The following is a 72,089-nucleotide window of genomic DNA, read 5'->3' as shown; positions in this document are numbered from 1 at the left end:
TTAATTGTTAAAGTTCATGTTTTAATTGTGTTACTAGTATCACTAGCTTCGTTTTGATGCGTAGGTTGATTAAGGAAACTTCAAAAACATGAATATTGATTTTTGCGGATTTTGGTTAGGGTTTGATAGACTTAAAACGAGCTTTTGATGTTTCGAATGCCATGGAATGTTAATTGTTAGTGTTTAGTTGTAATGTATGTTTCATTACCTTCAAAACGGCATATCGTATGTGTAAATTGGATTCCCGGATCATAAAATACGTTTTACGAACTTGAAACTTTGAAAATAAACCTTTCTTGATCAATTGACGAGTTTTCGGTTATTGTAATTGATGTTTTTGCTTGTGAAAGGTAGTTAATTGTATTCCTTGTCAAAAGAGCTTTCCAATGATATAAGATGCGTATTCTAAATGTTTTCGGTTCATAAAATATGTTAATTTGAGTTTTGGTTCGTGACTTGGACCATTTTTCTGCAAACTGCATGTTTCCCAGGTATTGCGCGCCGCGCATATACCCGCGCGCCGCGCAAAACAGAAATCCCAGATGTTTGCCCCCTTTAGTCAAGTTCTGACCTGGTTTTACACTTGGGTGCGCGCCGCGCAACCCATTGCGCGCCGCGCAAAACCCCCAGGCCAGGCTCTTGTGTTTTTAAATGATCTCAAAATGTTTCTCGCTTAACCGTAACCCCGATTAACATGAAAATCGGCTATTGTGTTCATATATGATTTCTCATCAGGGGAAAATTGTCGGATACCCGACCCGACCCCGTTGACTTTGACTTTGACCAAGTTTGACTTTTAGTCAAACTTAACCAAACTTTTATGCAAATGTTCTAACATGCTTTTATACGTGATTCTTGCATGAAACTTGACAACATGATTCACATGCTATACTAATCGAGTCGTAACGAGCCATAGGACTAATTGAACACATTTCACCCGACCTTGTGTCGTAACCGGTTAATTGATACAACTTACTTGTTTAGGTCAAGGCTAAGCAACTTTCATGCATACGTTACTTTGTGAAGTACTTTTATACTCGTGCACTCGAGGTGAGATCATAGTCCCATCTTTCAACAACTTTTATACTTTTAAATTATGGGATGAGAAACATATACAGTTTTATACTACATACTTTATTACTTTGAACACAAGTGCAAGGAAACAAACATTCCACAGCGAGTTAGAACAAAAATCCTCAATTCGATTATCATTAGTTACACTTGCAGGGTGTAAGCGAGAACTTATATTGTGTGGCCATACGGGTTTGACAAACCCTCATTTTGGACGGTTCGCTACCGTCTACGGATGAAATATATTTTCGAGAAACAGTGTATGTTCTAACACTATTGTGATGGGGTTCTATGGAAGGAAACGTTAAGTCTTGATAATTGGGTGCTCGCGAACAATACTTTTGGAATGCAAACGATTTTGATAATCAACTATGGGAATACTAAATCTTGTGGTTCAAAAACAACGTTTACAAACACCTATGATTTCACCAACGTTTTTCGTTGACAGTTTTCTATATGTTTCTCAGGTTCATACTTGGCTATTTGATATATGCTTCCGCGTTCACTTATACTTGCTTGGGGTCAAGCATACATGCATACACTCTGATTTCTTGCTTGGAGTCAAGCATACATACATGCATACGCTAGTGATAGCATCTTTGGATTCAAACATATTGTTTACATACTTACGCTATTTATAGCAACTGTGATTTTAAACTAATTATGTCGCAAGATATTTCATTTGTACTTTACTACTTTTGTAAACTTAAACTTGTTGTCGATCCGTTTGGTGAACTAAACTTTGCAAGTCATGCACGTTTCAAATGAATGCGACATAATTTTGGTCAAACGCGTCTCATATAGAGACTATGACCACGCAACGGGACCTAAGTAGCGGCGCCGTCAATGACGATTTGGTCGGGTCGCTACATGTGAAATCCATCAATGAGTTTATGTTTAGAATGATCTACCGCAACTAACTGCAAATTTTGATGAGTTTTGGTCAAGTTTTGAGGTGCTTTCGATTTGCACCACCACGAGCCGCCATGGATGATGACCGGATTTTTCTGTAGAAAATTAAGATGACCGTGTTGCAGGTTACCTTTTGTATACATCGATACACTTTTTGAAAGTATGTGATATATAGTGGTAATTTTTGAGTATATAACATACATTGAAAAAAATATGACTATTGAGTAACTTAAACTTTTTTTTATAAAGAGCTGATACAAAGTTATTGATATAAGGTAAGCACAAATAATATTTTACTATATAGTACTACTTCTTTAAAGTTTAAGTGAAGTGATTAGCGCCTCTTCGTATCAAGGTGAACCGTTTATTGATATAATAACAACAACAACAACAAAACCCAATACCACGTAAGTGGTATATGGGGGAGGTGGGATGTAGACAATCCATCACATATCCGAGAATAAACACACGTCATTTCTCTACTCAGAGTGAAACAATCTCAAAAGTAGAGAAAGTCTCTATCTCTCTATTCGACGGATAAAGAGATGCTTCCGAATGGACCTCCGGCCAATAAGTATGAATTTTTTTTTAAAAAAAATAGTAAAATAAAATTGAGACTCCATGAAAATGGTAGAATCAAATTTTAATGGGTTTTAAATCCCGCCGAAAATTCAATTTAGGCTCTAAACGATAGTCGAGACGTCAATAAATCGACGCTTGTTGTTGACTCAAAAATAGAGCTGTAAGTTTAAGTGAAGTAATTAACGTCTCTTCGTATCAAGGTGAACCGTTTGATCGAGAGCTATTTTTTTAGTCTCATTCCAAATAAAAGAAGTGAATCAAGTATATTATGTAGGTTGTTGTGTTAGTTTGTTGTTGTTGGCATAAAGCCATAAAGGTAACATGTATGATGTATAGTATTGCCCATTGAATCTTTTTATTTTATTATATATATATTGTTATAATTCAGTAGGCTTATAACTACCTTTAGTGGTTATAAGAACAAAGAGAGAGAAAAAAGAGAAGAAAGAGAGAAGAAATGTTGATATTGATATTTCAAGAGAAATGGTGCACCTTAAATGGCTACCATACATGTCTATTTATAGCATAAAATATTACTATGCAAGAAATATAATAATAATAAAATTAACATCCAATCTAGATATTTTATAACACTCCCCCTTGGATGACAATTTTATTAGAGAATAACTAGTACTGCCTCATTAAAAACCTTGCTAAAGAAAACCCATTGGGATAAAACTTTAGCTAAGGGAAAAAGAGTGCAGCATAGAGTTGACTCCCCCTCAAGTAGGCAACGTCTGAGTTGTTACATCTTCTGAACATGCCTCATGTCAATATTATGAACGTGTGTTCTGAAAATAGCAGTTGGCAGTGCTTTGGTATAAAGATCAGCAGAGTTGTTGATTGAACGTATCTCATTTTAATCTGGTTGTCTTTTACGAGATCTTGAGTATATGAGAAGAATCTGAGGTTTTCATCTGAAACTGTATCATCTAAATCTTTTATGTACAAGTTTAGCCCCTGTGATTTGTCTACAGTCTCCTTCATGGTTTGCTCAAATCCTTGTTTCAATTCCTATTCCCTTGTAGTTTTTTTCTGAGCCTTACCAACATACCATTCTTTTCCATCAAACTTATGACCGTTAAGACCGTCTATGGCTTTGGCGCCTCGTCAGTATTTATATTTTGTTCAGTCACTTTTGATACTCTTCTTTCATTTGTATTATGCAAGCTGCATTATCTTCATATATAGTTGTTGGTGAAGATAGTTGTTAGTCTTTTATAGCGTTCTAGTCCACAAGAATCAATAATGATTTGTGTCATTGATCTCAACCAAACACATTTTCGAGTAGTTTCATATAATGCAATCACTTCGTCATGATTTGATGATGTTGCAACAAGTGTTTGTTTTAAGAACACCATGATTTTGTGGTACCTCCATTTAGGAATACATATCGAGTTTGAGATTTATCTTTATGAGGATTTGATGAATGACCTGCATATACATAATCAACCAAATCTTGTTTTGAAACGTTAGAATACAATAATTTTAAATCAGCAGTTTCTCAAGGGTATCAAAATATGTGTTTGTCCCATTCCAATGTCTTTTTGTAAGGGCTGAGTTGAACCTTGTCAACAAAATAACTGCAAAAGAAATGTCAGGTCTTGTATAATTTGTAAGATACATAACAGTCCCAATTGTACTAATATATGGAACTTCTGATCCATTAATATCTTCATGATCTTCACGGGGATGAAATGGATCAGTGTCAATATTGAGTGATCTAACAACCAATTGGTTTTATCTTTAAAAAAAATGTTTTAAAATCTTTTCAGTATAAGTTGTTTGATGTACAAGTAGACCATTAGGCATATGCTCAATTTTCAATCCAAGGTAATACTTGGTTTTTTCAAGATTTTTTATTTCAAAATAATTTTTTAGAAGTTGAATGATTTCATAGATTTCTTTATTTGTTCATATGATGTTAAGAACATTGACATAAACAACTACGATCACATATCCGAACATTGTTTTTATAAAACATACGTGCAAAATAAGTTTATATGTATACCCTTTTTTTTTATCAAGTAGTCATTTAATCGGTAATACCACATACGTCCCATTTGTATAAACCCATTTAGAAATCTTTGTGATTTAATGGAATATATTCCCTTGGGTTTTACATTAGATGCTTATGATACCTTAACCCTTTAGGTATATTCATATATATCACTATTAAGTGATCCATACAGATAAGTAGTAACAACATTCATGAGATGCATTTAAATAACTACCAGGTTGATTAAGTGTCTAATAAGTAATTGTATCCATTACAGGAGGATAAGTTTTCCTCCTAATTCATTTCTGGTCTTTGTGGAAAATATTGAGTTACAAGTCTAGTTTTGCCTTGTAACTTCATTTGCACATTTCTTTTCGGATAAAAATTCATTTGTATCCCATACGTTTCACATCTTTAAAAGTGATAACGATTGATCCGAAAACTTTTCTTTTATCGAGCGATTCTAATTCAGCTCGTATTGCTCCTTTCCATTGAGCTCAATCATGTCCATTTTGTATATTCAATGACAGATTTTAGTTCCAGATCATCATCTTTATTCATGATGTCATTGTAACATTATATGAAAATATCTCATAGAGATTTTAATTTCATTTCGGTTCCATAATATTGCATAGTTTATCGCAATTTTAGTATTTACATTTATCAATATCCTCTGCAGAAGGAATATTGATTTGTGGTTCTTCTTGAACACTTTCTTTTACCTCATTATCAGCTGATTTTCTTTTTCGAGGATTTTTATCTTCGGAACCAATTGATCTTCCACGTTTGATGCGTGGCAAAGACTCAACAGTGACATTATTGCCAGCTTTTGAAATTTCAGTTCGAGCTGGAGCATTTATCGCTGGTATATATGATTTAGTCACTTTTTTTATATCTGTAAATGCATAAAGTAATTAATTTGCAAGTTCTTGCATATGCATTATTTTTGAACTTTCGTTTCACATTCTTTTGTGCGAGTTCAATATACCTTAATTGATGTTCACATCATGAAGCATCATTTTATTTTTTATTTTTTTCTCTCCCCCTAATCTAGGGAACAATGTTTTATTAAAATGACAATCAGCAAAACGTGCTGTAAAAACATCACCCATCATGGGTTCAATATATCTTATGATTGAAGATGTTTTATATCCAAAATATATTACCATCTTTCTTTGAAGAACCATTTTATTGTGTTGTGGTGATACAATTGGAACATACACTGCACAACCAATGTTATAAGGTGGAAAATATTTGGCTCTTGGCCAAAATCAAGTAGTAAGTGAAAATATTTATGACTTCCACATGGTATAATGCGAATTAATGTCGCAGCATGTAAATTTACATGTCCACATATAAATATTGAGAGTTTTGTACTCATTATCAATTGTCTATTTATTAGCTGCAAGCGTTTATCTATTGATTCAGCTAAACCAATTTTGTGTATGCATATGAGCAACTGGATGTTCAACAACAATCCCTGTAGATATATAATGATCATTAAATGCTTGAGATGTTAACTCACCAGCATTATCAAGTCTCATCCTTTTAATGGTGTAATCAGAATAATGTGTTCTCAATTTAATAATTTGTGCAAGAAACTTTGCAAATGCCATATTACGGCTTGATAACATATAAATATGAGACCATCCGCTAGATGCGTCTATTAGAACCATGAAATATCAAAATGGTTCACATGATGGATGAATTGGTTCATATATCTTACCTTGAATTCTTTCAAGAATCATTTGTGATTCTTTTTCACAATATACTTTTCATTAATCACCATATGTGCTTTCCATTAATCACCATATGTGTTTTTTTTTTTTTTTTCTTCATAAATCACCATATGTGTTTTTTCATCATATATTCTTTTCACCATATACGCTTTTAATTATATGCGCTGTGTTTTTCACCATATGCGCTTTTCATCATATGCGCTGCGCTTTTCATCATATTCGTTTTTTATCATATGCGCTTATTATATGCGCTACGCTTTTCATCATATGCGCTTTTCAGCATATGCGCTTTTATAATATGCGCTTTTTATCATATGCGTTTTTATAATATGCGCTTTTTATGTGAATAGTAAATTAATTAATTTCGTTTTACTATTCATATGAATTAATTTAGATTTACTATTTTGTTAATTGAGTAATATATATATACATCATATACTTGTGACTCCGAAGGCTCAAATGAATTTGACCATATAGTTATACGTTGTACCTTGCACATTAATTTTCAGTAGAAGCTTTAGATGCATATTATTTTCAGTAGAAGCTTTAGATGCACTTTTTTTTAATCACCAAATACCACAAACACTTTGTTTGCGTTTTTTCATAGTCATCAATGAAAACCATTTTCTTTAATTTTATTTTATACAATAAAATTAACGCATCATTATTCTTTTCAAAAACAATAATCTATTGTTATTGTTCACTTGTGCCATGTTTAACAACAAAAGTCAACAACCTCTGTCTTGTTTGTTGTGGCAACCAAAAACAACCTTTGCTTTTGTTACCGAGAATCCAAGACCAAAAAACAATTAATTTTTAATTAATCTTTTATCAAAACCATAAATGATTTTATTGATCTACGTTGATATGGCCATAAAGAATTGACGGCTGACCTACTTTTGTAAGTGTATTTCGGCTATCATCCCGAAAACGCACAACGACCTTTTTTTTTTTTTTATGAACTATTTGTTTCATATCTAGCTTAGGCAATTATTGTGAACATTTGGTCCCTATAAGAGCATTTATTTTTTAGACTTTTAGTTGATTTGTACTTGTCACAATTAGGGATAGCACCCGCGGGTCGTGGATGCGGATCCATTGGATCCATCACCCGTACCCGCGGATTTTTTTTAAGAGACATCCAATTGAACCCTTGTTCGTTGAAACAATTTGACTATATTTTTATTCCCCATTATTAAACGGGCCATTTTGATGCACACTCTTAAAAAAAATAATTTGTTTTTTAAGTTTTATTATTCAACCTCCTTTTTTCAACGGTCACGTTTTTAACAAAACATTTGACAAGTTTGGAAAAAAGTTTTTTATTGATTATCATCAAAAGTTTTCTATTGTCACTCTACTGGATGGAATTATGGCATACAATCAAAATTGCAACCCAACACTACATAAGAACAAAAAGGTTGTTTTTAATTAACATATGTATATGTGTTAAACTCGGAATAATAATAACTTATTTTAGAAAATTAACATAAGACATGTTGAAACATTTTTGTCACATTTAGCTCATCAAGTCTAATACTTATCATTGATAGATTTTATCACGTCTAGGAGATGTTTACTTTTTTCTTGTATTAAGTCCTACTTTCATTTACCTTTGTTTGGAAAAAAGTTTTTTTTTTTTTACTTTGCTTTCCCCCTTTCTGTAAAACTCATTTAAACACTTTCTTTGTTTTTTTTTTAAAAAAAAAAAACTTCATTTTTTTTACGTTACCCGTAAATTATAAATATATAAAAAAAAAACTTTTTGTTTAAATTTTTTTTCTAGTTTTTAAAAGGCCACTTGACCAATTTTTTAATTCTTTCACAACACCTGATATCGTGATCGTGACCTTTCACCAAAGCAAGAGATATTCTTGATAAACTAAACACAGACTCGTGTTTGAAATTGTCGGCCACAAAAAAAATTCATTTGATAAAAGTATATATATATTTTTTTAGTTATAGAAGGAGACCACTTCCTTTTCAATACTTCATTTTTGACAAAAAACTATTCCATTTTACCATCCCCTTTTTTTTCTTACTTTAACTTTTAAGATATACTTTTAATAAAAATACAAACTACTTTTTCTTATTTTAACTTTTAAGATTTACTTTTAATAAAAATACAAACTACTTTTTGTATTTTAACTTTTAAGATTTACTTTTAATAAAAGTACAAACTACTTTTTCTTATTTTAACTTTTAAGATTTACTTTTAATAAAAATACAAACTATTTTTTTATTTTAACTTTTAAAATTATAAATTTAAGAATAAACATTAGTATGCATGAAATAAATAATGATTAATTGCATAAGTAATCATAAATGTTAGATAACATATAAAGACCCCGTCGTATTCGTATTGATCGGAATTAATCTCGACCCATGGTACCGTGTTGTCAAATGACGTGTTGCGTACATAAAGTACCGTGTTGTCAAATGACGTGTTGCGTACAATCATGAGGTCTTATTAACATAAATATAAATGTTAGTGAAGTTAATAAGAGTTAGATTACAGAAAATATAATTCAGGTGGTATAACCGACCATATATAACTTAAATAACATAAATATAAATGTTAGTGAAGTTAGTAAAAGTTAGATTACAGAAAATATAATTCAGGTGGTATAACCGACCATATATAACTTAAATAACATAAATATAAATGTTAGTGAAGTTAGTAAAAGTTAGATTACAGAAATATAATTCAGGTGGTATAACCGACCATATATAACTTAAATAACATAAATATAAATGTTAGTGAAGTTAGTAAAAGTTAGATTACAGAAAATATAATTCAGGTGGTATAACCGACCATATATAACTTAAATAACATAAATATAAATGTTAGTAGTCCAAAATTTGATATATTCGAGTCTGAAAATTATTAATAATTTCATACCTTGATTAGTGATTCGTGATCGTTTGAGATATCTTTTAATTACACTAAGCTTTTCGTGCTGATAACGTGTTATAATTCAGTAGGCTTATAACTACCTTTAGTGGTTATAAGAACAAAGAGAGAAAAAAAGAGAAGAAAGAGAGAAGAAATGTTGATATTGATATTTCAAGAGAAATGGTGCACCTTAAATGGCTACCATACATGTCTATTTATAGCATAAAATATTACTATGCAAGAAATATAATAATAATAAAATTAACATCCAATCTAGATATTTTATAACATATATATATATATATATATATATATATATATATATATATATATATATATATATATATATATATATATATATATATATATATATATATATATATATATATATTTAAGAGAAAGATATTTAAAGATTTGGGGATTGGGCTGAACGTTTAATGGGAAAAATAAAATATAAGTGGGCTGTTTGTGTTTGGGCCGAGGCCATACGAGGCGTATTAAAAAGATCAGAGAAATATGATTATTTTACTTTAAATTTATGAGTTTTTCTAATGTTAGCCCTTAGGAATATCCTTAAAAATTTATGAGTTTTTCTAATGTTAGCCCTTAGGGATATCCTTAAGGGTAACTTCCAACTAACACTAATTAAATAAAAAATATGTTAAAGATCCCACGTTCATTTAACCCTGTTTAATAAGTCGATATAAATAATTTTAAATCTCCTCTCTCTTTTTTCTTTTCAATAAAAAACTACAAACTCAATATCTTTTTCTACTTTTCCGGCCATTGATAAAAATCATAAATCCACATTACTTTAAAATTTCAAGTTTATTTAAGAAAATTTAAAATTATGGCAAGTTTGGTTGATTCTCCACAGGTAATATATAAATCACGATTCGATTTAATTATCTTTCTTTATATTGATATGGATGAATGGATATAGATTCCTGAACGTGGGTTTGAACTTTGTAGGGAATTAATTATTTTTATATTAAATAAATAATAAACCGTATATATAATGAGTATATGACGGTTATGCAAAAGAGAAAAAAGAGGGGTCAACTCGGTATATACAAGAAACCGCCACAATTAGTTGATTTTAGTTGGAAGTTATCATCCTAAGTATAGCCCTAAGGGCTAATATTAGAAAAACTCTAAATTTGTTATAATTCAGTAGGCTTATAACTACCTTTAGTGGTTTGATTCTTGATGTTATAATTCAGTAGGCTTATAACTACCTTTAGTGGTTTGATTCTTGATGTTATAATTCAGTAGGCTTATAACTACCTTTAGTGATTTGATTCTTGATTTAGAATACTAATAATGAAGTGTAAGAACAAAGATGATAATGGAGAGAAAGAAAGAAACACTTTGTAAGTGTGAGAAATGGTGCAAGTTTAATGCTTGCATTCATGAGTATTTATAGCCTAAAATCTCAATATAAAAATACATACTTTGTGTACCAAAATTGACTATATGTATACACCAAAATTGACTATCCATATCTATATTATTATTATTATTATTATAACACTCCCCCTTGGATAGCAATTTTATTTTGTTGAAGATCAACTATAAATTACTGCCTCGTTAAAAACCTTGCTAAAGAAAACCCAGTGGGAAAAAACTTTAGCTAAGGGAAAAAGAGTGCAGCATGGAGTTGACTCCCCCTCAAGTAGACATCGCTTCAGCTGTTACATCTTTTGAACATGTCTCATGCCAATGTTATGAACGTGTGTTCTGAAAATAGCAGTTGGAAGTGCTTTCGTGAAAAGATCAGCAGAGTTTTTGCTAGATTGCACATATCTCATTTCAATCTGGTTGTCCTTAATGAGATTTTGAGTGTATGAGAAGAATCTAGGTGGTATGTGTTTTGTTCGGTCACTTTTGATATACCCTTCTTTCATCTGTGCTATGCAAGCTGCATTATCTTCATAGATAGTTGTTGGACTTTTATCGCGTTCTAGTCCACAAGAATCAGTAATGAGTTGTGTCATTGATCTCAACCAAAAACATTCTCGAGTAGCTTCATGTAATGCAATCACTTCGGCATGATTTGACGATGTAGCAACAAGTGTTTGTTTTTGAGAACGCCATGATATTGCAGTACCTCCATTTAGGAATACATATCCAGTTTGAGATTTAGCTTTATGTGGATCAGATAAATAACCTGCATCTGCATAACCAACCAAATCTTGTTTTGATTCGTTAGAATAAAATAATCCTAAATCAGTAGTTCCTCGAAGGTATCGAAATATGTGTTTGATCCCATTCCAGTGTCTTTTGGTAGGAGCAGAGCTGAACCTTGCCAACAAATTAACTGCAAAAGAAATGTCAGGTCTTGTACAATTTGTAAGATACATAAGAGCTCCAATTGCACTAAGATAAGGTACTTCTGGTCCAAGAATGTCTTCTTGATCTTCACATGGACGAAATGGATCAGCTTCAACATTGAGTGATCTAACAACCATAGGAGTACTTAATGGTTTTGCCTTGTCCATATTGAAACGTTTCAAAATCTTTTCAGTATATGTTGTTTGATGTACAAGTAAACCATTAGGCATATGCTCAATTTGTAAACCAAGGCAATACTTGGTTTTTCCGAGATCTTTCATTTCAAATTCTTTCTTTAGAAGTTGAATGGCTTCATGGATCTCTTTATTTGTACCTATGATGTTAAGATCATCAACATAAACAGCTATGATCACATATCCGGATGTTGTTTTCTTAATGAAAACACAAGGGCAAGTAAGATTATTTGTATACCCTTTGCTTATCAAGTAATCACTTAATCGGTTATACCACATACGTCCCGATTGTTTTAACCCATATAAAGATCTTTGTAATTTAATCGAATACATTTCTTTGGGTTTTGCATTTGATGCTTCTGGTACCTTAAATCCTTCAGGTATCTTCATATATATATCACTATCAAGTGATCCATATAGATAAGCAGTCACAACATCCATGAGATGCATTTCTAAATTTTTAGAAACTGCCAGACTGATTAAGTACCTAAAAGTAATTGCATCCATAACAGGAGAATAAGTTTCTTCATAATCAATTCCCGGTCTTTGAGAAAAACCTTGAGCTACAAGTCTAGCTTTATACCTTGTAACTTCATTTTTCTCATTTCTTTTTCGGACAAAAATCCATCTGTATCCTACAGGTTTCACATCTTTAGGAGTGAGAATGATGGATCCGAAAACTTTTCTTTTATTGAGTGATTCTAATTCAGCTCGTATTGCTTCTTTCCATTGAGCCCAATCATGTCTATTTTGACATTCAACCATAGATGTTGGTTCTGGATCATCATCATTATTCATGATGTCATATGCAACATTAAATGAAAATTTCTCATCAAGATTTTTCATTTCATTTCGGTTCCATAATATTTTTGAATATGCATAATTGATTGCAATTTCTGTATTGACATCATCAATCTCCTCTGCAGTAGGAGTACTGATTTGTGGTTCTTCTTGAACACTTTCTTTTACTTCATTATCAGCTGATTTTCTTTTTCGAGGATTTTTATCCTTTGAACCGATTGGTCTTCCACGTTTCTGACGTGGCAAAGATTCATGAGTGACGTTATTGCCAGCTTTTGGAATTTCAATTCGAGCTGGAGTATTTACTGCTGGTATATATGATTTTGTCACCGTTTTTGTATCTGTAAATGCATCAGGCAATTGATTTGCAAGTTCTTGTATATGCATTATCTTTTGAACTTCTGTCTCGCATTCTTTTGTGCGAGGATCAAGATACTTTAATTGAGGTTCACACCATGAAACATCATTTTCTTTATTTTTCATTTCTCCCCCTAATCTAGGGAACAATGTTTCATTAAAATGACAATCAGCAAAACGTGCTGTAAAAACGTCACCTGTCATAGGTTCAATATACCTTAATATTGAAGATGTTTCATATCCAACATATATTCCCAACCTCCTTTGAGGACCCATTTTTGTACGTTGTGGTGTCGCAATTGGAACATACACTGCACAACCAAATGTTCTAAGATGGGAAATATTTGGCTCTTGACCAAAAGCAAGTTGTAGGGGGGAATATTTATGACTTGCACTTGGTCTGATGCGAATCAATGCAGCAGCATGTAAAATTGCATGACCCCATATAGATACAGGGAGTTTTGTTCTCATTATCAATGGTCTAGCGATTAACTGTAAACGTTTAATCAATGACTCGGCTAAACCATTTTGTGTATGCACATGAGCAACAGAATGTTCAACAACAATTCCTATAGACATGCAATAGTCATTAAATGCTTGAGATGTAAATTCACCAGCATTATCAAGTCTCACCCTTTTAATGGTGTAATCAGGAAAATGAGCTCTCAATTTAATAATTTGGGCAAGAAATTTTGCAAATGCCACATTACGGCTTGATAACAGACAAACATGAGACCATCTGCTAGATGCGTCTATTAGAACCATGAAATATCTAAATGGTCCACATGGTGGATGAATTGGTCCACATATATCACCTTGAATTCTTTCAAGAAACATTGGTGATTCTTTCTCAACCTTAAGTGGTGAGGGTCTAGTTATCAATTTTCCAAGAGAGCAAGATGTACATGGAACCATTGTATCATGATGGATTTTTCTATCCTTTAGTGGATGTCCATGAGTACATTCAATAATCCTTTTCATCATTATTGATCCTGGATGGCCTAATCTGTTATGCCATAAACTGAATACACCAGGATCAATATATTTTTCGTTAACTACCATATGTATTTCTGGTACATTTATATGTGTATAATGTAATCCAGAACTAAGTCTTGGCAGTTTTTCAACCACATGACTCTTGTCAGTGATACTTAAATATTTCTCATTTTCTGTTGTCACTGACTGATAATCATACCCGTTAAGGTATATGTCGGAGAAACTCAATAAATTTCTGCTTGACTTGGGAGAAAATAAGGCATCATTTATTAAAAATTTTGTACCATTTGGTAGTATGAAATTTGCCTTTCCTATCCCTTTTATCAAGTTAGCAGGTCCTGATATTGTATGTATAGTTCCTTCCGTTGGTTTTAGATCAATAAAATATTTCTCGGATTTAAGTATAGTGTGTGTAGTTCCACTGTCTGCTATACAGAGATCTCCACCACTTGATTGATGTTGTATTCCAGCAAAATTCATATTGAACTTCATATATAAGAAATAAATAGTGAGTACATTAATATTACACAATATTTTAAACGCAAATAGATAGTACTGAAACATTTAGCAAACATAATGACAAAGACAGACGATATTAAATCGTTTATTTTTCAAAAGACACACAACTTAAACATTCAAGAAATCTTCATATAAATCAGATGGTTTCTCAGTGACTGTTGGATCAATATTATCCACAAAATTTACTTCCTTTTCTTTACCTTTCAGCGAATCCTGATACATCTTAACAAGATGTTTAGATGTTCGGCAAGTATTAGCCCAGTGGCCCATTCTACCACATCTGTAGCAAGATTCTTCAGAATTTTTAGAAGAATTTTCTTCAACATCTTGTTTAATGGGCTTGTTTTGTGGTTGATATTTATATTTTCGTGGATTACTATTTCTTTGACCACCACGGCCACGGCCACGACCACGTCCACGCCCATTACCATTACCATAAGGATGGTTTCTACCATAGTTATGGCTTTTGGCATGATGATGGTGATGGTTATTATAACCACGACCTTGCCCGCGTCCTTGTCCCTGTTTATAATTATTTGCAGTATTTGCTTCAGGGATTGCAAGTGTACCAGTAGGACGGGATTGCTGATTTTTCATTAATAGCTCATCATTTTGCTCTGCAACTAAGAGATATGAATTAAGTTCAGGATATGTTTTGAACTTTAGCATTCTCAAATTTCTTTGCACTGTGATGTTTGCAGCATTCATTGTGGAGAAAGTTTTCTCCATCATGTCTGCATCACTAATTTCATGTCCACAGAATTTAAGTTGTGAACATGTATTATACAGAGCTGAGCTGTATTCATTTATTTTCTTAAAGTCTTGGAACCTTAATGTTCTCCATTGTTCCATTGCAGCTGGAAGTAAAATTTCTCTTTGATTATTGAATCTGCTTTTGAGACCTTCCCATAAAACATGGGGATCTTCTACAGTCACATAATTATTTTGTAAGCATTCATCAATATGTTGATGAATAAAGCAACATGCCGTAGCTTGTTCTTTTTCAGAACAAGTGTTGTTTTCATTTATGGTTTCAAGAATGCCCATTGATTTAAGATGCATTTTTACTTTTATAACCCATGGCATGTAGTTGTTTCCAGTTGATTCTAAAGGAGTAAATTTAAGCTTTTCCAGATTCGACATTTTCTATTATCAAAAATTAAAACAAACATCATGATAAATTAGAGTCAATTTATATTCATAAGTATATAAACATTAAACATAAATTTAATATAACATAAATGATAAGTAGGTGACAGTGTCGACCATGTGTAAGCAATCATAAATAAATGTTATATAACAAAAATATAAATATTAGTAAACATAAATGAAAATTTGGCGACAGTGTCGACCATATATTTTTTCAGGTGGTATAACCGACCTATATCATTCTGGTGGTATAACCGACCATATATCATTTTGGTGGTATAACCGACCATATATCATTTTGGTGGTATAACCGACCATATATCATTTTGGTGGCAGAGCCAACCATATTTAGTATTAAGATTATCGTGCTGATAACGTGTTATAATTCAGTAGGCTTATAACTACCTTTAGTGGTTTGATTCTTGATGTTATAATTCAGTAGGCTTATAACTACCTTTAGTGGTTTGATTCTTGATGTTATAATTCAGTAGGCTTATAACTACCTTTAGTGATTTGATTCTTGATTTAGAATACTAATAATGAAGTGTAAGAACAAAGATGATAATGGAGAGAAAGAAAGAAACACTTTGTAAGTGTGAGAAATGGTGCAAGTTTAATGCTTGCATTCATGAGTATTTATAGCCTAAAATCTCAATATAAAAATACATACTTTGTGTACCAAAATTGACTATATGTATACACCAAAATTGACTATCCATATCTATATTATTATTATTATTATTATAACAAAATTTATTTATTCACTAAATTAAAAATGGACACTTTGACAAGTTTACTGAAAGTATGCTGATCGTTACTTTTAGGTTTTTATGGTTTTATCGCATTTGTGAAAATACTAGTGATTTCTCAAAAGATATAACTTCAACATTGATTTGATAAAAAAAAGATCATCCACCTTATTTTATTTTATTTTTTCCAAAACGCTTCTTTACTAAATACTTTTTACATATTTTTGTATCTAAAACGTAATAATTAGATAAATTTTCAAAAATGCATTCCAAAACACCTTCTAAATAAAATATAGGTAATTTATATAATGACATCGTTACGTAGCAAACTTGAAAACAAAAACATCATAAATTAGCTCAAAACTCTAGTATACTATTTTGCTAATTAAAAGCAGTTAGGATTAGACAAATATTATCACAATATGGCAAAAGTTCTGATTACCCAATTTTTAGAGATTGATACGGCGAAACTTTACTCATTACGTTAAGTTCAACTACAAAATAAGCATCAATCAATTTGAATATAACATTGCTAAACTACGCACGCTTGCCTGAGTAGCCATAGAGTTGCCAAATGAAACACACAACTCGAGTTCGATTCCTGGCTATGCCAAATTGTTCAGATCAAATGGTGCACATAATGCACAATTCACTCGATACCAAAATTTGCGCTCGAAGGACTTTATTAACCGATGTTTACCCTCTATGGGGGAGCCAATGTGCTCGTTTAATAACGATAATAATTTACCCGGAACCAAAGGTTATTGCGACACTATTTCAAATATGAGACCAAGGTTCAAATCTCTATAGATAAATGTATGTATAATTATGATATGTGATGACTATGTATGAGTATGTGCTTTAGAAACATCAATCAATATAATAAGCACATGAATTAATTATAACTAGAAGAGAGCAACAAAATCCCTAATTTAAATAAAGAAGAATACTAATCGAAGTGAGAATAGCGAGTATAAAGAAGAATATATAGGAACTGAGAATAGTGAATATAAAGAAGAATATATAGGAATTAAAAAGGAAGAAAAAAATACCGGGCCAATTAACTTTAAGAAAAAAACAGTGTTTAGTATATATAAAATTTTTGCATATTACCTAATTAACAATTTTCTGTATATGAGAAAATAAGATATTTAACTTAATACTCCGTATATCTCTACATATATTGAAACTCGTGAATCGTGATAAAAGGATAATTATATACCTATATCTAAAAGGCAAAGGCCAAATGAATAGTACTATTCCTTTTTCCACTTTTCGCAAACTTAACCCCCCAACTTTTATTAAAATACAAATCGCACCCCACTTTACACTCTTATTAAAATACAAATCGCACCCCCACTTTATACGTATATTTTTCTCCAAATTTCACAAACTTAACCCCCTAACTTTTTTTAAATAAAACCAGAACGCTAAAAGAGACAACTTTCACAAAAGGAACAACCCTTCAATGTTAGATGTCGAAAAAAATTCTTTTTTACAAAATAGATCAAGACTTTTTTTTTAACTCGCATTCAAAACGGAGCCCCCGGCGCGAAGCGAGGGCTCCACATCTAGTTTTGATTGAATGATTACAACGATTTAAATAGTGCATTTTTTCATTGTTGCCGGCAGCATGACATCATGCATATGTTCTTTTTATTGGCATATGCATTACATCATGCATAGGTGTTTTTAATATTTTTTTAATGTAAACGTGGCATTTTTATATTTTAAATATCAATTTTTCTCATTATTAAAAAAAAACAATTTTATAATTATTCTTCGTTTGTCCCCTCGATGCCATATATAACAGATATTTTTAAGATATTTTTAAAATATTTTTTGTTCTTAATAATTGTAAATAATTCTTTACAACAACGCATGATTTATGTTTTCAAACTTTGTATCGTAAACAACTTTAACGAATTTTTTCTTAACTAATTTGAAACTTATAATATTGCACAGGCGTTGTCGCGTTGATATACTTATCAAATTTTTAATACATTTGCCATAACTATCCATTAACCAGGTTGTACAATATAACGTTTTAATGCATATTGATTGTAGTGAGTTTCGACATTGTGTGACATCCGTCAGTGACTCTTAACCGCCGTTAAAAAATGCATATTCATTGTAGAAAGTGGCGGACCTTAGCGTTACTCAAAGGGGTATCCGCCCCACCTGAATGTAACGGGGGAAATCTTTTACTCTAAAGCCTTTATTTTTTACCAAAAAATAAGGTCTTTATTAGTGTTTACCTCCGCTGGAAATGGAAAATTTATTAAATTTTAGCATCCGCCCCATCTGTTTTTGAGTTCGAGTTCTGCCACTGGTTGTAGATGTGGATGATGGCGAGTATATCACATTATCACCACCCATTTTGTATAAATTTTTAAGTATATTTTATTTTATATATATTTTATACAACGAAACTATTTATTGATGTAAATGATTTTTCATATGTAACGTGCATACTCTCATTTTTTAAATCGAAAACGAGTAACTATTATTCACAAAGAAACAACAACAACAACAACAACAGACCCAATCTCACGTGCGTAGGGTATGAGGGAGGTGAGACGTAGACAATCCTTTTCTATCTTTGAATAAAGAGAAGTCGTTTCTCCACCCCGAGTGAAAAACTCCAAGAGTAGAGAAGGTCCTTCCTCTCTCTGTTCGACGGATAAAGATAATGTGCGTGTTTGTGTATATATAAAGATATAAAGATATATCTGTAAGATAACCAAAAAAATAAAAAATAAAATAAAAAGAGACGCCATGAAAATGATATAATCAAATTTCCATGGGTTTTAGATAATGCCTGAAAATTATTATTCACAAAGAAAGTTCATAAAAAAAAAATTAGACCTCCCAGAATCATACAACTCAACTATTGAGCCAACTAAGACGAAACCAACTAACAAACTCACAACAATAACAACAACAACAACAACAAGTGGATCTGAATCAAAAAACCGAAACACACCTACACATACAACAAAGACATGGAATTCAATCTAACCGACAAAGCGGAAGATTAAGAACCATCTACTATCCTAATCACACGAACCCTACGCTAAACGAAGAAACACCCACGAAACAAAGAGATCAATCGTCCAAGGTTCCCATTTCCACACATTAGACAAGTTTTTTCTTTATTTTCCTTCTCTGTTTCTTGTCTTGCACCGAAGAGGTAGGCGGATCGTTAGAGTTTACAGCATTACCAATTTGAACACTCTTCATAGTATCCATCATCACTTCATTGAAGGCCGCAAAAGAATCAAACACAAGTCGACCACTCATCTCTGAAAAATAGGTTTTTTTGCATGTTGATTTATCAAATTCAGATACAACATCGTTAAAACATAACGAGCCCTTGGTCAAAAGTACATTCGGGTCAGATTCAGCACCGGAAGTGGACTCCACCACAATTGGATAAACATTAATATTACGTCATTCCTTTGACAAAATTTCAAGTTTTTTCACATAATTACCAATACATGGGCATATCAAAACACCACGAGTGATTTTACTAAATCTATAGTATCTATTAAAATACTATCCTAATGATGTCATCTTTCTTAATTAATCCTATACTAATACTTAATCTTGGACACGTGCTATTTAGTTAGGAGGGTTTGCTGATGTCATTAATCAAATATATATGACAATAATATTATATTAAAAATAATCAAATGCTCCGTGTAAATTTAAATGAGTATATGAAACCGACATTAACCTAGCGGCCTATAATTTAATTTCCTGTTCCAAAAAAACATATTAACCCTAACAATCTAACATTAAACATTCACGCCTACTTTCGTCTTCAATAATCCTTAGACACTGTCAGGTTTTTAAATAATTCTTTTACAGTGGTTCTATTTGTCATCCTTGATTCGAATTTTATTGATATTAAAGTGTTTAATTTTTCATTCCTGATTGATCAAATATGCATATGAATATTGTTGTCTAGCAATTACAAATCAATATTTGTATTCTAAAAAGAAAGAAAAAATTAATTATCAGATAAGTTCAAGTGTTCAACTATATACACATTTACTAGAGGATATCCAGTATGTTATCTTCATCATCTATTATATCACTATTGTCTATTACAAATTTTTATAGTTACCGGATTTTTTTTATTTATTTATTTTTTTTATTTTATTTTCGACGTCGTGCTAGATTGGATGTCACATTATGGGATGATTGCACACAACAATTTGTTGACTATGTTTTAGCAAATAGGTATAGGTATGTAGAGAATATAGTTATCATTCTGCAATATGGAATAATGTGGTTGTGTGAAGTTAATTTGTTAATTTTACATTTATCTTTTATCATTTGTTTGTTATTTAGTTGTATGTACTTACGTTTCACATTGAATTCTGTTTTGTAGATGTTCTAACCATTCAAAACATAGTACGATCACATGCTCTTCACAAGACTACTTTGTTTGTTAATGAACCTCTTCCTCGGATCAAAGATTTTAAATATCGATTCAACTATCGATTTAGTGTGAAAAGTTCTTCAACCGTCGCACAAAAGCTTATAAAACCCTTATTTTTATTATAAGTTAGTTGATCTATTTTAGTCATATTTTTTAGCGATAACCATGAAATGCAATACTTGAGCTAATATGTCATATATTTTTATTTATTGTAACGCTATGCCACATTCTGGATTTTACTATCTTTATAAGTATAAAAAATACATGGATGTGCAGTCATTAACAATAAGGTACATTGTTAGACACAAGTTAAATTTGTTTCACAAACATGTTGACTAAACGTGTATACAAATTCAGAATAGGGATGCATATTAAAACAGTTTATTACAATCTATTTTTCTAAAAAAATTTAAAAGACATTTATTTACTAATTATTATTATTATTATTATTATTATTATTAATAAAAATATAAATACTCAACTTGAGCGAACTTTATTACTCCGTATTATTATTTACTGTTAATATAATAATTATAATTACAATTATTATATTATTAGTATTCAAATATGGATTCTTTTTATGAAATTAATTACGTTACATATGTAGGCAAAAATATGTCTCTCTATATATTTGTGAAAACAACAATAAGTTTCTTAGTCAAATGGGTTATTAAAATAAATTACTTTAGCATTTATATTCACTTAATACCTAAAACATGTCATTAAATTATTTCGTTTAAACAAACCCGTAATTTCACGGGTCATTTCACTAGTACTGTACTAATTGATGAATGCAAAATCGTACATAAAAAGGTTGCATATGGTATATTCGAACGAGGAATCAAAACGGGTCAATGTCCAAAAACACCACATTTGAAATTCATAGAAACAGTTTAAAAAATATTAAAATAAAAAAGTAATAAAAATAATAAAAAGCCCTCTTTTTCCATTTCATTTTTCACACACAAAAAACACCGATCGCTGCCGTGCATCACCACCACCACCAACCACCACCTCGGGATTCCAACTTATTTCACCATCATTTCTTTTATCCGCTCTATCTATTAATATCACTCAGTAAGTCTCATCTTCTTTATCTCTATCTCTATATCTATATATTCATGTAGCTATATCTATATCCATACCTATACATACATCCTGATATGAAATAGATACATGAAATTAGGTATGTGTACTACTCTCGAGTAAACTTCAATTAACCTATGGGGCGTAAGAAGCGTACCGTCCCTACTCGCTCCAAACCGGAGACGCCTCCAGTTAATCCGCCACCACCGCCGTTGTTATCCGTCGATGACGGTGAAAACGGTTGCGAGGTTAGTTCAATCACTACTGAACAAAAATTGGATACGAATGTGTTGATTTTACAACAAGATGTACATCAATTAAACTTGGAAAATGAAGTTATGTTAGCGATTGAATCAGAAGGTTATTGTCTTGTAAAAATTGAGTGTGAGAAAGCCCTAAATGCTGTTAGACGTGGAAACCATAAGAAAGCACTTAGGTTAATGAGGGATTTGTGTTTAAAACATGAGAATACGGCTTACTTAGCCTTGATTCACCGAGTGCAAGGGACTGTGTGTGTTAAGGTTGCCGCGCTTATTGATGATCCTACTGCTAAACAACGGTATTTAAAGAATGCGGTCGAGTCTGCTAAGAAGGCTGCAGAGTTAGCCCCTAATTCGGTTGAGTTTGCTCATTTTTATGCTAATTTGTTATGTGAAACGGCTACTGATGGAAAGGATTATGAGGATTCGGTGCATGAGTGTGAGCGTGCACTAGCGATTAAGAATCCGGTTGATCCTGGGAAGGAGAGTTTGCAAGATGAGAGTCAGCTGAAGATTTCGGCACCTGATGCAAGGATAGCTCATGTGCAGAATGAGCTTCGTGCGTTACATCAGAGGGCTAATCTTGGTACTATTTCAACTTGGATGAGGAATTTAGGGAATGGGGAGGATAAGTTTAGGATTATTCCTATTGGAAGGGTTTTTGAAGATCCGATGGATGTAAGAGTAGTTCAAACTAGAAGGCCGAATGATATCAAGAAAGTGAGCAAGACAGATGAAGAAAGGAAGAAGGAGATTGAAGTTAAAGTGGCTGCAGCCAGGTTGTTGCAGCAGAAACAAGAATCGGCATCTGTGTTACAAAATGAAGGAGATAAAGGTTCAGAAGCTTCTTCGGGGCCCAGTCAGCGAACAGGTGAACGGCGGAAAAATGGAAAAGTGAAGAAGGGTGTGTCTGTTAATGAAAGGAAAGATTGTGTTCTTCCTTTTTGGAAGTCAATGGTTGTAGATTTGAAGAAGAATTTGTTCAAGATAAAGGTATCTGATATCAAGGCCCATTTTCAATCATTAAAAGATGGGTTGGCGTATGATGTTATTACAGAAGCTTTGACATTTGGTGTGCGTAATAATGGTTGGAGGTATTGGATGTGTTGTCAATGTGGTGAGAAATTCTCGGATCCTGAATTGCACAAGCAGCACGTTGTACATGAGCACATGGATAGATTATCACCCAAATTCCAGGAGGTATTACCTTTAAATGTTGATGATGAATGGACTGAAATGCTTATGACTTTTCCTTGGAGGGCATTGGATGTTAATGCCTCAGTTAGAATGATCGAATTGCAATCGAATTCCCCAACCAAGAACTATGAATCAGCAAATGACCGTTTTAGTGACAGTTGTTACTTTGATGAATCATGGGATTCATCATTTGGACAAGATAACTATGAGGATAGTTGTAATGGTGTAACTGCAGGGGCCTGCACAAAGCATCTTAAGACTTCTGATTGTGTCCCAATGGAATGTGATCAAAGTGAAGGTTGCAAGGGATATTTTAGTCCTGATAGCTGGCCTTTATCTGATGATGATGAGCGAACGAAGATACTTGAAAAGATTAAAACTTTATTTCAGTTGCTTATCAGACATAAATGCCTTGCAGCTAGTCATCTTACTAAGGTCATACAGTTTACAGTTGAGGAGTTGCATCCACAGCTTATTAACTTAAATGTGGAGCAATCACCTATTTGTATATGCTTTCTTGGTGCATTAGAGCTTAGGAAAGTGCTCATATTCTTGCAAGAATTATCCCATTCTTGTGGAGTAGGTAGGTCTTTAGAGAAAGGTAATGCTATAGAAGAATTGGACAGCATCACACAAGTGAAAGAAATTGCAGAAAAATTTGTTTTTGATAAAGATGGTTCAAGTTTCTTGTTGGATAGTCCAGTTGCTGATGATGATAGTTCTTTACTGACATGGATATTTTCGGGTCCCGCAAGTCGAGATGAGTTGACTTTCTGGACTAAAACACGAGATGAGAAGATACATAAAGGGTTGGAGATTTTAGAGATTATTGGTAAAGAATTTTTACATTTACAGAGCTTATGTGATAGAAAGTTGGAGCATATAAGTTACGAAGAAGCATTGCAGTTGATTGAAGATCTGTGTCTTGAAGAAGGTAAAAGAAGAGAAAATGCTACAGAATTTGCACATCGAAGTTACGAGTCCGTGTTAAGAATGCGACGAGATGAGATTTCTCAAAATGAAAATGCATGTGTAAATAGGTTTGAGGTTGAGGCATTAACAAATGTGTTAAAGGAAGCAGATTCTTTCAATGCTACCCAGTTTCGGTTTGATGATACGTATGGTGGTATGAATGTGAATGTGAATTCTCATTTATTGGATTTAGAAGCTGGTGAAGATGATTGGAGGGCTAATGATTATCTTCATCAGTTGGATTCTTGCATAGAAATTGGAATCCAGAAACAAAAAGAACAGTTGTCTGTTGAGGTATGTTTAATTAAAGAAATATTTATCATCTATCATATACAGAATTACATATATGATATATCATATGTGTGCAGTCTTTCCACTTTATCTCACTTTTTTAGAAATGCAGCTTAGCAAAATTGATGCACGGATCATGCGAAATCTCTATGGGATGCAGCAGTTGGAAGCCAAGTTAGGTCATTTATGTGCTCATGATTTTGGACTCATCGTTGTGCCTCTTGTAAAATCGTATTTGCGGGTTCGTATACAACTTCCTATACATGATAAAAATGTGTGAATATATATTTGCTTACAATTTTCATGTTTTTTTTAGGCACTGTTAGAAAATTTGGCAGAGAAAGATGCTACAGAGAAGTCAGATAAGGCCAGAGAAGCTTTCTTGGCAGAACTTGCTCTTGATGCTAAGAAAGGGATTGGTGATACTCAAAAGCATCATAATGATAAACTAAAGGATAAAAGAAAGAACAAAGATCACAGAAAAACAAAGGATTTGAAGGTTTGAAATAAATTCTAGTATCTTCTATTAGATTATAGATCATGAATATGAATACTGTGCTTGTTTTTAATAGTATTTTCCATACGTATAGGCTACGAGTACTGGTGACCTACATGTTTTACCCCATGAAAATGAAGATAAGGAATATGTGTTAGATGAACAACAGACTGAAGTTGTTACTGAGGAAGATGAAGCCAGGCGTAGAAAGATTGAACTTGAAGCCGAAGAAAGGAAGCTTGAAGAGACGTTGGAATATCAAAGGAGAATTGAGGAAGGGGCTAAACAAAGACATCTTGCTGAACAGCATAAGAATGGGTCAAGAATGACCCAAATGAGCATGGTGCCATTACAAGTTTCAGATGTCTATAACAAGCGTAATGCTGTTAACCATGTTGATGATGAAGGGAAGCCTTTAAAGTTGGTAAGTATTATAACATTGGAATTTTATGTAAGAGCATCACTATGATTACCTTTTGGGTCTTACCAACTTTATTTTTTAGGAACTTTTGAAGCAAAGCAATGGACTTTTAAGCCCCCCAGAAGATGGACATAGAGAGATGAATGGTATCAATTGTGTTTTACATTTTATAAAATAAATCTGATAAAGGAAGAAGTAGTATTTATTAGACTACACTCTGTTAATTATCTGTGCAGGCTTACTTAATGAGGGAATTGTGGAGGATGGTGCTTTGTTTTCTGAGCGTAGATCAGGAAGAAGAGGTCGGCGGCATAAAAATGCAACAAAGCTATTAGAAGGACAACTTGTGTCACCTGGAAAGGAGACAACTGAATCTGGACAAAGTACATATAGTGACCATCTCCAAGGTGAGTTTAGATTATATGTATGTATGTATGTATGTATGCATGCATGCATGCATGCATGTATGTATGTATGTGTGTGTGGTTGTATGGGTTTGTAGGTGCGTGTCTCCATGATCTTTTTTGTTTTCCCTTCCCCCTACTCCCTAGTTTACCCACACAGTAACTTTTACAGTTTAAAAGCTACAAAAAAAATTGAAGTTTATTGGGGATGTGTGTGAATTTAAAATCTGAAATTGCAAGAAGCTGCAGCCAACAAGAATCTAAAGGAAAAATTTATTATGAATAACTCCCACTTATGCTAATTTCTAAAAGAGATGTGTAGAAGCTGCAACCTATTGTTGTTTAGATAAAGTTCCTGTAGGTATTTTATGGATTAGGGCAGGGCCTAGAATACATGTATTCTCATCAGATTTCTTTAATCCCTAATAACTCATACTAGGGGCCAAAAATCATGGGTTTTATTGTTTCCATTCATCTTTGTTTTGTTATGTATAATTTTCATAAATTTGTATGGAGTGCCAATGTCCCTACAACCATTTTTTGTTTGGGCAAAATGAAGAGGTAGAAATGAGAAATATAAGATGTCGATGTAGATGAATGGAGTTCTTTTTCCAAGTTTTTCTTTTTTATTTATTATTTATTATTTATAAAGTTTTTAATTATTATTAAATGTATTTGTGATATCAAGATCTCAACTGATGAATCGTACTTTGCTTGTCGACATATATATTTTCTTCAGGAAATAACGACACTAGGTTATTGACGTTGCAAGCCGAAGATGATGACGAAAAAAGGTTCCAAGCTGACTTATCAAAAGCTGTCCGCCAAAGCCTTGGTATTTTGTCTACTTATCTTTAACACAATAACAAACATTATCATGATTTTGTTTTATTTGGGCCATTTTGATTTTGTTAATGCATAACATTCACAATTTTACATTCATCTGAATAGGACAGCACTTTATTAATATATTATTTTCAATACCCTTTATCTAAGTTTTTAGTTTCATTCACGGTTTTGAAAAGGTTTTGATCTAGTTTACTTGATGTAAGTCATGCATATAGCACATTTGGTCCATTTCATGCGTCTTTGGGTATGTTGAAACATGTATCTATGTTGTGTAAGATTTCTTGAATTTGCGTTAACTTTACTAATTTTTGAAAAATTCCAGATGCATATAATTCACACAACAAATATCCTTTAAAATCTGGATCGATGAGCTCTGAAGATATGCTTATACAAGGGGAAGACTCTTGTGTTACATCTATTGAAGTCTTTCCAGAAAATGTAAACGCAAGTGACATTTACGGTACAGGCCTGAAGAATGAAGTCGGTGAATACAACTGTTTCCTAAATGTTATCATACAGGTTATTGTCTTAATATTACCGTTCGCTCTATATTTTGTTCATCTCCTAATTAAATATTTAATTTTAAACTTATATTTGCAGTCTTTATGGCATTTAAGACGGTTCCGGGAGGAATTTTTGAGCAGCTCTACTTGTGCTCATCTTCATGTTGGTGATCCATGTGTTACATGTGCTTTGTATGATATTTTTAGTGCTTTAAATTTGGCTTCCACTGACACAAGAGTTGAAGCTGTCGCCCCAACTTCTCTTCGGATTGCTCTTAGCAACTTGTACCCAGATAGTAATTTCTTTCAGGAGGTATGTTATACTTTTTTATTTGTTAACCTTTTTATGTGCCATAATGGATTATATATAAGTTAGTTTTGTGTTAGGTTAGTTAAGACAAGGGGTTTTGGTAGTGTGAGTGAGATGTAGAAACTTTGTGCATGGATGTGGGCGGTGGCAGTTACAACCCATTTAGCAACTAGGAGTTGTCCAAAGTTCATATTCAATGTGTACGTCGTAAAACTGTTTATTTCAAAAAAGACATAATTACTGAGATAGTCCTTGTGGTTTCACTCAAATTGCTAAAATAGTCCCTAGGGTTTTATTTATCTACTTGGTCCTCGTGGTTTTCAAAACAGTCCCTGTGGTTTCACCAAGTTGTTGAAACCACAAGGATCATCTCAGTAACAAAAAAACTATCTCAGCAACATTTTGAAAACCACAAGTACTATCTCGGTAAAAAAAAACCCTAGGGACTATTTTAGCAATTTCAGTGAACCAGAGGGACTATCTCAGTAATTATGTCTTCAAAAATTAGAGTTCTTTTGGTAATAATGTGGATATTGTTATCTTTAAATCTAACGTGACGATCAACTATTTATTAGAACTCTAAGAGATGGTCAAAGTAAGTGTTTATGGGTCAAAAATAAATTATTCATCTGACCTGAATCCATTATGACTACACGAATCTATTATTAGGTTGTTATTGAATGTACCATATGATTTGACAGGCACAAATGAACGATGCTTCTGAAGTATTGGGAGTAATATTTGATTGCCTACACCAGTCGTTCAATTCTGGTTCTAGGATTTCGCGTAATGAACTAGATGAAAATACTTCAATGGGCCATTGGGAGTGCGCAAATAAAGCTTGTACAGCACATTCTCTTTTCGGTATGGACATATTCGAACGTATGGATTGCTATAGTTGTGGGTTAGAAACTAGACGACTCAAGTACACTTCATTTTTTCATCAAATTAATGCCAATGCCCTACGCACCATGAAGGTATATCTCTTACAGTCTTACCCTTGTGCTTTATTATCTTTTGTAGACGTTAATTATGATACCTTGATAAATAAATTAAATTCTGTTATTATCATATACTTTTTAGGTCATGTGTCCAGAAAGCTCGTTTGATGAACTATTAAATTTTGTTGAGATGAATCACCAATTAGCTTGTGATCCTGAAGATGGTGGATGTGGGAAGCTTAATTATATCCATCACATTCTTTCTACTCCACCTCATGTGTTCACAACAGGTCTTCCTAGCAACTATGATAAATAATCACTAGAGGTGGCAAAGTGGGCGGGTCTCCGGGTTGGGTAACAGGTCAAAATGGGTACTTTTTGGTCACTAGTAATCTAAAAATGATTTAGTTTGTGCATCAAGGATACACTTCTGATTACTGTGGGCCCATTTGACCCTTTTCCTTTCTTACTATTTTGACACCTGTTTGACTAATTAGTACATGGGCTCAAATTGCTACCTTTACCGTCACACATCACATCGTTTCTTGTTCTTGAACATTTTCAAAGCCTAACATATATTTGTTCTTTTGTAGTACTTGGTTGGCAAAACACCTGTGAAAGAGTTGAAGACATCAAGTCGACACTGACAGCACTATCTACTGAAATAGATCTAAGCGTTCTTTATCGTGGACTGGATCCAATTAACAAGCGCCGCCTTGTTTCAGTGGTACACTATTTATCTCTTAGAACGTGCAATCTCCTATTTTTTTGTTAGTTTATATATTAAACTATACCACTTTGCCTATTAGTTTTTTATTGTAGATGAGCAGTAAAATATAAAAACCCAAAAACTTAACCTTTTGGGGCCCTTGCTTTCATTCCTTTTTTTTAATCTAGTACGAGTACGTGAGAATGAAGCAAGGGGTTATTTATAATTTTAATTTAAACCTGAATGTTTGATTGTAAGCATTTAAGTTAGAACATATTGAACCCCATGAGTAATTTGTTGACATCCTATTCCACCTTTTAAAGTTTTTAGTTATTTACAACTTTATCCTCACTGTCAATTTTAGGTATGCTATTACGGACAACATTATCATTGCTTTGCTTACAGCTGTGTTCATCAACGGTGGGTGATGTATGATGATAAAACTGTAAAGGTAACAAACTTTGCACTCATTTATGTTGTATCATGATGTTTTCTTGATACAGTGGCGCACTGACTTTCAAAATTTGTAGGTAATTGGAAGTTGGGAAGAGGTAGTTACAATGTGTGAAAAAGGGCATTTGCAACCCCAGGTTCTTTTTTATGAAGCTGTTATGTAGCCTATAAATACAAGATCGTGTCGCGTTTATAATGCAATTCGTCATTTTAATGGTGGTATGTGGTTCGTCTCTGAAGTTATATAGTTGCAGAAGCTATTATATGGAAATTTTGTAGGAAAGTTATGAGGGAGAATGCATCTGTATGTGAAGAAGTTTTGACCCAGAAAAGTCAAATAGTACAATCTGGCAAAAGTCTAATACCGTACTCACCAGTTGTTATTATCCGCCATTAGTATAAGTATTTTTTTGGAGGAAAAAGGGTATAGATTGTCACTTAAATAGCACCTTTTATGATCAAGTTAATTACTGAAAAATTATGTCATTATTAAACTAGTTTATCACTCATATTTTGGGTTACATTTAACCAAGAAAGCATTTTCGCTTTCGTCCAAGTAAATCAGATACAGGATCCTGCTTTATTAGAGAAGTTATATATTGACCTGGTATAGTAGTAGTACTATACTACTATGTACAAATTGATATAAAAATAAATATATTTGCAATAATACTGTAAATAAAGTTTATAGATACTACATATTTACTATACTTGCAGTTAGTTCTAATTATTCTGGCTAGTAAAAGGGAAATAGTTAAAACAAGAGTGAAGATGTTGGTTGTTACTTGGTATCCATTTTAAGCTTTCATCACATGAAAAACCTCATATGGGGTTGAATTAAGATGAGCAATATGAATTTATGAGCATGTTACAGTATCACCTGACACCTGTATCTGTATGTCCTGTTATAAGTTAGGTGCACAAAAAAATGAAATTGGATGATTGTATGAGCCTTCATCCCATTTGTGCTTACATTATGCACCCATATATGTTAGTCTTTAAATTCTTCATTTGAAGTTTATACCACTTTGTCCTTAATTTTTTCAATAAAAAATAGTTATTACATCGTACAATTTCCTTTAAACTAAATATTCATGCATATTGTTTACATAGCCTTCTAGCTTTTGTATTTAGTCTTCTTTCATCCAACAAACACTCACATTGACACATTCTTTACAAACCATTTCATCCTTCAAAACCTAACCAAGATGACCCTCAAGAGTGGGAACACCATCCAAGCGTGTGCCGCGTGCAAATACCAACGCAAGCGGTGCACTCCCGAGTGTGAATTTGCCCCACACTTTCGGCCTGAACAACCCACGGTTTTCAAAAATGCACACAAACTCTTTGGAGTAAGAAACATGTTAAGAATACTAGAACAAATCAACCCACTCTATAAAACAGAGGCTATGCGGTCTATAATATATGAGGCTAACATGAGAGACAAGTTCCCGGTTCATGGTTGTCTCACTGCAATCCATGACCTTCATCATAAAATAATGCAAGCCGAGGAAGAGCTCTGTAGCATCCTGACTCGGCTTGCTTTTTTCAAACATCAAGAGCGACAACAAGTGACAACATTGCCTGTACATGTTGTCTCTCGTGATTTGTTACATTTTGATGCTAATGATAATACTAATGAAAGTGTCAATGAGCCTTTTTGGCTTCAAGAAAAAAATAATGCAACTGAAACTGGCCACAAGGGTTTGGTATCTCAATGTTTGATTATTGAAGAAGCTGAAGCTGCAGATGAAATTGACCCGTTCTTTGATAATATTGAAGATCGACAAATTTCATTCATAGATCTCAAAGAAGAAAATGAATTAAGGTAATTTTATATCTCTGAAGTTAAGAACATACATTAGATTATTGGCAGATCATCATGCAGAGGTAATTAACTAGGTATCATTCACCGTAATCATACTACTTAACTACCTAGCTACATGGATTTGGCGCAACAGTTGACTACATAACAAACTTTATCTTAAGTTATTACTTTTATATATTTAGTTCGGCTCGTTTCAAATACAGTTGTCACCATATATGTATTTGTGTGTTTAACACAACTTCTTGTTACTGTAATGTGTTAACTAGGCTAAATCTAAGGAACTGCAGTAAGACGACATGATGGATAACTCACGTTTAGTTCGGCTCGTTTCAAATACAGAGTGGTTGAGAAGTTGAGATGATGATATGGTGCTTGCTGCATTGGCCAAAATTAGCAATTTCATTCGTCGCCATGTTTCTGCTTAGTCATCCAATCTATTCACATTAACAGTTTATTAACTTTAATGTTGTTTCACTAGTTTTTGGTTGAAATCTTTAAAAGTTTCTATGTGCTTGCTTTAAGAGTTTATATGTTCACTATGACATAAATATTTATGTCACATGTTCCAAGTGTTTGTCAAAATTGTGAAAGTAATTTCAGGTTGTATGCTAGTTGTTGTGCACCATAAGTTTAACAATTGGTCTTCTATTATAAAATGGGTAAATGGGAGAGATTTTCTCTGTTCATGTTATCCGTGTAGGGCTAGTTTTACTACATGTGCTATCATGTGAACATTTTCAATTGTTTCCATAGCCACCCTAGGGCATGTTTACTTCTCACTTAATGATCTGCGTTGATGTAAAACTCTTAATTCAGTCACTTAATCTGTCACTCAATCTGAAAAATGGCCTCTTGGAGACATAGAAACATGACACTCGTTTCCAAACAGAGGCATAAGGAAACAACACTTGATACAAAAGAAAAGTAAATAGCCCTAAAGAGGTTGGTGAGGTTTAAACATGAGATATCATGACGCCATTATCACTTTGGATGTGTCATAATGTTTCGGTATCACAATTTACATTTGTGACTCTTGAAATGACACTATGACATGTCAGTAAGATAATTTGAGAACCACTTATTTAGAAACAAAATGGCACTTGTGCAATATGTAGAGGGCGTTGACTTAATCAGTTTGAAATCACAGCAAAAAATGAAAAACATTCTTTAGTTTCATCATAGAACGATAAAATGTTGCAAAATAACCAGCCCCAAATAGAAAATGCACCAAAATCCACAGAGTTTGTCTGTCTCTATGTATGTGTTTGTATCAACATGGTTTATTTATATGTAAAGTTCAGAATCCCAATTAAGAAAATGTACTGGAACTTAGATGAGAATGTAGCTTTTGCACATCCCTGTACATTGTTCTTGTGAACTCAAGATTTGAGATTGATGAACACGTCTAGAAAAGCGAGATTAAATGCATTAGATTAATCCATCATGTAATAATAATATTATATTACATATTACATTGTTATATATCAAATTCAATACAAAGATGAAAATGTCCATCTACAGATTTGTCTATACACTTTTGGTTCAAGGAAAGAGTGTATTACCATCCCAATCCCAAAAATTTCCCAATTATAAAATAGCAACTTCACTTGTAATCCAAATGTCTTTTGAAACTCTATCTTATGGTTTGATGTGATCATACCAAAAGTTAAACTAAGTCTGCTGAGACGTATAATGTCATGATTCGAACAACTAACATCCTCTTCCTCTTCATATTATTGCTAATGTCTGTTTTGATTTTGGTGGTCGCAGGCCAATCGGTGACAAATGACTCAAATGCCTCTCAACCTCCTAATGGTCTATGTCTTGAAAAACTTGGGAACAGTTCCTATGTTTATATGGTTCCACACCCAGATGGCTCAAACCGAGTTTTTGTGTGTAACCAACAAGGTAAGATATGGTTAGCCGTGGTTCCTGAGGTGGGTTCCTCGCACAATTTGATGATAGATGAATCCGACCCGTTTCTTGATTTGAGTGATCAAGTTCAATTTGGGACCGAAATGGGACTTATGAGCATGGCGTTCCATCCAAACTTTAGTAAGAATGGGAGATTTTTTGTTGCGTTTAACTGTGATAAGTTTCAGCAGCCTGGTTGTGAAGGTAGATGTTCGTGTAATACAGATGTCAGTTGTGATCCTTCAAAGGTTGATTCTCTTCAAGAAAGTTTTCCTTGCCAATTTCACGTTGCAATTGCAGAGTTCACTGCTAATGGCACCACCTCTTCTTCAAAACTTTCATGGGTGACTAAACTTGATTTATAGTACTACATATATTTCATATATTTTTTTGGTTATGGGTAACCAACTATCTTTTGAGTCCAAGAAAACCTAAAAGTATCAAACTTTTTGACTGGGTGTAACCAACTTTCGATAGTTTCAATTCAATATGATCTCACCTAGTTACCCCCATCGAAATATTGACTTTTCGATTCAATATAACCTCAAAGTATCAAACTTTTTAGGCACAAGAAAACACTTAACAAAAAATATATGTGCACTTTTTATGAGGTGAAATAAGTTAGTTACCTGAAACAGAAATCTGATCAAAATTAGCAACATTTTAAGCAATTTTCTTTTTTCTAAATATATATGTATATTTTGACTAGTAAAGTCAAACCTGTTAAATGATTGGGTTCAAAGTTGGCATGAATATGTTCAGAATGAACTACTATCACAACCGGGTATATTTGTGATCATATTTTTACAGAAGGGACATGCTAATTCGGTTGAGGTAAGAAGAATATTTACGATGGGGCTCCCGTTTGAAGCATATCACGCGGGCCAAATTCTATTTGGCCCTGTTGATGGTTACATGTATTTCATGACCGGAGACGCTTCACATGTTGCTGACCCGTACAACTTTGCACAGAACAAGAAATCACTACTTGGAAAGATATTGAGGCTTGATGTGGACAACATACCGAGTAAGTATATATTTAAATGACCCATTTAGACCCATACTAAATTCTGACCCGTTATCTAACTCGGATGATCTGTTCATCTTACCATCTCCAAATCTATGTTACATGTTTTGTTATAATGTCATGAATGTCATGAATATGAAATTAGGTAAAGAGGAGATAAGTAGGCTTGGCCTATGGGGAAACTATTCAATACCAAAAGACAATCCATACACTATGGATAAAGAACTTGAGCCCGAGATTTGGGCTTTGGGTTTTAGTAATCCTTGGCGCTGCAGTTTTGACTTACAAAATCTTTCTCGATTCATATGTGGAGACATCGGAAAGGTATGTTTTTCTAATTGTATGAATTAAACTACATTTTATAATAATGGCAGATCTAGGAAATGTAGTCATGGGTGTAACTAATTAAAACCTCAAAAAACTTTACACTATCCAATTGTGTTACTCAAAAATATTTACACTATTCAATGTGTTGCTAGTTAAAATCCCAAAAAAATCCACCCCTGATTTATTTATTATACCAACTTGACCGAATAGAAGTTAGAGACAACTTCAAATTGTACTTCAAAATTTCATGTTACATACTTACATATGCAGGATCAATACGAAGAGATCAATATAATAAAAAAAGGTGGAAACTACGGATGGAGAGTTTATGAGGGCCCGTATCCGACCCATCCATTAAAAGCTCCTGGCGGTTACACCAGTTCAACCTCCATAACTCCCATATTTCCTATAGCCGGATACAACCACGATAACATTGATGCAACCAAAGGCCCTGCCTCAATTATAGCTGGTTATGTTTACCGAGCTACCGCAGATCCATGCTTGTATGGCTGGTTAGCATCCTCAAAATCTTTAATCTTTAATTACAAGTTTAAAGACAAACACATTATGATTCATTCATCACTTGGACCAATAATAACGACACATGCATTTACAGGTACATATACACAGACTTGTACAGCTACGCTATATGGGCAACTATTGAAACTACTGAAAACAGTGGGAACTTTTCTAGTGTCAACGTACCGTTCAGTTGTGCGCATGACTCACCAATGGAATGTAGGTTCAAGCCTGGGATGCGCGGTGTGCCTGATTTGGGATACGTGCTATCGTTAAGTCAAGATAACAACAAAGATGTGTATTTGTTGGCTAGCAGTGGTGTGTATAGGGTTGCAGCCCCTAGCCGTTGCGGGTATCGTTGCTCTAAAGAAAAGTTTTCAAATTTAACTAGAGTTCCCTCTTCTGGAACAACCTTATTAATGGCTGCAAGCTTTGTAAAATGTTTCATATCTTTTTTAGTGCTTTTGTCTTTCCTTGAATATTTGACTATTTTGTACCAATGTGGCTTGTGTGAATAACAAATACTTAAATCACGGTGTTATCAACACAGCTATAAACTAGTTGGAAAAAATGTGTTATCGACTGTTTAGGTAATAGGTATGTGTTTGCACAAAGCCTAAATTTAATTTAATCAATATAAATGGATGATGAGAAGTTTTACATAGATCATAAACTAATCTTGATAACAAGTAAAAGTCACAACAAGAGGCACTATGAGAAACTTTACTTGTTAAATAATGATTCCATTAGATACAATCAAGTGCATGCCATTTCTTTAGATCGTGATAACTAACTAACCAACCATATTTCTAACAGTCATAAACAAACAAGATACTGAGTACGAAGTAAATTCAACAACTTAAACAATGCGAGTTCCTAATAAATTAGCAAAGAAAGCGTCAGGAACCACTGATGATAAATTAGTCCTAGTGGAAACCTCTCCACCATTGATAGGAATTAAACTTCCAACATGATTTAACACTTTAGAAAAGTAATCAACCCGATATTTCCCCAAATTGTTAAACCTTTGTGTATCCGGATCATACACAACTAGTTGTCCATTATCCTTAACCAACAAAAACTCACCTTTAATTCCACACCCCAATACTCTGGCAACCTTGGTTTGAAGTTCAAATGACGTATATTTTGTCCACGATGAAATCACTCCGTATTCTTTCATCACCCACACCTCAATCATCACCACCCCAGACCCACTCTCGTTCCAAGCGATCACCGATAGTGATTCTTTAATCGCTACAACCAGCCAACAATCGCCAAAATATCCTCTAGTACGTCCATTAAATTCAAACTTAGGTAGCATTATGTATTTAAATGCCTCCCCATGAAGATCAAAACACACAATCAAATTTGTTTCATCATTATCCACAACCCCAACAGCAGCCCAATGAAACTTCCCATTCAAAAACACTCTACATGGCGACTCATATATAATAAAATCAACACGAGTCTTAATCTCCCTCCATGAATTCGTATTCAATGAGTATATCTCAACTTGCTTAAACTGAAAATCATAATGCAAAATCCTCAACACCTTGTAGTCCTTTACAACATCATCAAACCCAAAACTTAACACAACCCTTGATGGATCATTTCGAAAACGGCCAACAGGGGAAATAGGCAAGTCTTTAAATACTCCAGTGGCAGGATTCCATAACAAAATAATCGAACCAACCGGCAATACACCCAAACAAATCAACCCGTTACAGCTCCCGTAAACATCAAACGGTTTCGACATGTTGATTGGGATTTTGATTGATTTGTAAGAGGAATCAGATAAGATCAAAACAACGTTATGATCAGATGTGGGAGTTAGGGTGGTGGATTTTTCAGGTGAAAAAAGGAAAGATGGATCTGAAGTGGTTGACTGATTTTGGAAATGTTTGGAGATGAAATTAGGGTTTTGAAAGAGGGCGTACCATGATTTGGAAACGGATTTGAAACGGAGGATGTATCTAGTAGGAACACGCGACAGGATATCGATGATTACGTCTTCTGGCAGCTCTTTCGACATTGAAATTCTTCGGTAAATTTAGGGTTTCTGATTAACTGTTTTAGTTTATTACTCTGTGAGGTATGTACAGATAACAGATTATTTAGGGTTTCTACATGTTTAAAAGAAATAATACTCGTAGTAAAGCGCAATCACTAATCGACCCATTTTTAATTATTATTATTTAAAAAAAAAAAACAATAAAATTTAATGACTGAATAAAAATTTATCACAAACATTGAACCCCTAAAACGTATGACTCAAAACTACCGAACTAAACAAACTATAATCTAACAAACAACGAATAGAATGAAGGATAACCAAGAAATTAAAAACGATCGAATGACAACTAAAGCTAAGAGGGTAACCAATCTACGCAATTAAAGGAAGATTAGAAACGATCTAAACTACACAACCAAAATCAAGACGAACCCAAAGAATCCAAGCTCAAATATCTTTGAATTAAAAAAGAATATATCTTTGATAACCTCCCCAAATTGTTCTCGCTCCGCCCCTTGAACCGGTTTTATTCTTATTTTGGTTTTTTTTAACGACAGTTAGGAGTCACTAACGGGTGGTCGAACACAATGTCGACACTCACCCACCCGATCATTTCCTTTGTACGAATAATTACAATCCTCATGCCCCTCAGGAGAAAAACCTTATGATGAATCCATACGGACATCTCGTGTAGACGTGTAATAAAACCCTTCGGCAGTGGCGGAATCAAAAATTTCTTTTACCGGGGGCGAATTTTTTTTTAAAAGCGTAGCAAATCTTTTTGTCAAAATATGGACGTTTTGGGGCAAAATATTGAGATTTTTGGGCAAACTCTGAAGGCTTTGGGGGCAAAATTTTAAGATTTTTGGGGGAAAAAAAAACCACCGGGGGCATAATGAAAACACCCAAATTTTTTACACTAAAACATAAAATTTCATTGGGGGCGGCTGCCCCACTCTGCCTCTACACATTTTCGACTATGCCTTCGGGTGAGGCCCAAACCTTGACCCCCATATGGAAAGGCAAGTCAGTACCATTAAGTCAACTCCTTGTTGTTTCTTTTTTTGCTTTTTAACCTTAGATGGAGCTTTTGGAAGATCACTCGAGTTGATGAGATTAGCCTTTAACTTGTACGCCTTTCATATTGTTCATCGTTTTGAGATTGATGAACATATCTAGAAAAGAGTGATTTAATGCATCAGATTAATCCACCATGACTGTTTGTAATAATAATATTTTTTTTTTTTTTTTTTTTTTTTTGAAAAGCAATATAATTTTATTGATAAGGAAATGATACAACGAGGATTACAACATGAGTAACACTAATATGAGCGAAACTCGAGGACCTATACTAGATATAAAGTAAGAGACTAACAAGATGTAGAATACCCTGATTTCGGAGCAGTATTACCAAACTTAACATCAATCACCATTACCCTCATCATCTACTAGTACATAAAAAGGATTGTTTGTTTCAATTCTATCTTTGGAATATGTCTTATTACTACCTTCACCATCGATGTCCTTCCCTTTATCTCTTTTCCTTAAAACATTCTGATTTCGATTTTTCTGGGACTCCACATTCCAATTTGTTTCCTCCACAACAATATTATCTTTAATACCATGATTATTCTTAACTCCATTTTGCTTGATACCTTTTGCTTCTGTTGACTGCCATTGACTTTTATTATTATCAAAATTCAACTTATGAAATACCCTTCCTTTCTTACTAACATCTTTAGAGCCGTCCTCGACACACTGGTTAATTAAATCAACTGTTTCACCATCATTGTTGTTTTTCAAAGCGTCTTTTAACACTTGTGCTGAAACTTCATCTTCTGTTTTAGGCCTAATTTTACAAGTATTGAAAGAGTGCCCAAACACTTTGCAATGAGTGCATAAAGGCGGTTTCCATTGATAAGTCACCTCAAGTTTACCCACTTTGGCTGGAAAAGAACCAATCGCAGGATAGGAAAATTCGACAACGCTAGGAAGGTCATCAGCTGCATTGACTTCAGTCAAAACTCTAGCAAAACCTAGTCTTCCACTTTTACTTAAACATCTCTCTGAAGTAACTTTGTCCATCAACATAGGCCTACCAATACCACTAACAAGTTTACCTATACTTCTACCACTCCATAGTTCAATGGGTATATTGTGAATGCAAATCCAAATTGGAACTTTTTCAGGTTCAATTTTTTCAAGCCAAACCCCAGGTTCCCACTGATTCACGAAAAAAGGAACATTATTAACTAACCATGGACCACTCTCAAGAACCTCCTTCATACCCTTTTCATTATTAAATTTGCATAAATAAAATCCTGCAGCTGTTTTGACGATTTCTTTAAGGTCATACCTTCGCCACATTCTCCTTAGATGGGCGTTAACAACCCTATATTCCATTGAAGTTCCAATAAAATACCCATATAATTGAAGAGAAAAAGCACTACCGCCCTTCTTAACCTCCTCAGCGGAGAAAACTACTCTCTTTTGACCATTAGACATTAAAAGTGGAGGAATGAACTCCATTTTTAATTCTTCTTCATCTTTGTTTTGTTTTAAGAAGTCAGCAAAAGTGATGTTTGGATTTACCCATGCTCTTGGGGTTTTAGTATTTGTATTGTCTTGCCCATCACTAGTCTCAACCCCTTCCATTTTTGTAGAATTAATCCCAGATACAACATTATCTTTATCACCGCTATTATTATCCCGCGTATTCATTAAATTTACATTGTCACCCAATGTAAATTGGGAGAAATCATCCGGAACAACAATTGACTCTCTAATACCATCATTCTTAAATAATTTAGCAGCATTCTCAGCAGCAGCAAGTAGGTTTACATCAACCGCATTATAATTACCATCTTTAGAACTTTTAAAGAATACCACAGGACTAGCCGGTTTAGCAACAGCAATAGTTTCACCAATAGATTTAGCAATAATATCATCGTTACTAGCAACAATATCATCAATAGAATGATCAGTTACAACAGAATTCTTACCATACCCACCTTTCTTCCTGTTACCCTTGCGTTTTTTAATTACTTCTGGGAGAATTTTTTCATTAGCAGGAATAGAAGAATCACCAACATAAGGAACAAATTGAGCACTCTTCTTTTCCTTTGACGGACCTTCACCAACTTCAATCAGCTGGTTCACTATACCCTTCCTCTTTCTAGAACTATAGGTTTTCAGAATCTTCCTTTCTGAATCACGATTATCCTTCCCAGGTTGATCAATTGGCACATCTCCGTCGTTCTTATTTGGCTGATCAACTTCATCTACCATCAGATTGGAACGTACGACATCATCCATAATCGGAGATGAACGATCCCCATCAGAATCAGATGAAAACGTTTCTCCACTTTTAGAAGTCGCATCCGATGTTCCACGACTAACCGATGGGTTTCGCAAAACCCAAGTAGCACTCTCCATTAAATCTTGGTGCTTTTTCTTCTTCTTGGACACCATGATACTCAACAGAAAGCAATAACAGAAATAGCAGGTTTCTTAAAACTATAACACAAATTTGAAAGCAACAAATCAGACCTATATTCACCTGGGTTTTGGTCGGAAATCCAAGATAGTCTTACTGGAAGAAAACGGCAGCGAACGGCGGTGGATAGGAGGTTCACGCGCCGGCGCGTGTAATTCCGGCAGCCGGAGGAGGCGGCGCGTGGGATGGCGGTGCTGGTCGGATCTGAATGAAAATTTCAGGGTTTGCAATTCGAGTTTGTATGAATCGATTGGTGGGGGTGGTGAGATGTAAAAATCAAAAGAAAAAAACTAAAAATTCGAGGGTGGAAGGCAGTGAACAGTGCCAGATCGCCTTTTAGGAGAGAGAAATACACTCTAACCTGTATCAGTTTTGTAATAATAATATTATTACATATTACATTGTTATATATCAAATTCAATTCAAAAGACGAAAATGTCCATCTACAGATTTATGATTTATCTATACGCTTTTGGTTCAAGGAAAGACTATTAGCATCCCAATCCCAAAAAATTTCCAATTATAACATATCAACTTCACTTGCAATCCAAAAGTCTTTTGAAACTCTAACTTATGGTCTGATGTGATCATACCAAAAGTTAAACTCAAAGTCTGCTGAGACGTATAAATGTCATGATTCAAACTACTAACATCCTCTTCCTCTTCATATTCTTGCTATGCAGCAAAAACTCATGTCCGACTCTCCCTCGTTTTTGTGCATTTTTTGTTCATTAAGATTTTTCAGATTGTTCTTTAATGCCTGTTTTGATTTTGGTGGACGCAGGTCAATCAAACCACTCTTCTAATAATAGGACAAATGACTCAAATGCCCATCAACCTCCTAATGGTCTATGTCTTGAAAAACTTGGGAACAGTTCCTATGTCTATATGGTTCCGCACCCAGATGGCTCAAACCGAGTTTTTGTGTGTACCCAACAAGGTAAGATATGGTTAGCCGTGGTTCCTGAGGTGGGTTCGTCACAAAGTTTGATGATAGAATCAGACCCGTTTCTTGATTTGAGTGATCAAGTTCAATTTGCAACCGAAATGGGACTTATGAGTATGGCGTTCCATCCAAACTTTACTAATAATGGGAGATTTTTTGTTGCTTTTAATTGTGATAAGTTTCAACAGCCTGGTTGTGAAGGCAGATGTTCATGTAATACAGATGTCGGTTGTGATCCTTCAAAGGTCGATTCTCTTCAAGAAAGTTTTCCTTGCCAATTTCACGTTGCAGTTGCAGAGTTCACTGCTAATGGCACCACCTCTTCTTCAAAACTTTCATGGGTGAACAAAGTTAATTTTATAATATATTTCATATATTGATTTGGTTATGGGTAACCAATTTTCTTTTTAGTTCAAGAAAACCTCAAAGTATCAAACTTTTTGACTGGGTGTAACCAACTTTCGATAGTTTCAATTCAATATGATCTCACGTAGTTACCCCCATCGAAATATTGACTTTTCGATTCAATATAACCTCAAAGTATCAAACTTTTTAGGCACACGAAAACACTTAACAAAAAATATATGTGCACTTTTTATGAGGTGAAATAAGTTAGTTACCTGAAACAGAAATCTGATCAAAATTAGCAACATTTTAAGCAATTTTCTTTTTTCTAAATATATATGTATATTTTGACTTGTAAAGTCAAACCTGTTAAATGATTGGGTTCAAAGTTGGCATGAATATGTTCAGAATGAACTACTATCACAACCGGGTATATTTGTGATCATATTTTTACAGAAGGGACATGCTAATTCGGTTGAGGTAAGAAGAATATTTACGATGGGGCTCCCGTTTGAAGCATATCACGCGGGCCAAATTCTGTTTGGCCCTGTTGTTGATGGTTACATGTATTTCATGATCGGAGACGCTTCACATGTTGCTGACCCGTACAACTTTGCACAGAACAAGAAATCACTACTTGGAAAGATATTGAGGCTTGATGTGGACAACATACCGAGTAAGTATATATTTAAAGGACCCATTTAGACCCATACTAAATGCTGACCCGTTATCTAACTCGGATGACCTGTTCATCTTACCATCTCCAAATCTATGTTACATGTTTTGTTATAATGTCATGAATGTCATGAATATGAAATTAGGTAAAGAGGAGATAAGTAGGCTTGGCCTATGGGGAAACTATTCAATACCAAAAGACAATCCATACACTATGGATAAAGAACTTGAGCCCGAGATTTGGGCTTTGGGTTTTAGTAATCCTTGGCGCTGCAGTTTTGACTTACAAAATCTTTCTCGATTCATATGTGGAGACATCGGAAAGGTATGTTTTTCTAATTGTATGAATTAAACTACATTTTATAATAATGGAAGATCTAGTAGGAAATGTAGTCATGGGTGTAACTAATTAAAACCTCAAAAAAACTTTACACTCTCCAATAGTGTTACTCAAAAATATTTACACTATTCAATGTGTTGCTAGTTAAAATCCCAAAAAAAATCCACCCCTGATTTATTTATTATACCAACTTGACCGAATAGAAGTTAGAGACAACTTCAAATTGTACTTAAAAATTTCATGTTACATACTTACATATGCAGGATCAATATGAAGAGATCAATATAATAAAAAAAGGTGGAAACTACGGATGGCGAGTTTATGAGGGCCCGTATCCGACCCATCCATTAAAAGCTCCTGGCGGTTACACCAGTTCAACCTCCATAACTCCCATATTTCCTATAGCCGGATACAACCACGATAGCGTTGATGCAACCAAAGGCCCTGCCTCAATTATAGCTGGTTATGTTTACCGAGCTACCGCAGATCCATGCTTGTATGGCTGGTTAGCATCCTCAAAATCTTTAATTACAAGTTTAAAGACAAACACATTATGATACATTCATCACTTGGACCAATAATAACGATACATGCATTTACAGGTACATATACACAGACTTGTACAGCTACGCTATATGGGCAACTATTGAAACTACTGAAAACAGTGGGAACTTTTCTAGTGTCAACGTACCGTTCAGTTGTGCGCATGACTCACCAATGGAATGTAGGTTCAAGCCTGGGATGCACGGTGTGCCTGATTTGGGATACGTGCTATCGTTAAGTCAAGATAACAACAAAGATGTGTATTTGTTGGCTAGCAGTGGTGTGTATAGGGTTGCAGCCCCTAGCCGTTGCGGGTATCGTTGCTCTAAAGAAAAGTTTTCAAATTTAACTAGAGTTCCTTCTTCTGGAACAACCTTATTAATGGCTGCAAGCTTTGTAAAATGTTTCATATCTTTTTTAGTGCTTTTGTCTTTCCTTGAATATTTGATGGAAGACAATAGATTTAACATTTATGTTTGAATAGAGGCTTGAAGAGTTCACAGGCTGCATCATATTTGACTATTTTGTACCAATGTGGCTTGTGTGAATAACAAAAAATATGATACTGAAATCACTGTGTTATCAACACAGCTATAAACTAGTTGGAAAAAATGTGTTATCAAGTGTTAGGTATGTGTTTGCACAAAGCCTAAATTTAATTTAATCAATATAAATGGATGATGAGAAGTTTTACATAGATCATAAACTAATTGTGATAACAAGTAAAAGTAAGTCACAACAAGCGGCACTATGAGAAACTTTACTTGTTAAATAATGATTCCATTAGATACAAACAAGTACATGCCATTTCTTTAGATCGTGATAATTGAGTAACTAACTAACGATACTTCTAACGGTCATAAACAAGATACTGAGTACAAAGTAAATTCAACAACTTAAACAAGGTAAGTTTCCTAATAAATTAAAACAAAAATATTTAGAGATTAGCAAAGAAAGCATCAAGAACCACAGATGATAAATTAGTCCTAGTGGCAACCTTCTCACCATTGATAGGAATTAAACTTCCAACGTGATTAAACACCCTAGAATAGTAACCAAACCGATATTTCCCCAAATTGTTAAACCTTTGTGTATCTGGATCATACACAACCAGTTGTTCATTATCCTTAACCAACAAAAACTCACCTTTAATTCCACACCCGAATGGTCTGGCAACCTTAGTTTGAAGTTCAAATGACGTATATTTCGTCCACGATGAAACCACTCTGTATTCTTTCAACACCCACACCTCAAATATCACCACCCCAGACCCATTCTCGCTCCAAGCGATCACCGCTAGTGATTCTTTCATCGCTACAACCTGCCAATGAGCGTCTATATATTGTCCAATACATCCTTCAAATTCAAACTTAGGTAGCATTATGTAATTAAACACCTCATCACGAAGATCAAAATACACAATCAATTTGGTGTTATGATTATCCACAAACCCGAAGGCGGCCCAATGAAACTTCCCATTCAGAAACACTCTACATGCCGCCTCATATATAATAAAATCAACACGAGTCTTGATCTCCCTCCATGAATTCGTACACAACGAGAACATCTCAACTTGATGCATCTGATTACCAAAATACACAATCCTAAACACCTTGTAGTCCATTACAACATCATCATACCCAAAACCTAACACAACCAGTAACAGACGATCAGCTTGAGGACGATGGATAGGCGAAATAGGCAAGTCTTTAAAAACCCTAGTAGCAGGATTCCATAACAAAATAATCGAACCAAGCGGAAATACACTCATACAAATCAACCCGTTACAGATGCCGTAAATATCAAACGATTTCGAAATGTCGATTTCGATTGAGAAATTGATTGATTTGTATGAAGAATCAGATAAGATCAAACCAACGGTGTGATCAGATGTGGAAGTTGGGGTGGTGGATTTTTCAGGTGGAAAAAGGAAAGATGGAACTGAGGATTGATTTTGGAAATGTTTGGAGATGAAATTAGGGTTTTGAAAAAGGGCGTACCATGATTTGGAAACGGATTTGAAACGGAGAATGTATCTAGCAGGAACACGCGACAGGATATCAACGATTATGTCCGTAGGAAGCTCTTTCGACTTCGACATTGAAATTCTTCGATAATTTTAGGGTTTCTGATTTATCGGTGAAGTTGAGCTGAGCTGAGCTGAGATGAGTTGAGTGTAGTATATGTTTATATTAACTTTAGGGTTCTTGTACATGTTCAAAGAACAAATACGGAAATATCTTCACATCTCTTAAACATCTACATCAACGTACTGCTTCTTTTTCCAAAACCCCTAGAAATCATTTTCTTTTCTCGTTCTACATAATCACCTACATCGGCTTCTTCTCCATTTTGTAATCTTCAAGACACTATCACTTTAAGTTTTGGGGGCGATTCCGTTCGTCTGACTTCCTTCCGCACCACAGGTTTGTAGCCGTTCTCTACCTTCGTTCTCTGGCCACCGGCATCTCGCCGGTGGTCTGGATTTTCTTGCTTTCTGTCTCAATAAAGTGCAACTGCTCAGATCCTTGTTGCTCCAGCGTCAATCGGCCCAATTTCTTCTATGGTCACTCGAATGGATACCGGGCGGCGATTCCGTGCCCTAGCTGCTCGGGATCTGGGATCTGTTTGAGTTTTGGGGATTGATTTAGGGTTTGGTTCGTTGGGGTGAAGGGTTTTGCTGCTGGTCCCTCTTAACGGTTTCATCGCTGCGCCTTGATTCTTCTTAGGTTGTTGTAGGCGGCGAGTTCCTTTGGAACTCTACAGGTACTTTGGTCGGATTTGGGTTTTGTGGTGGAGTTGCGTGGGTTTTGGCAGGTTTGCGGTTATGCGTGTTTTTTGTCGAAACCTAGCGGATTCCGGTGGCTAGACCGTTGTCTACAATTCCCAAGGGCAGGCGTTGGCTGCAGGCAGCCTTAAGTGGTTGCTAGTAGTCGCTTCCGTTTCTTGGTGGTTGCGGGTGGCGGCTGTTAGAGGTTGGCCGTCATTGTCCGGTGACATTGATGCTAGCTTAGTGGCTAAAAGTGGGTGTCAATGGTTGAGGGCGATGTGTAGTTGTTGATGACATCGTTGACGCCCACTGGTGGATGCTGGCAGCTGATGATGGCACTGGTAGTGGTGGCTGACACTGGTGGTCGCTGGCGGTCGCTGGTTGTTACTGGAGACTGCGGGTGGCTGTTGGCGCTGATTGCTCTCTGCTTGGGTCCGGGGGTTTGCAAATGTACTTTGAAAACTTGGCGGAAATGACTGGTTCCTATATGGTTTGATTCTGCATTTGGTACTGCTTTGTTGCGGCTTGTTTGGTTCATTCATTCCATTTTTCCCGTCGTTAGGTTTTTAGTGAGCTTGACGTTGTTGCCGGCGTTGTTGACTTTGTTGACTTCGGTAAATAGGCCTCGGGTTAGGTGTTCTTGGGTTGCCCGGTGAATGGTTTGGATTGGCGGTTTCTGAGAAGTGTTGGTGCGGGGTTGGATACGGGGTCGGGTTTATGTGTTTGTTTTAGGCTTAGGTTCGGTGGTGGTTTGTTTGTTTGTTTGGCATTCCAACTGTAATTCCTTTAGTGGTCGCTCTGTATTAAATGTAATCGTTCATATTGTTTAGAACGAACAGAGTGTGTGTTTAGGAGTTTTGGTCTTCTGTGATCAAGTACTCCAACTACAGATCGTTTTGATCTGGTTAATGTTGTTCCACCGAAACTTCGGTTCTTATATATATATATATATATATATATATATATATATATATATATATATATATATATATATATATATATATATATATATATATATATATATATAAATATATATATATACATATATACATATTAATATTTTTGCAAAAAAAAAAAAAAAAGAACAAATACGGAGTAGTATAGTACGGAGGCAAATATGATGGTTTTGAAATTGAAATATTTAGTTTTTTAGATGAAATTTAGTACTATAATTTTTGTATTCGATGGTGGTTTTTTTTTTTTTTTTTTTTTAATATTCATTTGCATCCTTTAAGTATCTTTAATTTAAATTGAGATTTAAAGGACAGATTCCAGACTCTTGATAATATTTCCATCACAAGTGATTGAATTTAACAATTACATATGATTGATTTGACATGCAGAATCTCTTGGATTTGACATGCAGAATCACATGTGATTGAGTTTTACAATCACATGTGATTGGCATGCAGAATCACATTTGATTGAGTTTTTACAATCACATGTGATTGACTTTTATCGAATTGAACTGATGATGAACAGTAGCGCGCGAGAGTCTTCATATAAACTTGAAGAGTGATTTTTTGAATCAAACACTTTCAAGTTGTGATTCCTTCATCAAAGTTGTTCAAAATCAATCCATAAACACTCGTGAATCATTAATTGAAGCTAAATCATCACATAATTCATGAATTTAATGATGAACACAAACAATTAGTACTTTTTTCCTCGAAACTTTGACCTTGAAATTCGAATTCGTTTCTGTTGATTTATTTTGGCTAGTAGAAGATATGTTTATCCCACATTGGTGGGAGGAAGATGTGAGGGGTGAGTGACTTGGTTATATAAGAGGGGCTAAGTCTTCATTCCAAATCGCACCAATCAATACACTTTAAGTATTTGATTATTTCTTTCTTTCTTACCCTTGTTTGAGAGTTGTAGTAGTTAAATATTTTGGAGAGTGTAGTTGGCTTAAGAGAGTCGTCTATATCATTGTAACAATTTGTGATATAGTGTATTTCTCTCTTTGGGGGCCGGTGGTTTTTCTCCTGTTTTGGAGTTTCCACGTTAAATCTTGTGTTGTGTATTTGTTCTTATTTCTTTACTGTTTTTCATTGGACGTTTGTTGGGAATTAGTGAGGCCGTAATTTCCCAACAACTGGTATCAGAGCGTCAGGTTTGACGGGGGTCTCGGTTATAGGAGTCGGAGTATGCTCTGTGGTTGCCACGGGAGTGGATCGTCCACATCAGAAACGAGTTCTATTGATCGTATAGGGTATCTGGTTAGACAATATTTTTTCTGATTCGTAGTAATAGTTGGATTTGTTAGTGGCCTAGTTGTGGATTTCCGATTTAAAGGGTCCTGGCTACCTGCTACATCTTTTGGCTATTCGAAACGTGAGCAAAATCAGAGAAAGTTGTTGTCTATAGGATACGGATACGATGTCGAAGTTCAGTCCAATGAGGTTTGATGTAGAGAAATTTGATGGGATGATCAATTTTGGCTTATGGCAGGTTCAAGTCAAGGATGTGTTGATTCAGTCCGGTTTACACAAGGCTTTGAATGGTAAACCCACCCTTGTTCCTGGCAGTGATTCTAGCAGTAAGTTCGATGAAGAAGAATGGGATGATATGGATTTGAGGGCGGCAAGTGCGATTCGTTTGTGTCTTGCAAAGAACGTGCTTGCAAATGTGCACGGGTTATCAACGGCAAATGAGCTTTGGGTTAAACTAGAGCAGTTGTACCAGGGCAAGGGCATCTCAAATCGGTTGTGTCTTAAAGAACAATTTCATACTCTGCGTATGGATGGGGGTTCAAAGATTTCAGATCATCTAAGTATTCTTAACGGTATTGTTTCAGAACTGGAGGCTATTGGAGTTAAAACGGATGGTGAAGATAAAGCTTTGAGGTTGATATTATCTTTATCATCGTCTTATGAACACATGAAACCTATTTTGATGTATGGGAAGAAAACTCTGAAGTTTGAAGACGTTACTAGCAAGCTCCTATCCGAGGAGAAAAGACTGGAAGGTAACGGGGTCTCGTCATCAGGAGATACGATAGTGTTATGTTCGGATAGGCAGAAGAGAAACTCTAGAAAGAATCTGACATGCTGGAAGTGCGGGAAGACTGGACATGTAAGGGTTAATTGTTCCGGTGGAGCTAATCCGGCAAATGGCTCCAAAGACGCTAACATTGTCTCCGTTATTACGGAGAGTGACGAATTCCTCTGAAGTCACGTCATCCTCATGGTGTGTCCGCGCCACCGTGGAAAGGGATGTTCGTTAGCAGGTTCCACAATTACACATGGGCATTGGTTTGGCGTTGATGCAGGCTGTGTGGTGGAAACTGATGTTGTAGCTGATGGGACTTTCGGGAAAGCCAAACAGGGAAGTTGCACCATAAAGTTTCAGCTGGTTGTTCAACAACATGTGCCGAGGTGAAATGCTTGGAATGCGATATTCTAAGTGCTATACTCTTTATGGTGGAGTATGATAATTCTTGTTAAGAGTTATGATTGTATGTGATGACAATGATTGTCGGTTTAGACAATGTTCGATGAAGATGCAAGTTTTGTCTCTTGGGAGATAATGTCAACGGCATGAAGATGAGGATCTTGAAGTTGTCGTCGAGGAAGCGTCTACATCGGTTATCCTTGCAATGTGGAAGCATGGTTATCTTCTTCTATCCAAAAGGTGGAGATTTGTTAGTTTATTTTGGCTAGTAGAAGATATGTTTATCCCACATTGGTGGGAGGAAGATGTGAGGGGTGAGTGACTTGGTTATATAAGAGGGGCTAAGTCTTCATTCCAAATCGCACCAATCAATACACTTTAAGTATTTGATTATTTCTTTCTTTCTTACCCTTGTTTGAGAGTTGTAGTAGTTAAATATTTTGGAGAGTGTAGTTGGCTTAAGAGAGTCGTCTATATCATTGTAACAATTTGTGATATAGTGTATTTCTCTCTTTGGGGGCCGGTGGTTTTTCTCCTGTTTTGGAGTTTCCACGTTAAATCTTGTGTTGTGTATTTGTTCTTATTTCTTTACTATTATTGTTGGGCTGGGTGGTGGGAATTAGTGAGACCGTAATTTCCCAACAGTTTCTTCGATTTAGGAACTGAGATTTTGAAAATAGTTTCACGATGAGATTGTGAACACTTCTACATTTTCTCAAATCGTTCATGATTGATCTGGAGAACTAATCGCCTTGACTTTTTGAAGAACGAAGAGCACAAATCAAATAGCTTTAAATCTGTTGTCGTTGATTCAATTTGATGATGAACGAGGTTTAGGATTATGAAATAGATCATGTATTTCAGCTCAATTCATTGTAAGAATCATCATGAGAAGAATTCACAATTTGAAGGTGATGAAGAACATGAACGTGCTATTGCAGTTCCTCACAATTTAAAGGTGGTGAGAAATCATCTGGAATTGTTCTAAGAGCTAGGATTTAATCTTTAGATCTCAACTTAAAAGTATTCAAATAAATATTCCTTCTATTTCAATAATTATATAATTAATAATTATATGTCTTTGCAAATAAACTAAATCAATGTACGCACTGAAATTCAAGTTAGGTTGCTGCTTTTACAATTTTTATTATTGTACATTGTGCTTGCGAATTGTGAACAACGTATCTAGAAAAAAGTTATTAGGTGTTTCATATTAATAAGTATTAATTAACCATAAAATGAATGGATGTTTACAATTTTTTGTGCAATTCAATACATAGAACAAATTGGGTAAATCTATATATATATATCCACTCATTGGTTTAAGGATGACTTGTTTTAGCAACTGAATCCCATAAATTGTGATTTACAAGCTCTACCTATTTCACTCATATTCAGACACCCAATTTTCATTTAAACATTAACTATGGTCTGATATGATACCAAAAGTTAGACTCAAGGACTGTTGGGATTATCGTTGATCAAATGTCATGATTCGAGTGACTAACATTATCTTCATCGTTGTATCCTTGCTATGTTGCACCAACTCAAGTCTGACTCTACTTCTTTACAATACATTTTTTGTTGTTACGGTTGTTCTTTAATCTCTATTTTCGTTTTGGTGGATGCAGGCCGATTGAAACACTCTTATGTTAATGCAACGAATGTCAATCAACCTTTGAAGGTTGTATGTCTTGAAAAACTTGAGAACCAACAAAGATGTGCTACGGTTAAGTCAAGATAACAACAAAGATGTGTACTTGTTGGTTAACAGCGGTGTGTATAGAGTTGCTGCCCGAAGTCATTGTCGTTACCATTGTTCTAATGGAAAAAAAAAATTGTTTTGATGAAAAGTTTTCAAATAACTCGAGTTCCCTCATCTAGAACATTATTGAAGGTTACAGATATTGTAATATTTTTCATTTCTTTTGTGGTTCTTGTTTTTCTTTGAATTTAGATTTAGATAAAAACCATATAAATCACTTTTATGAAATTAAATTACTTTTAATTCGAGTACTTTGCATGTCATTGAAATTTATGTGTGAGTAAGTGTTAACCTTCAGGTTATTAAATTATTATTTCTTTACTTACTGAATACTTTTATAAGAGTAGGATTTCAACTAACAATAGTAGAATTTCAACTAACAATAAAAAAATTATTGTTCAGTCAAGAACTCGGTATAAATTTAAATTAATCCTTATACTATTACATTCTTCAAGCATTTGCTAAGATACAAACTTTACAAAAATAAGTCCAATCAAACACAGCCCAGGATCTTTAATGAGTAAATTATGTACCTAATCACAATGTTTTTGTTATGATTAGTCTAAGTAATTAACTAAAACTAAATCAAATTCAACCTGAAATCTCCACTTATGAAATTGAATTCACAATCAGTCATTACAAGGACTGAAATTGCGCTTGCAGAAATTGAGAGGGAAGTTTTTTTGTTTTTTTTTGTTTTTTTTTTTTGCAATAACGATAACATAAAACAATGTCTTTTCATCAATTGATGAAAAAGACGAATAAAAGTACAATCGGACCAAACTCAAACCAAGGCTCGGAAGTAGAAAACGATCCCTAAAAAATAACAAAAGAGCCTAGGCTAACTAAAACCGAGCCTTGAGCAACCTTAACACAAAATCGGGTCTCCTCAAAGAGGGAAGGTTGATTAACAACAATATCAAAAATGTTATAAAATATCTAGATTGGATGTTAATTTTATTATTATTATATTTCTTGCATAGTAATATTTTATGCTATAAATAGACATGTATGGTAGCCATTTAAGGTGCACCATTTCTCTTGAAATATCAATATCAATATTTCTTCTCTCCTTCTTCTCTCTTTTTCTCTCTTTGTTCTTATAACCATTAAAGGTAGTTATAAGCCTACTGAATTATAACACGTTATCAGCACGAAGAGCTTAGTGTAATCAAAGGATATCTCAAACGATCACGAATCACTAATCAAGGTATGAAATTATTAATAATTTTCAGACTGAATATATCAAATTTTGGACTACTAACATTTATATTTATGTTATTTAAGTTATATATGGTCGGTTATACCACCTGAATTATATTTCTGTAATCTAACTTTTACTAACTTCACTAACATTTATATTTATGTTATTTAAGTTATATATGGTCGGTTATACCACCTGAATTATATTTCTGTAATCTAACTTTTACTAACTTCACTAACATTTATATTTATGTTATTTAAGTTATATATGGTCGGTTATACCACCTGAATTATATTTCTGTAATCTAACTTTTACTAACTTCACTAACATTTATATTTATGTTATTTAAGTTATATATGGTCGGTTATACCACCTGAATTATATTTCTGTAATCTAACTTTTACTAACTTCACTAACATTTATATTTATGTTATTTAAGTTATATATGGTCGGTTATACCACCTGAATTATATTTCTGTAATCTAACTTTTACTAACTTCACTAACATTTATATTTATGTTATTTAAGTTATATATGGTCGGTTATACCACCTGAATTATATTTTCTGTAATCTAACTCTTATTAACTTCACTAACATTTATATTTATGTTAATAAGACCTCATGATTGTACGCAACACGTCATTTGACAACACGGTACTTTATGTACGCAACACGTCATTTGACAACACGGTACCATGGGTCGAGATTAATTCCGATCAATACGAATACGACGGGGTCTTTATATGTTATCTAACATTTATGATTACTTATGCAATTAATCATTATTTATTTCATGCATACTAATGTTTATTCTTAAATTTATAATCTTAAAAGTTAAAATAAGAAAAAGTAGTTTGTACTTTTATTAAAAGTAAATCTTAAAAGTTAAAATACAAAAAGTAGTTTATATTTTTATTAAAAGTAAATTTTAAAAGTTAAAATAAGAAAAAGTAGTTTGTATTTTTATTAAAAGTATATCTTAAAAGTTAAAGTAAAAAAAAAAGGGATGGTAAAATGGAATAGTTTTTTGTCAAAAATGAAGTATTGAAAATGAAGTGGTCTCCTTCTATAACTAAAAAAAAAAAATATATACTTTTATCAAATGAATTTTTTTTGTGGCCGACAATTTCAAACACGAGTCCGTGTTTAGTTTATCAAGAATATCTCTTGCTTTGGTGAAAGGTCACGATCACGATATCAGGTGTTGTGAAAGAATTAAAAAATTGGTCAAGTGGCCTTTTAAAAACTAGAAAAAAAAAATTTAAACAAAAAGTTTTTTTTATATATTTATAATTTACGGGTAGCGTAAAAAAAAGGAAGTTTTTTTTTAAAAAAAAAAAAAAACAAAGAAAGTGTTTAAATGAGTTTTACAGAAAGGGGGAAAGCAAAGTAAAAAAAAACTTTTTTCCAAACAAAGGTAAATGAAAGTAGGACTTAATACAAGAAAAAAGTAAACATCTCCTAGACGTGATAAAATCTATCAATGATAAGTATTAGACTTGATGAGCTAAATGTGACAAAAATGTTTCAACATGTCTTATGTTAATTTTCTAAAATAAGTTATTATTATTCCGAGTTTAACACATATACATATGTTAATTAAAAACAACCTTTTTGTTCTTATGTAGTGTTGGGTTGCAATTTTGGTTGTATGCCATAATTCCATCCAGTAGAGTGACAATAGAAAACTTTTGATGATAATCAATAAAAAACTTTTTTCCAAACTTGTCAAATGTTTTGTTAAAAACGTGACCGTTGAAAAAAGGAGGTTGAATAATAAAACTTAAAAAACAAATTATTTTTTTTAAGAGTGTGCATCAAAATGGCCCGTTTAATAATGGAGAGTAAAAATATAGTCAAATTGTTTCAACGAACAAGGGTTCAATTGGATGTCTCTTAAAAAAAATCCGCGGGTACGGGTGATGGATCCAATGGATCCGCATCCACGACCCGCGGGTGCTATCCCTAATTGTGACAAGTACAAATCAACTAAAAGTCTAAAAAATAAATGCTCTTATAGGGACCAAATGTTCACAATAATTGCCTAAGCTAGATATGAAACAAATAGTTCATAAAAAAAAAAAAGGTCGTTGTGCGTTTTCGGGATGATAGCCGAAATACACTTACAAAAGTAGGTCAGCCGTCAATTCTTTATGGCCATATCAACGTAGATCAATAAAATCATTTATGGTTTTGATAAAAGATTAATTAAAAATTAATTGTTTTTTGGTCTTGGATTCTCGGTAACAAAAGCAAAGGTTGTTTTTGGTTGCCACAACAAACAAGACAGAGGTTGTTGACTTTTGTTGTTAAACATGGCACAAGTGAACAATAACAATAGATTATTGTTTTTGAAAAGAATAATGATGCGTTAATTTTATTGTATAAAATAAAATTAAAGAAAATGGTTTTCATTGATGACTATGAACAAACGCAAACAAAGTGTTTGTGGTATTTGGTGATTAAAAAAAAAAAGTGCATCTAAAGCTTCTACTGAAAATAATATGCATCTAAAGCTTCTACTGAAAATTAATGTGCAAGGTACAACGTATAACTATATGGTCAAATTCATTTGAGCCTTCGGAGTCACAAGTATATGATGTATATATATATTACTCAATTAACAAAATAGTAAATCTAAATTAATTCATATGAATAGTAAAACGAAATTAATTAATTTACTATTCACATAAAAAAACGCATATGATAAAAAGCGCATCGCATATGATAAGCGCATATGATAAAAAGCGAATATGATGAAAAGCACAACGCATATGATGAAAATCGCATATGATTAAAAGCGCATATGGTGAAAAACACATCGCATATGATTAAAAGCGTATATGGTGAAAAGGATATATGATAAAAAAAAAACACATATGGTGATTTATAAAAAAAAAAAAAACACATATGGTGATTAATGGAAAGCACATATGGTGATTAATGAAAAGTATATTGTGAAAAAGAATCACAAATGTTTCTTGAAAGAATTCAAGGTAAGATATATGAACCAATTCATCCATCATGTGAACCATTTTGATATTTCATGGTTCTAATAGACGCATCTAGCGGATGGTCTCATATTTGTATGTTATCAAGCCGTAATATGGCATTTGCAAAGTTTCTTGCACAAATTATTAAATTGAGAACACATTATTCTGATTACACCATTAAAAGGATGAGACTTGATAATGCTGGTGAGTTAACATCTCAAGCATTTAATGATCATTATATATCTACAGGGATTGTTGTTGAACATCCAGTTGCTCATGTGCATACACAAAATTGGTTTAGCTGAATCAATAGATAAACGCTTGCAGCTAATAACTAGACAATTGATAATGAGTACAAAACTCTCGATATTTATATGTGGACATGTAAATTTACATGCTGCGACATTAATTCGCATTATACCATGTGGAAGTCATAAATATTTTCACTTACTACTTGATTTTGGCCAAGAGCCAAATATTTTCACCTTAGAACATTGGTTGTGCAGTGTATGTTCCAATTGTATCACCACAACACAATAAAATGGTTTTTCAAAGAAAGATGGTAATATATTTTGGATATAAAACATCTTCAATCATAAGATATACTGAACCCATGATGGGTGATGTTTTTATAGCACGTTTTGCTGATTGTCATTTTAATAAAACATTGTTCCCTAGATTAGGGGGTGAAGTAAACAAAATAAATAAATAAAATGATGCTTCATGATGTGAACATCAATTAAGGTATATTGAACTCGCACAAAAGAATGTGAAACGAAAGTTCAAAAATAATGCATATGCAAGAACTTGCAAATTAATTACTTTATGCATTTACAGATATAAAAAAAAAGTGACTAAATCATATATACCAGCGATAAATGCTCCAGCTCGAACTGAAATTCCAAAAGCTGGCAATAATGTCACTGTTGAGTCTTTACCACGCATCAAACGTGGAAGATCAATTGGTTCCGAAGATAAAAATCCTCGAAAAAGAAAATCAGCTGATAATGAGGTAAAAGAAAGTGTTCAAGAAGAACCACAAATCAATATTCCTTCTGCAGAGGATATTGATAAATGTAAATACATAAATTGCGATAAATTATGCAATATTATGGAACCGAAATAAAATGAAAAATCTTGATGAGATATTTTCATATAATGTTACAATGACATCATGAATAAAGATGATGATCTGGAACGAAAATCTGTCATTGAATATACAAAATGGACATGATTGAGCTCAATGGAAAGGAGCAATAAGAGCTGAATTAGAATCGCTCGATAAAAGAAAAGTTTTCGGATCAATCGTTATCACTTTTAAAGATGTGAAACGTATGGGATACAAATGAATTTTTATCCGAAAAGAAATGTGCAAATGAAGTTACAAGGCAAAACTAGACTTGTAACTCAATATTTCCCACAAAGACCAGAAATGAATTAGGAGGAAAAATTATCCTCCTGTAATGGATACAATTACTTATTAGATACTTAATCAACCTGGTAGTTATTTAAATGCATCTCATACATGTTGTTACTACTTACTTATCTGTATGGATCACTTAATAGTGATATATATGAATATACCTAAAGGGTTAAGGTATCATAAGCATCTAATGTAAAACCCAAGGGAATATATTCCATTAAATCACAAAGATTTCTAAGTGGGTTTATACAAACGGGACGTATGTGGTATAACCGATTAAATGACTACTTGATAAAAAAAAAGGGTATAAATATAAACTTATTTTGCACGTATGTTTTATAAAAACAATGTTCGGATATGAGATCGTAGTTGTTTATGTCAATGTTCTTAACATCATATGAACAAATAAAGAGATCTATGAAATCATTCAACTTCTAAAGAATTATTTTGAAATGAAAGATCTTGAAAAAACCAAGTATTACCTTGGATTGCAAATTGAGCATATGCCTAATGGTTTACTTGTACATCAAACAACTTATACCGAAAAGATTTTAAAACATTTTTTTTAAAGACAAACTCATTGTTGTTAGATCACTCAATATTGACACTGATCTATTTCATCCCTGCGAAGATCATGAAAATTTTAACAGATCGGAAGTTCTATATTTTAGTGCAATTGAGGTTCTTATGTATCTTATAGATTATACAAGATCTGACATTTCTTTTGCAGTTAATTTGTTGACAAGGTTCAGCTCAGCCCCTACCAAAAGACATTGGAATGGGATCAAACAAATAGTTTGATACCTTCGGGGAACTACTGATTTATAATTATTTTATTCTAACAACTCGAAACAAGATTTGTTTGGTTATACAGATGCAGATTATTTATCCGATCTACATAAAGCTAAATCTCAAACTGGATATGTATTCCTAAATGGAGGCACCGCAATATCATGACGTTCTCAAAACAAACACTTGTTGCAACATCATCAAATCATGCCGAAGTGATTGCATTACATGAAGCTACTCGGGAATGATTTTAGTTAAGATCAATGATACAAATCATTATTGATTCTTGTGGACTAGAACGCTATAAAAGCGTAACAACTATCTATGAAGATAATACAGCTTACATAATACAAATGAAAGAAGAGTATCAAAAATGACAGAACAAAACATAAATGCTGACGAGGCGCTAAAGCTATAAACGGTCTTAACGGTCATAAGTTTGATGGAAAAGAATGGTATATTTGGTAAGGCTCAGAAAAAGACTGAAAGGGAATAGGAACTGAAACAACGGTTTGAACAAACCATGAAGGAGACTGTAGACAAATCACGAGGGCCAAACTTGTACATAAAAGATTTAGATGATACAGTTTCAGATAAAAACCTCAGATTCTTCTCATATACTCAAGATCTCGTAAAAGACAACCAGATTAAAATGAGATACGTTCAATCAACAACTCTGCTGATCTTTATACCAAAGCACTGCCAACTGCTATTTTCAGAACACACGTTCATAATATTGACATGAGGCATGTTCAGAAGATGTAACAACTCAGACGTTGCCTACTTGAGGGGGAGTCAACTCTATGCTGCACTCTTTTTCCCTTAGCTAAAGTTTTATCCCAATGAGTTTTCTTTAGCAAGGTTTTTAACGAGGCAGTACTAGTTATTCTCTAATAAAATTGTCATCCAAGGGGGAGTGTTATAAAATATCTAGATTGGATGTTAATTTTATTATTATTATATTTCTTGCATAGTAATATTTTATACTATAAATAGACATGTATGGTAGCCATTTAAGGTGCACCATTTCTCTTGAAATATCAATATCAATATTTCTTCTCTCCTTCTTCTCTCTTTTTCTCTCTTTGTTCTTATAACCATTAAAGGTAGTTATAAGCCTACTGAATTATAACAAAAAACAACTACAACAGCTAACGATTCGAGTATTTAAGCAGTGACCTAACGACTAACAGAATCAGTTGAGGACCCGTTAGTTATAAGTCACGTGCAACTCCCGTGACATTCGTTAGTGTCTTAACACTTCCTTAACTCCGTTACATCTTTGTTAAGTGCTTGTGCTGCTCACGTGACGACGGAAGCAGAAGTCACGGCGGAGGAACTGGTGTCGACTGTCGAGCGGCGGAAGAAAAAGAGGACGAGGAAAAAGATGCGGACCCACAACCTTAGCCACCTAATCCGTACAGTTCCGTCATCACGCCGTTAGTTAGAGAACCGGAAACATCAAAGTTGCCACGCCGTTACTGGTAATAGACCAATTTATCTTGTGGATCTGTTTTATACAAAATTATATTTTTTTTTTTTTTTTTTTTTTTGGAAGGCAAGCTTGCATCAGTCCGGACCGAAGCCTAGTCATCATTTGCACACACACTCGCTTTCGGGCAGGAAACCCGAACCACACTCTGAGGATCCGACCCTTAAACCATCCCGAGGGGCAGGCGGGCCGAATCTTAGTCCCGGAGCGGGTCGGTAAAACCTTCCCTTTGGGCCACCTTCAAGGAATAATGTTTCAATTCCTAGAGCGGGTGACGAGGTTCGAACCCGAGACCTCTAGCCCTGCGAGTACATAAGTGTAACCGCGGTACCATTGAAGCAATAATAATTAGTTATAGTTATATGCTTTTGCAAATAATTTCAATCAATGTATGCACTGAAATTCAAGTGAGGTTGCTGCTTTTACAATTCTTATTGCACATTGTGCTTGTGAATTGTGAACTTGAGATTGATGAACACATCTAGAAATAAGTGATTAGGTGTTTCATATTAATCAACAAAATGAACATGAATGGATGTTTACAAAATATTTGTGAAATTCAATACCTAGGACAAATTGGGTTAATCTATATATACCCACTCCCAGGTTTAAGGAAACCAAATTTGTATTGAAACATTAACTATGGTCTGATTTGATACCAAAAGTTAAACTCAACGACTGCTGGGAGTATCGTTGATCAAATGTCATGGTTCGAGTGATTAACATCATCTTACTGATATGTTGCACGAACTCAAGTCTGACTCTACTTCATTATGATACATTTTTTTTCTTCTTTCTTTTAAGTTGTTTTGATTGTTTTTTAATCTTTGTTTTGTTTGTTGATGGACGCAGGCCGATCGAAACACTCTTCTGATAATGTGACGAGTGCCAATCAACCTCCGAAGGGTGTATGTCTTGAAAAACTTGGGAATAGTATGTACGTTGATATGGTTCCTCATCCAGATGGATCAAACTGGGTTTTTGTGTGTAACCAACAAGGTAAGATATGGTTAGCTGTGGTTCCTGAGGTAGGCTCCTATTCCTCACATGGTTTGATAATAGATGAGTCAGACCCGTTTCTTGATTTGAGTGATCAAGTGAAATTTGGGACCGAAATGGGACTTTTAAGCATGGCGTTTCATCCAAATTTTACTAAGAATGGGAGATTCTTCGTTGCTTTTAACTGTGATAAGTTTCAGCAGTCTAATTGTGAAGCCAGATGTTCGTGTAATACAGATGTCGGTTGTGATCCTTCGAAGTTTGATTCTCTTCAAGAATCTTTCCCTTGCCAATTTCACGTTGCAATTGCGGAGTTCACTGCCAACACCACCACTTCTTCTTCTAAACTTTCATGGGTGAGTAAATATCGATTTATGTATTTCTCTGTCGTGCTCAGAATAATTGTCAAATTTGTATTTTTGACTTGCTGACTGTTTTTTGCTACTAGAAAACCTCAAAGTATCGAACTTTTTCATCAATAGTAACCATCTTCCTATAGTTTTGGTTCAATATGATCTGACCCAGTATAAAAATTGGCATGTTTATATTAAAAATGAACTACTCATCAAATTTTTATCAGTTTAAAGTATAAAAATGGTTTGCTTGATCCTGCATATTTGTGATTGTATCTTACAGAAGGGACATGCTAATTCGGTTGAGGTGAGAAGAATATTTACGATGGGGCTCCCGTTTGTAGCATATCATGCGGGCCAGATTCTGTTTGGTCCTACTGATGGTTATTTGTATTTCATGGTGGGAGACGCTTCACATGATTTGGACCCGAATAATTTTGCACAAAACAAGAAACCGTTACTTGGAAAAATATTCAGGCTTGATGTAGACAACCCACCGAGTAAGTAACTTAAAAAGGTGTTTGGAGAATCAACCTGACCCATTTGGACCCACACAAAATTTGAGAATTATCAACCCGTTTTCCAACTTGAGTGACCCACTCATCTTACCATATCCAAGTCTATGACACATTTCTTGTTTCTTTACCATGAATATGAATTCAGGTGAGGAGGAGATACATAGGCTTGGCCTATGGGGAAACTACTCAATACCGAAAGACAATCCATACGTTACGGATAACGAACTTGAGCCCGAGATTTGGGCTTTGGGTTTTAGAAATCCATGGCGCTGCAGTTTTGACATCGATAAGCCTTCACGATTCATATGCGGAGATTGTGGAAAGGTATGATTATTTGATAGTATAAAATTTACTAGGTTTTGGGAAACGGTCACGGACTGTTCTGGATAAGCCGCGTACATCAGAGTATTACTCACCGAGGTAACCCGAACAGAAAAAACCTCGTACCTTGGGTTTTATGCGTTAATTTACATTTTTAAATCGTTTGAATGTAGGATCAATACGAAGAGATTGATATAATAAAAAAAGGTGGAAACTATGGATGACGTGTTTTTGAGGGCCCATACCGGACCCATCAAACAAAAGCCCCCGGAGGGTACACTAAATCAAGCTCCATAACTCCCATATTTCCTATTGCGGGATACAACCACGATAGCGTTGATGCAAGCAAAGGTCCCGCCTCAGTAGTAGGTGGTTTTTTTTACCGTGCTAGCACTGATCCATGCTTATATGGCTGGTTAGATTCTTAAAAAGTGTTTATTGCTATAAAGATTAAATGATCATAATTTACTCGTTACTTTGACTAGCGATAATGATATGTGCGTTTACAGGTACATATATAGAGACTTGTATAGCTATGCTATATGGGCAACTATTGAAACTAGTGAAAACAGTGGGAACTTTACTAGTGTCAGTGTCCCTTTCAGCTGTGCTCATGACTCACCGATGCGATGTGAGTTCAAGCCAGGGGTGCACGATGTTCCTGACTTGGGTTATGTGATATCGTTAAGTCAAGATAACAACAAAGATGTGTATTTGTTGACTAGCAGTGGTGTGTATAGAGTTGCAGCCCCAAGCCGTTGCGGGTATCATTGCTCTAAAGAAAGGTTTACAAATTTAACTAAAGTTCCCTCATCTGGAACAACCTTATTAAAGATTGCAAACTTTGTAAAACGTTTCATATCTTTTTTAATGCTCGTGTCTTTCCTTGAATTTTTTATTCAAGGAAGACCATATATTTGACTATCTTGTACTAATGTTGATGACACTTTTATCAACGTGTTATTAAAAAAGTGATACTACTTTGTGTTTCAAATGATGGTGATCATCCATTCTTAGGCTAATTTATTGATTTCAAAAAGAGCTCATCTTTTTTAACAACATAAAAAAGGTATCACATTTATCTATACTCTTAACTCTAAATTCTGGATTACATGTCTTACATGTCCCCTCCTGATTGACCACATACCTCCCAAAATCACTATTAAAACCGAATTGCCACGGCCTCAAGCCAACTTCTTCTTCCTTTTTCCCTAAAAAGTTGTAAAAAATGCATAAACCTATAGGAACTAAAAAGTTAACCAACAAAAAATACAGGTGCTAAAAAATTAAATATGTATTTACTAAATGTTCCACTAAAATTTAAAATTTTTGTTTTAATTAAAGATATGTTAGATGAATATCATTTTTGTCTTCATATTCAAGTTAGGCTTTAGTGAATTTATTTAAAAAATGAATGATTAAGAGTAATCAGTGTGGCTAAAATATAGAGTTTAATTACATTTAGTAGTTGATATATATATATATATCTCCATATTTTCTCTCCTTAAAAATTTTTGTACAACCTTCTTCAACCTTTCTTTGTTGCCCTAATCTTTACATAGCCACCACCCACCTCTTCTTCATCGTCTAGATCGGCGGTTTTGTAGCTTCTTTGTCGCTTATCTCTCCGACCACTGACATCTCGCCGATGACTTGACTTACTCGCTTTCCCATTAAATAAAGCACAACCACTCTCTTTCCTTTTCCGGCGACGACTTTTGACCCGGTCGACTTCTCCGGTCACACTAAATGAGAGACGGCAAATCTCTGTGACACTTGCACGGGTTCTGGTAGTTTCTTGTGTTTTTGAGGTGTTTGTTGGGTTTTCGGTCGTTCAAGTGAGGTGGCCTAGGTGTTGTTGTTCCAACAGAACTCTACAACCCTCTTTGTCGGACTTCGGGTTTGGTGTGTGTTTTAGGTCGATACGGCTGGATGCGGTTTGTGTGTGTAAGTGTGTGTGAACCCGAAAGATTCCGGTGGTCAGGCTGCTGTCGGTGACTATTGGGGTGGGTGGCAGCTGTTGGTATCCTTGGGTGGTTGTTAGCAGTTGCTGCCAGCTCTTGGTGGACGCAGGTAGCGGCAAATAGAGGTTGGTTGTCGCTGCGGTCACCGGTTTTTGTTGGCGGCTGCCGGCGGAAGTTGGTTGATGTTTGATGACTGCTTGAGTCTGGGGGTGTGTAAATGTCCATAGAAAATTTGGTGGAGATGGCTCGGTTTCTTTACGGTGTGACTCTATGTTTGGTTCCGTTCGGTTGCCGCTCGTATGGTTCGTTCATTTCATTTATCCAGTCACTGACTGTTGGTGATATTAGTGTCATCGTCATTTCGTGTGATAAGGTGATTTACTTGAACCAAATGGATTTCAAGTTAAGCTTATTACAAGTTAGGAGAGTGTGAAGTGCACGCTTGTTTAAGCTAACTTCTAGTCAATAAAAATGAAAGGTTGTGTTGTTTAATTTTTGTCTTTTTGACCAAAAGACATAATTAATGATGAAATGTTGTAAACTCTTAAAGAAACGGTGTAAGCTTTTATGAAATAGTGTAACTATTCATAGTACATTTTTATCAAAATTTATAAGCATTCATGGTCACCTTTTAGCCAAAATGTGCGACCATTTAGAGTACATTTCAGCCAAAAGGTGTAACCTATCATACTCTATTTATAGAAAGTATTTGTCTTATATTCATAGATTGATGAAACATGAACACTCACAATATACAAATTATCTATATTCTTGACTCTAGATTTTAATTGCCTATATTGGAGTTTTGCCTTTGTCTTATCCCAATAAGGATTTCTTGTAACCCTAAGAGAATATAATTATATAGGATCGAAATACTTCATTAGAAAAATGTTTACACGATTCATAAGTTTATCCGGTTTCCCTATACCCTATTTAACACTGACTCCATTAGCTTCGACGCTCATTCACCAAGTTCTTCTCACAACTCAAATGCGACGACATTAAAGTCTCGATCATTGTCATCGTGATAATGATGTGTTTCATATCTTTAGGCTAGTCAATCAAGAGCAGGCTGCTTAACTACTCAGGGCCCATCATTTTAGGGGCCTAAATAAATATAGTTACTGGTATATGCTTAGGCCCAAAATAATTACTGACTAATATTTGAACAACGTATATGGGGCATATTTCCTATCGGGGCAAATAAAAAAGAAGCAGCTATCATGGGCCCATTTTTTCCAAGCCCAAAACATTATTTTCCTTTTTTCAATTACGCCTACTCATCTGTTCAATACGTCTTTTCAATATCATTAGTTCAATACGTCGTCTACTTCCCTAATCGCCTTCAAGCGGTAATATTCGATTTCTCATCTATTCATATGTAGTATTTTATTGTCTTGTTGATTTTGATTTGTTAATTTTAATCATGTTAATTTTCTATGGTTATTGTATGTTAATTTTACTCATATCTAATTGTCCATTGCCTCATGTTATTTTTTTTTAATTTTTTATGGTTATTGTCTTTTATACTCTTATCACTATGTACTTTGTATGTTGTTGTAACTTGTAAGTATAAAGTATGAAGTTGATCGCTGCAAAAACCAGCAAGTTTGGCATCACTGATGATTATAGATACATAAACCATTAAGTTGATGTAAAACCCTTGTTTGAAAATATGAAATCTCATCATGTGTGGTTAGTCTTCTATTGGCACTTGCAATTTACCTTTTGAGTGATTTCCCTTTTAAGCAAAATGTTACATTTAAATATAATTATTACTGTTTTAATTACTATATTCAAAAGAAATTCGCAAGATAAAAGTGACAAGGTTTTCGATATCTCTTTACTAGTGTACCGACAGTTGTACACTTGCAATTAATTAATTTTTATGATTACTGATTAGGCATGACTCCTACATTGCTGAAAAACGTAAGAGACGAAAAAGATGAAGAAATGAAAGTCTCTCAAATTGGTGTACTACATAATTTTTTAATAAACCGAGTCATGAAGAGCAAGAGCATGTACAAATAAATGTAGAAGAGACGAAAGGGCAAGAGCATATTAAAGAACAAGATGCGGACAAAGATGAACATGTCGAGACAAATATAAATGAAGAAAATGTGATATATAACCTTGTTGATAAATTTCAAAATTATGAGAAGTTATTCGATTTTTTATTTTCACATAACTTGAGGGGAATTAAAGATAAAGATCTAAAGTCGTCTAGTGATTTTCTGAAAACTTCACTCCAGTGTGAAGGGAAATCGGATATCAATGGTCATGAACTTTAGATGGAATTTAAAGCATTTGACATAATAGGAGCCGGTGAATTTACGAATTCTTTAGATGTTATGATACATCTGAATGAGGCTTAATTTTTTTTCTCAAACTCAATGATTACATATAGAATATTATTGACTATTCCAGTTACAGTGGCATATGCGGAAAGAAGCTTTTCAAAACTTAAATTATTGAAATTATACCTACGGTCTACAATGTCCCAACAAATACTTGGAGGATTGACGATGATGACTATTGAGAATGAAATCTTAGAGAGTATAAAATGTGAAATTGTGATTAAACAATTTACTACATAGAATGCGAGAAGAGCTTCAAGAATAATTTGTTAGCTATTATAGTATGTAATTCTAAATCTATGTTATTTATGTTTATTGTGATGACATTAGTTGTCATTTTTTTTGTGTGAATAAATTAAATTATTCGGTAGGGTTTAATAGCCTTTTTTCGCCTAGTTTCTAGGCCTTTAAATATCTGGGACCGACCCTGTGTGATCAATCTTTCACCGAATCCATGTTCGATGGCGAAAACAACATGCTATTAAACTTCCCCGTGATCTTTGGAGAACGGTACTAGTTTTTGATCTGACTTGTACTTTGACTTTTTGTTTGACTTTTGATATTCTAAATAATGGTTTGCACCATCAAGATATAGGTGCCCCCTTAACAAAGTCCTACAGAAAACATTAACTAATAACTAATTAAGTACGGAATAATTAGTAAGTTGGTTTATTTATTTTTTTAGAGCAGCATAGTAAGTTGGTTTACCAGTAACCTGTACTTGTGTGAACCCATTTCATGAAGTCACTGATTTTCATCAAATCTTGTTTTAGTAGGATAAAAGCTTCAAGCTTGGGATTAATAAATTTTTTTTTTTTTTCCAAAAAAAATACGCCTTTACATAACAAAAGGAGGTTTTATCAAAAAGGTAAATGTCCATTACAACATACAAAACGAAGCAAAACTTCCGAGCCCAACTGTTGGGAAAAATAGACATAATAATCTGAGGAGTCAAAAGTATTTTGCAGGTTTTAGAGTCTGGAGTTTTAGAGTCTGAAGTTGCAGACTCTGGAATTTTTGAAGTAAACTTATGATGATTTCTTGAAGCCAAAGTCAAAGAATATTCTGGAGATATGCTTGTTATTTAAGAAGATTTGTTTTGAAGATTTGATTTTATCTCCAGAGTTGACTTCCTAGTTATTAGCTAATTTGACTTGTTTTAGTTTATCTTTTCCATTTTTATAGGTATGTAGTTATGGAAACCAAATCTCCAGATTTGGTTTTTTACCTGTATAAATAGGAGCGTATGTTTTCATATGAACTTGTACTTTTACACGATCTATTATCTAATTCTTATTCTATTCATCGTGTTCTCTCATTTTCTGCACTATAATTCTTATTTATTGTATAAAGTGAGAGTCTGGTGTTCATAGTCATATTACTGTGAATTAATAACTGGTATCAGAGCGGAAAAGGTGTAAATCCTATCTCGGTGATCTTTAAAGACGATCCATATTTTTATCAAAATGTCTACCAGTACCATTCCTACCCCAGTTATGGCTGGAAAAGGTGTGCCAATATTTGATGGCACAGATTTTGCAACTTAGAAATTGAAAGTCCTATGGTTTTTAGGATCTATTCATGAAGAAGCTGAACAAGTTCTTACAACAGGACCTATAATTCCTGGTTCAATGATAGCTGCTGTTCCTGCCTCAGATACTGTTGCTGCACAACCTGCCTATTTTCGTGAAACATCAAGAGAAAGGTGGACTGAAGCAGAAGCCATAAAGTTCAAACTAGATAGCAAGATAAGGAGTATTATTGGAAATGCTGTTACTGTTCCAATTCTCAGAAAGATCAGTCATGTCAAGACTGCTAAAGCTATGTGGGATCTGTTACTTAATGACTATGAAGGAGTCACTGTTGTTAAGACTCAGAAGAAGAAGAATCTGATTAGATGCTATGAAAATTTTGCTGCTGAGCCTAAAGAATCTTTAAGTGATCTTCATTCAAGATTTCAGGTTCTGATAAATGATCTTGAAAGTGTTGGTATAGAGAAAACACAACAAGTGTTGTGTCAAAAGTTCATTGAACTGCTACCTTCAAACTTTGAATCTGTGATTACATCTATGATAATTAGTGAGAAGATAGATGATTATGAACTAAGTGAGTTGTTTGGTATACTATCAAACTTTGAGGAAACACAACTGAAGAACAAGATCAATGCTAAGAAGACTGCTAAAGATCCAGAAGCTGCATTGGTGGCTACCACAAAGAAGAATAAGCAGTTTGTGATGACCCGGAAATTTTCGATCAAATTTAAACTTAAATCTTTATATGTTTCCGATACGATAAACAAAATCTGTAATGTTGAGTCCCGAAAGTTTTGAAATCCATATTCATGAAATCAATTACCCTTTGACTACTCCCGATGATTCACGAACAATTGATTGTAAATAAATTTGTACATATATATATATATATATATATATATATATATATATATATATATATATATATATATATACACACACACACACATATATATATATATATATATATATATATATATACATATATAAATATATATAATTCTTAAACATAACTAATATTATATGTATATTGTCATACATATATAAAAAATGTATTAAATATTGAATATATGTTGTCATATATCACATAGTTAAAAAATGTGTAATTGTAATATATTAAATTGAAATTATAAGTTGAAATAAATGGTATAGTAATGTTATTATTATTTTCCAATATTCACATCAAAGTTAGTACTATAAATATAGTATACAAATATGAAACTTGATATATATAAATTGATCTATTATTATTATTATTATTATTATTATTATTATTATTATTATTATTATTATTATTATTATTATTATTATTATTATTATTATTATTATTATTTATAATTATTAAGATTAATAGAATTATTATTATTATTAATACATGTATATTTATTTTTATCATAAAATTTATAACATCAAATCAGAGAAAGTACCAATCATACTATATGTAATTTGTTGTGTGTCTCTAAAAGTCGTACTAATCTAATTCAGATTTAAGAACAAAACAAATTCTGTTACACATCATAATCCACTCTTATATTTTTTTATATCTTTTTCTATATCTGATGACAATCGTGTCGAGCTAATTAAACTAACAAACAAACTTCAATTAATCAATATAGCTATAATGATATCATTTCTTAATCAAATATCTCCAGCCCAACAATATCATCTTTCATTTCTATCCACTCCACCCTCATTATCATGAACCGGCTACCACCAGCCACCTTCACTTCCCACCTATGTTTGCATATGGAACCGCCACTACTACAACCCTTATTACTGTTTCTGCCATTCGAACCAACACCCAAACCACCCAAATACAAACCTTTTGTGCTGCTACTTGTTTTTCGTGAACTCACCCAAATAAACCCCGGTTACTGCTACTGGTATTTCTGTTTAGAATTGATGACGAGATGAAGAATGAAAGAAGTAAGTAATGATTGAGTGATAATGGCTTTTATGATTAAAAAGAAGAGTGGGATGGGACAACATGGGACGGCAACATTGGATGCTATATACCGAAGTATCTTTATATGACTTTGCATTATCGAAAGTATGGTGGAACCCATTTGATACTAAGTCGACATGAAATAAGGTAACAAACCCGCCACCATTACTTTTCTTCTTCTTGATTTGTCGAGCATCAAACCTATCACTCAAACCCAATTCAATCCAACGAACACCACCACCTTTAAATTTCTTGTTTTCGTTTGTTGTACCAGCGAACACACCACAAATCAAACAAACCACAAAAACAGTTACTTTCTTTTAATTCGATCAACACCATCAACCTTTGATCTCGGGTCTATTGTTCATTCCCGGATCATCACCATAGCCAAGCTCGTTACCACATACATGAAAACCTGCTACAGCTCGCTGCCATGTTTGTTTATCCATTTACTATTACTGCTGTTGTAAATTTTTTTTGCTTCTATTCCTATTGCAATGAAGATGATACTTTTAATGTTGCGTGTTCTTTTTCTCTCCTTATGACCGACACATTTTAGAAAGAGAATCCACTCATGCAATTTGAGATTTTTAAGGCAGACAAGTTGCTATATTCCTTCTGTTTCGTGACCCACACACAACACCAATAGTTGGAACCTTTATAAAATTGCTATTATGATTGATTCCTGTTTTATTTAAATCATGAGAAGGATATTATGTGGTAACGAGAAAGGGTGCAAACAACTTGCTGTTTTTACTAATTAAATAAGAATACAATAATGAAACAATGGGAGGAGTGTTCAACGGATTCTAGCTAGTAGAAACCGATCGAAATTAGTTTTTTTTTTTTTTTTCTGTTGGGGCCGAGATCCATTTTGATTATTGGGCCGTGATTATGATTTAGTTGTTGGGCTGTAAAGAGGTTGGACATTGAACTAGTTTTTAAGTATTGGGCTTGTGTTATATTTTTCTGATTTGGGCCAAGAAATGGAGATCGAGTTGATACACAAATAGATTAGGTTCTGTAGATTATGATCCTGTGATGACTGAAGATAGATGAAATACTATACGAGTAACATGATGAGGGTGGCATCGTGATGTCATGAAGATGTTTTAAAACGAAAATAAAATGGTCATATTGATGATCATGATGCACAAAGATTATAATCACGAAGTGGTTATGATAATGATAAAGTTAATGTTAGAATGATATAGATGATACATGAAATGATAACGATAATAATGATATAGAGATGATGGTGATTAATATTAAGAATATATGATAACGTATATGTTTACGTGGTAAATGAGTGATCGAGATAAAAAGGATGATGATGACTATGATCGTGATAAGTGGTGATGAAAATGATGATAATATGATAACTGGAAAAATGATGATGATGTTAGGATTAGGTGATGATGATGCCGTTTGTTATAATAATGATCATTGATCGAAAGGAAGAAAATGATGATAATGGTTTAGGTTATTATCGGGTTAGCGGGACGTCGCGGGTTCAAACCCGGACTTGGGCATTTTTCTTAAGGACTACTTCTTTGAGGTAGTTTACTTATTATCATTATCATTATTATTATTATTATTATTATTATTATTATTATTATTATTATTATTATTATTATTATTATTATTATTATTATTATTATTATTATTATTATTATTATTATTATTATTATTATTATTATTATTATTATTATTATTATTAAGGTTACTAAAATCATTATTTTCAATATTAATATATCATTATTATTATTAAATGATACTATTAGTATTATTATTAAAATTATTATCATTAGTATTATTATTATTATTATTATTATTATTATTATTATTATTATTATTATTATTATTATTATTATTATTATTATTATTATTATTATTAAGATCATGGTTATTATTATTTATCATTAATATTATTATTATTATTATTATTATTATTATTATTATTATTATTATTATTATTATTATTATTATTATTATTATTAATAACATTAAAAATTATCATTTTTATTAAAATTATTAGTTTTAACAATATTAGTATTATTTTTATCATTATTATCCTTAATACTATTATCATTATCATAAATTCGTATCATTATTATTATTATATCATTATTGATAATATTAAAATATTTTAATGAAACACATAAGTTATAAAATGATATCACTAATAATACATATATATTGTTCGATTATAATTAAGTGTATTAATAAATAAAGAAATGATAGAGGTTCGTGAATCCGAAGCCAACCCTATACTAATCCGAAGCCAACCCTATACTTGTTCAATGTCGTTCTATGTATTTTTACTACAAAATACATTAGGTGAGTTACATTGATCCCCTTTTACTCTTTACATTTTTGGGGCTGAGAATACATGCAAATGCTTTAGTAACTGTTTTACAATAATTATATGCGTGAGTTTCATTGATCCCCTTTTACTCTTTACATTTTTAGGGCTGAGAATACATGCAAATGCTTTAGTAACTGTTTTACAATAATTATATGCGTGAGTTTCATTTGCTCCCTTTTTAAATGCTTTTGCAATATATATTTTTAGGACTGAGAATACATGCGCTGCTTTATAAATGTTTGACGATATAGACACAAGTAATTGAAACTACATTCTATGGTTGAATTA

At 33.7% G+C, this 72,089-nt stretch overlaps 6 protein-coding genes across 7 annotated transcripts; 4 read left to right on the top strand and 2 right to left on the bottom strand.

The window, feature by feature from the left end:
- Positions 1-21,696: 21,696 nt before the first annotated feature.
- LOC139856980 (uncharacterized) lies at positions 21,697-30,241 on the top strand. Of its 2 annotated transcripts, XM_071845689.1 has the most exons (15): positions 21,697-21,825; positions 21,935-24,557; positions 24,667-24,795; positions 24,871-25,053; positions 25,145-25,474; positions 25,554-25,617; positions 25,708-25,878; positions 26,615-26,710; positions 27,047-27,243; positions 27,325-27,540; positions 28,239-28,514; positions 28,621-28,768; positions 29,072-29,205; positions 29,552-29,638; positions 29,718-30,241. In XM_071845689.1, the coding sequence occupies exons 2-15, from the start codon at positions 21,972-21,974 to the stop codon at positions 29,802-29,804; spliced, it is 4,704 nt and encodes a 1,567-aa protein (XP_071701790.1). In that variant the 5' UTR covers positions 21,697-21,825; positions 21,935-21,971; the 3' UTR covers positions 29,805-30,241. The 2 variants fall into 2 exon arrangements, with proteins under 2 accessions (XP_071701790.1, XP_071701791.1); XM_071845690.1 differs by lacking the exon at positions 21,697-21,825 and having other exon boundaries at positions 21,866-24,557.
- A 607-nt stretch (positions 30,242-30,848) lies between these two features.
- LOC139859063 (HIPL1 protein-like) lies at positions 30,849-35,773 on the top strand. Its single transcript, XM_071847880.1, has 7 exons — positions 30,849-31,468; positions 32,770-32,828; positions 33,239-33,726; positions 34,193-34,409; positions 34,555-34,733; positions 35,007-35,248; positions 35,353-35,773. Exons 1-7 carry the CDS (start codon positions 30,849-30,851, stop codon positions 35,771-35,773), a joined length of 2,226 nt encoding a protein of 741 aa, XP_071703981.1.
- A 203-nt stretch (positions 35,774-35,976) lies between these two features.
- Positions 35,977-37,387, bottom strand: LOC139858202 (F-box protein CPR1-like). Its single transcript, XM_071847055.1, has one exon. It carries the CDS (start codon positions 37,285-37,287, stop codon positions 36,115-36,117), a length of 1,173 nt encoding a protein of 390 aa, XP_071703156.1. The 5' UTR covers positions 37,288-37,387; the 3' UTR covers positions 35,977-36,114.
- A 4,131-nt stretch (positions 37,388-41,518) lies between these two features.
- LOC139859061 (HIPL1 protein-like) lies at positions 41,519-44,158 on the top strand. Its single transcript, XM_071847879.1, has 6 exons — positions 41,519-42,049; positions 42,510-42,729; positions 42,875-43,053; positions 43,332-43,573; positions 43,671-44,007; positions 44,096-44,158. Exons 1-6 carry the CDS (start codon positions 41,519-41,521, stop codon positions 44,156-44,158), a joined length of 1,572 nt encoding a protein of 523 aa, XP_071703980.1.
- Positions 44,159-44,548: 390 nt separating this feature from the next.
- LOC139859060 (putative F-box protein At3g20705) lies at positions 44,549-45,712 on the bottom strand. The gene has a single exon (XM_071847878.1). It carries the CDS (start codon positions 45,710-45,712, stop codon positions 44,549-44,551), a length of 1,164 nt encoding a protein of 387 aa, XP_071703979.1.
- Positions 45,713-59,164: 13,452 nt separating this feature from the next.
- Positions 59,165-62,573, top strand: LOC139857754 (HIPL1 protein-like). Its single transcript, XM_071846593.1, has 6 exons — positions 59,165-59,436; positions 60,297-60,799; positions 61,080-61,296; positions 61,460-61,638; positions 61,809-62,050; positions 62,145-62,573. Exons 2-5 carry the CDS (start codon positions 60,380-60,382, stop codon positions 61,857-61,859), a joined length of 867 nt encoding a protein of 288 aa, XP_071702694.1. The 5' UTR covers positions 59,165-59,436; positions 60,297-60,379; the 3' UTR covers positions 61,860-62,050; positions 62,145-62,573.
- Positions 62,574-72,089: the final 9,516 nt, after the last annotated feature.

Source organism: Rutidosis leptorrhynchoides, chromosome 7 (assembly GCF_046630445.1).
Source record: "Rutidosis leptorrhynchoides isolate AG116_Rl617_1_P2 chromosome 7, CSIRO_AGI_Rlap_v1, whole genome shotgun sequence".
In the NCBI taxonomy this organism is placed as follows: Eukaryota; Viridiplantae; Streptophyta; class Magnoliopsida; order Asterales; family Asteraceae; genus Rutidosis; species Rutidosis leptorrhynchoides.
Note: the sequence above shows the minus strand (reverse complement) of the source record. Positions and strands in the feature narration are given on the sequence as shown.

Excerpts from the sequence above, each read along its gene's own strand:
- LOC139856980 (XM_071845689.1), top strand. The coding sequence starts at position 21,972 with ATGGGGCGTAAGAAGCGTACCGTCCCTACTCGCTCCAAACCGGAGACG. Across the intron at positions 25,475-25,553 it reads AAGGGAAGCCTTTAAAGTTG|GAACTTTTGAAGCAAAGCAA; the intron begins GTAAGTATTATA and ends TTTATTTTTTAG. Across the intron at positions 27,541-28,238 it reads ATAGTAATTTCTTTCAGGAG|GCACAAATGAACGATGCTTC; the intron begins GTATGTTATACT and ends ATGATTTGACAG.
- LOC139859063 (XM_071847880.1), top strand. The coding sequence starts at position 30,849 with ATGACCCTCAAGAGTGGGAACACCATCCAAGCGTGTGCCGCGTGCAAA. Across the intron at positions 31,469-32,769 it reads AAAGAAGAAAATGAATTAAG|AATCCCAATTAAGAAAATGT; the intron begins GTAATTTTATAT and ends TGTAAAGTTCAG. Across the intron at positions 33,727-34,192 it reads CTTCTTCAAAACTTTCATGG|AAGGGACATGCTAATTCGGT; the intron begins GTGACTAAACTT and ends ATATTTTTACAG.
- LOC139858202 (XM_071847055.1), bottom strand. The coding sequence starts at position 37,287 with ATGTCGAAAGAGCTGCCAGAAGACGTAATCATCGATATCCTGTCGCGT.
- LOC139859061 (XM_071847879.1), top strand. The coding sequence starts at position 41,519 with ATGCCTGTTTTGATTTTGGTGGACGCAGGTCAATCAAACCACTCTTCT. Across the intron at positions 43,054-43,331 it reads TATGTGGAGACATCGGAAAG|GATCAATATGAAGAGATCAA; the intron begins GTATGTTTTTCT and ends TTACATATGCAG. Across the intron at positions 44,008-44,095 it reads TATTAATGGCTGCAAGCTTT|AGGCTTGAAGAGTTCACAGG; the intron begins GTAAAATGTTTC and ends ATGTTTGAATAG.
- LOC139859060 (XM_071847878.1), bottom strand. The coding sequence starts at position 45,712 with ATGTCGAAGTCGAAAGAGCTTCCTACGGACATAATCGTTGATATCCTG.
- LOC139857754 (XM_071846593.1), top strand. The coding sequence starts at position 60,380 with ATGTACGTTGATATGGTTCCTCATCCAGATGGATCAAACTGGGTTTTT. Across the intron at positions 60,800-61,079 it reads CTTCTTCTAAACTTTCATGG|AAGGGACATGCTAATTCGGT; the intron begins GTGAGTAAATAT and ends TGTATCTTACAG. Across the intron at positions 61,639-61,808 it reads TATGCGGAGATTGTGGAAAG|GATCAATACGAAGAGATTGA; the intron begins GTATGATTATTT and ends GTTTGAATGTAG.